This window comes from Colletes latitarsis, chromosome 6 (genome assembly GCF_051014445.1).
Source record: "Colletes latitarsis isolate SP2378_abdomen chromosome 6, iyColLati1, whole genome shotgun sequence".
In the NCBI taxonomy this organism is placed as follows: domain Eukaryota; kingdom Metazoa; phylum Arthropoda; class Insecta; order Hymenoptera; family Colletidae; genus Colletes; species Colletes latitarsis.
In genome coordinates, this window is record NC_135139.1 from 3,917,335 (window position 1) to 3,989,423 (window position 72,089).

Sequence of the window (72,089 nt, forward strand, 5' to 3'; positions counted from 1 at the left end):
TCCGTTGAGTAATTCACATCTCCGGTTATCTGATGAAAGCTGCAAACCTTTGTCGAGCGCTGAGGACATGGAAAACAGATTATACTTTAGTTTTGGCACATAAAGCACTGGAACGAGGTGATTACGATTCCATTTGGAGCCGTTGAAGCTAAGAATATCTATTTCTCCCACTCCTTTTCCTAGGATTATTTCATCGTTACCAACTCTTACTGGTATCGATGAAGGCAGCTTCCGATAATTGATAAAGGCGTTGTGTACCGGCGGCATGTGCTGACTAGCAATGCCAGAGTCAAGGTACCAGTCCTCCGGAGCTCCTTGGGATCTCAGCTTGTGCTCAGATTGTGCTATCAACAAAAGCACTCCCTCTTGCCTCACTGTATCCATTAGGCTTAGTTTGACCTTTTGAACGACACTCATTCTTCTAGTGTCCCGGCTTTCCACATTTAAAACACTTCTCAGGCTTCTGACCCTGCTTGACCTTTTGTCCGGGATGCTTCTTTGCTCTCATAGAGAAAGTACTGTTATCCTTGCTTTCGACTGAATCCAGCCGCAGCTCTTCCAGTGTGAGACTCGACACTAGATTTGACAGGGTGCGCTGATTTAATGATGCGAATTCCCACGTTGTTATAAAATGTTTGTAAGAAGGCGGAAGTGTCATTAAAATCTTTGTTATGGTCATACTATCTGACACTGGCTCTTCGAGCACACTCAGTCTGTAAGCAAGGTCTTTAATCTTTACAATATGCAGAGGAGTGTCATCGGCAGAGTCTCTACTAAGAGTATACCACTTCTGTTGCAAAATATGCTTGGAAGTTTCATTTTTGTTCTCGTAAATCTCGTGGAGTCTATCCCACATCTCCTTTGCGGATTGACAGTTTATGATATGTATCAATGATTGTTGATTTATCGTAGTCATTATAGTTTCTTGCGCCAAACTCTCAAGCTTCTTCCATTCTTTCAAAACTTTCTGGTGAGTTGCGATTGTTGCTAGGTCTTGGCTTTCTAACTCTAGTTTTACTGACTCGCCGGTCATAACCTCCAACGCTACATGCGCGTTTATGAGAACTCGAACCTGGAATTTTCATATTCCCCAGTTCTCAATCCCACAGGGTTTATCGATTTTCGAGATCTCGCTGCCCATTTTGATTCTTTTGCACTATTGCACGTGGCTGGCTGAATCGTTGGACATGACACTTGTTTGTTATTTTAAAATATCTTTAAAAATTTCAAAAACTATCATTTCAATAGCACTTCTGGACCCATAACTTATTAATTAGTTAGGACATTAAAGGGTAGATTGCCACAAATTCAGTTTGCACAAACTAGATTTATTGCGTTAGAAACAAATGAATATTCAATATATGATTAATGATTAAATCAATATATATATAATATAATATTATTTGCCATGTGCACAATAATATATTGTTTAATAATATAATGTCAAAAGGTAAACCGGTGTAATCATTTTCTTTTACCATCCGATCCGCACAATAATATCGTGAGTATTGGACAAGAAAGTATTAGTGTTCACAAATATCATATCAAGCATTTTCTTTGAATTTATTATTAATTTCGATCCATCATTTTTACGACTCTTGTAGATAACTTCTTGATGTAATGCTACCGTTTGCTCCATAATATTACACTTTGCAGAACACTCTCTATATGTATGTACATACAATATACAATCTACAATTTACAATATGTTTTAAATATTCTTTTTTATAATTATCAAAGAAAAAAATTATTTTACGTAAGTAACTAATGCAAGTATATAATCATAATACAGTTCACAAAATCTAGAACTATTGTGGGCAAAAGCTTGTAAAATTTTTGTCATATTCCTCAAAATAATTTTTTTTTGTTAGATTAGTAGACTAAATATCTTTTTACCGAAGATGATCATAATAATCAATGGTCAAAGTGTTTAAAATAAATTTAAAGAGAATGCTTGCTTTTACCAAACAGCAATTCAAGTAGGTACATATTATGTGACAACAATTTGCTTAAGAGAGTACTCGGGTTTGATTTCAAAAGAGGCACTTGTTCCATCGTTAAAAGGCAAAGAAATACTTCCGTCTATTACCAGTCCAGCGTCGAAGCCGCAGGATTTCACAGTCAGTTTATTGCATTTTTGATTTTCCGGAAAACACATCATGGAACGCGTATTATAGATTATCTCACGTACCATATACGTCATTCGTGAATCTTCTGCAAAGTATTGAAACATAAATTATTATTCTATATGATCTAGCACTTTGTTTCTCGAAGAGATTAATATTTCTCAATAGTTTCGATCAATACGCAAGAATTTTCGACCGATAAATGAAAAATTTTCAGTTTATTTTCAGAAAGTTATTACCTGAACCTAAACAGATATATTGAATATCGTTATAATATTCATTTTTTTCTGGCATTAGCATTTCTATTTTATGTTGACATAAAATGACCTTCCCTTCGTTATTATTGTAATATAATTAACCATTGAGCTTTAATAAAATGTAATCTTGAACCATGTACCTATAAAGTTATGTGGGTTTATGATAGGTAGCTATGTTTTCTAAAGGACACCGAAGACGATTGTTTCTGCAACAGTTCGAACTTCCAGTTATATCTCCTTTAGTACAAGAAAGAGGAAAAAATACTACTCGGCTTAAAAGACATGTTCAAAATGCAATTGAAACTATCCTTGGAAAAAAATGTCTATTATTCGGCTAGAAGAGATGCCGCAAATGAGAAATAATATCAAAATTAGTAAAAACAGCCATTATTTGTGTTTAAAGATTGCATAATGTCGAGCGATTATTCTCGGCCGCAATTACCGTTAATCTTGTTAGCGTACAATACTTAGGAAATTATCTCTAATAGGATTTGTACAGCAAGCAGTGATAGAAAAACGTGTGTATTACTAGTTTTTCTGTCATCGATAATGGCTCATTGCCTTCGATTCGAGTGTGCCAACGGTGTTGATGACGTCAGTATCGTGAGAGAGTAGCGTGCAGATAATTAGACAAAGATAGACTGCCGAAATTTAGACAGCGTACCACGGCGACGTCTTCGACTGTCAATCCAGACAGTCTTACAACGATTTCTGAGAGAGACCGATCGCGTCCGAACAGAACTCGAGCGAGACTTGAGAAAGAAATTCTTAAGAAAAGCGAATAGACTGTTATTGAAAAAAGGGTGCAACGAGCAGATGTTCAGTCTGGTGCGGGTCCACTGACTGACCTCGCACAGCTGAGAATTCGTTAAAGCTCGCAAAAACGTGACAATTAATTCACTCTTTGCTTGTTAAACGAATCGAATTCCGATTCGTACAAGAGCATCCAGAAGTTTCGTTCGGGAAATTCCCAATCGAGCTTCCAGTCTTTCAATACTGCTTATTTTGGAGATATCGAGAATACACCAAGAAGGTGTTCGACCCTCCTTGTGCAGTATTGACCGGTCGTTTCAAGCGTATAAACGTTTGAAACACAAAGAAGTGGGCGGATAACGTCCAAACTTCTTTGTGATTGCCATTCGGCTTAGGAGACACCGAAGGGAGGCACCTACGTGGTGAACCTCCAGGTGGGCTCACTGCAGTCAGGTCAACGTCCACTTAGGGCGTTTGACATTCGGTCTTTGCCTCCTTACTTCTACAGATCCCGCCGGTGTAACGCTTAGAGGAACACCTGTGCGGAGAGGTAATGGAGTCGTGGGTCAGGCCCTCACGTAGTTCAAAATACTGCAACGAATCACGTCGAGTGGTGCATTCGTGCAGTGAACAACGTGCAGCCGGGCTTCGCAGTGCAATTCTCGGCTAATAGGTCATCTGTTGGAACGTTTAAGAGAAGCCGCAGATCGACGGTCGTACCGTTGCACTGCAGTGCGACTCGACGCACAGACTCAGTGGGCATACTCACGGGATCAGTGCATTTGGAGCCTTACAACCTCCACTTGCATCCCCATCCACTAGGCAATCGACAAAAATCGGCAAAGAAAAGAAGTTTAATTCTTTTCACGCCAGAAAATTAAATACAGTTCACTAGCGAGTTCGTATATTACGAACGAGCGAAATTCTCCGCTCCTGTACATTCGAATAACGAAACCAGGAGCGTGAGGACACAAGCGCGGCGAATATACGTGTAACGTGTTTACGTGTGTTAACACATAGCCGTATTTTTCTATTCATAGGAATCCTGGCCTATTACAACACGGCGAATTCGACGAGCGGCCTGGGATTTTAAACAGCCGGCTCTGTTCTCCGGTTCTATTTGATTATTTTTCACCACAATTTGATTTTCCAATAGTTTATTTTTATTTTCATTTTTATAATAAACGTTTTTGAAAAGAAAATCAAACGCGTCCCATTCACTTCCCACATAAACTCCGATCCCTTTATCCGTACTTCGTCGTTAAAAGCATCAGCTTTTTAACAATTTGTTTCAAATGTTTCAAATACATTTGTGGCAAGCACAATATAAATAGAAATGTCCGTTTCGAATGCAATGAACAGCATAGTGAAGAATTTAAATAAACAAACACGCGTTTCTATTAAATAAACCAAATATATAAATTATATCTGTTAGTTTTGTATGACGAGTATTTTTCTGTCAAATATGTATTCTTACTTGTTTTCTCTTGTAATATGTTTTACATTAATGTTTTATTTCTCTAATAATATCTAAATGTTTCATATTACTTTACTATAAATAGATATGAATCGAACAGAATAAAATGAAATTTTTACCATTTTCCCTTATGTGAACACAACATGACTGTCCCTTAAGGAAGTATTGCTGTCTAGGCTGTCATATCTTCGGCCTTTTTTTGTGATTTTTTTTTTAACGACAGGTAGGTTGTTTTGTAGTGACATTTTGCAGATATATTTATTCGTCTTATAGGTATGTACAGTATTTTTTTCATAAAAAAATATTAAAAATTGCGAGAGTTATAGCTTCTTGTTTTAAAAAACGCATTTAAACTGGCTTACATGATATTTCAAGATCTAGCAGACCGATTAACTTCAAATTTGAAGAGAATATTCAGTAGACACGCCTCTATAGCTGGAACAAGGGATTTAAAAAAATATTGAGTTTTACTATTTTTTTTTATACGCTAAAGATAAACGAACGATTAACAAATAGAAATTCGAAACTTGAAGCGTCGCCATTTCTTTATTTATCAGGATTTTCACTTCTCCCTAGTTGCTGCTATAACTACAACCTTCCTTATGAAGATACTCTAACCCCCTCTGTTTCAAATTATCTGGAATCTTGGAAGCCATTGGAGCACCTTTTCCAAAAGGGTCATTAAATAAGAAGTTATAATTCCCACGATTTTTAATATTTTTCCATGAAAAAAATATTGTATATGCTTATGAGATGAATAAATATATCTACAAAGTCTCAGTACAAAACAGCCTACCTAACATTAGAAAAAAAATCACGAAAAGGGCCGTGAAATTGACAGTCTAGACAGCAATACCTCCTTAAGTTGACCCTAAATCTTCTAAGGTCTTAAACGTCCTAGGGTTACGAGAAAAGATCGCGACCAAATATCCGAATGTTTCAATCTAACACGTAAGTTCGAATATTCAGATACTCGGATATCCAAATCTGTAGGTATCCAAGTACTCGAATACTCGAAACTCGAATAAACAAAACTTTGATATCCGTAAATCCGAGCAGTAGCAACAGCTCCAATAAAAATATTCTACGACCTACCTACCTGGAGGATACAAAAGAGCTTGCTGGTATTTATACAATAAATCATTGATTTCTTCGGGGTTCAATTTTTTGCCTGTAGCTATTTCAACGATTTTTTGAATGGTATTAGGAGGTCGATGATTCATAGATTTGTACCAGGACCTGGATCCCGAGCCAGTACAAACGCATATACCCGAAGATCGGATCATATGTGACTCTAGATCTTCGACTTGGATGACTAACGTTATTGGTCTTGCTGCCAAAAATTCTCCCATGAATACCTGAATGTTGCATGGAAAGTATTAGTTACTTCAGAACGTTTAAACTTTCACAAACAAACTAATCGCAAGAGAAGTTTGAAACAGAAACTTAACTTCGTTCAGTGCCAACCAAGGCAAATTTCTTTGGCGTGGTTGAAGAGCGTCAGCTATTTTTCTTTGAGACGATCGTATAAGAGTTCTGCAAATTAAATTATTTTAATTTAATATTCATTGTTCATTTCGCTTTTGAAATTCTACTTTTGTGGTATTAATTGAATACTATAAAGAGATACTGCTTTCTACATTTTGTTTCGTTTTAGCTATTTCTAAAAGAAAGAAAAACAGGACTTTACTATTTATGATTTGTTAATGTTCTTTTTAACCATTTGAACTTTACTTTTAGTTATTTTCGTGATTGGTGTATACAGTTCCCCAGTATAGTACTAATAAAATTATATGTAAATGTACGATTATAATGTTAAGAGTACTTTTTGTTTCTTTTCTGTATTCACATCGTGATTAATTATATTCTTCATGAGAAACGATTTCATTTGACAAGTAATTAATCAATTAAAATAATTACATCCATATTATAAATTTTAATATAAATGAGACTCTGAGATTCTCTAAGGTGTAAACATATTTTACCTTTGAATTACAATTAGGTTTAACTCCTAAGACAAAATTTAGACAAAAATAAGGCATAAGAATTGTTGTTTTCTTTTTTTATCATTCTTATTTTCAAGGATTTACATAACAAAATCTGGTATTAACACATTCGCAGTCGTTGGACGTAATTGTAGACCATTTTCTAAATCTATAAGTAATTGTTCTAAATCAATAATAAATTGACTTCAAGTTCTTCAAAATGAGTGGTTGAGTAGAATTAGAATACTTTTTATTTGAAAGTCAAATAAATTTGTTTACGTGTCTTTTAATGCAAAATACAAAAGCTGAAAAAATGTGAGTATTTTGTGCGAAACAATAATATAATAGCTATAGGTTTTACTATCTTATATATGTATATATATTTAACTAATTTTAAAAGTTTTATTAATTTTACAATTTCCATATTCATAAACTTGTAATTGATTTTATTTGGATTTGTCACTTCTAAACTTTTTTTAATTTCAAATAAATTTTATTTCAAATAGATTTTTTCATTTTTATTCTGATTCTAATACCAGAAACCTTCGACAACCAGCTATAAATGTTTGTAAATTGCATGTTACTTCTAGTTTAAAATTAGAATTGTTAACTATAAAAGCATTAGTATTTAGTTTATACATTTAAATTGCTCAAAATACCGAACAAAATTCAGTCATTAAATACTTTCAAAATATTTTATAATCTAGTTTATGTCGTAATATTTTAAGTTCACTATATAGATGAGAGAAATCTGCAGCGAATGGAATACTAACTTGTTCTAGATGTGAAAACTAATAAAAACAATTAGTTAAAATCAACGGAAAATGAAAGTCCTAAAAAATTCTGTACTGTTATACATATACTAATGGCAACCGAATTTACTCAAGCAAGAGTCTCAAATGTTTAAACGTAGTTGATTATTAATTTACACAAATACAACCTTGTATTGTCTTGGAAAGAAGTTAAATAAGATCTATTAACAGGTTTGATAATATTATTTTAGATTGCCTATTGAATTAGGTCCAATATGTAGAGATAAAAATGTTGTTATTTTAAAGCTTGTAAAGACTAGTTTATAAATATAAACTGTTGGAAATTCAGGAATATGGTGCATATTACAGATCTTGTTACAATATCGTTTATTTTAAATGTATAATCTTTTTAACACTAGATTTACGGGCATTGATCGCACGTATATTTATTGATACCTTTCATGTTGATGATTACCTTAAAATACGATTTTTCTTTTAATTAGAATATGTATTCATGCCATTGCATCAAACAAATTCAACATAAGTTGTTAAAAAATAATATTTACGCGTTCTGCAATTTTAAATATGGAATCTGACAACCCTCAAATTGACGGCTTCCGTAAGTCTAGTGTTAACCGTATTACGTATCGTTATTGGGTTGTTACAATACAGGATGTTCGGCCACCCTTGGGAAAAATTTTATTGGGCGATTCTAGAGGCCAAAATAAGACGAAAATCAAGAATACCAATTTGTTGATGGAGGCTTCGTTAAAAAGTTATTAACAATTAAATTCAAAAATTTCAAATCGTTCTGGAAAAATTATTTTCGGTTGTGAGGATCAATTACAATCATTTTTGGTGAATAGACATGCACTCGAAATCCTAGCCACTTTCTAGAAAAAAATTCGAGAAGGTGTGAAATTTTTCGACGGGGAAAAAAATTTCAAATTGTTTTGGAAAAATTATTTTCGATTACAGGGGTTAGTTACAATCATTTTTGGTCATTACACATATCCCTGAAATCCTACGCACTTTCGAGAAAAAAATTCCATACCGAAAATCTAATTAGGTGCCTAAATTTTTTGACGAAAAAAAAAATTTATTCATGTAGTCATTAAAACTGCAGCCGGTTATAAACGAGTTAAAATTAGAATTTTTTTCTTGTTTAAATTACGATTTCTTGTGAAGCACCCGTCGTACACAATCAAAAAGTTACAACTTCTTTGTGAGCGCAGTAACTGCTCAGATATTATAATTTACAAGTTATAACTGCCGAAGTTCTAATGCGTGCGATGCTATAACTTGAAACTACTTGGCGGGGAGAACCAATTGCGAAATGAAGACACATTATGGTCTTTATGAAAACATAGAATCGACGATACGCGTAGCTTACTTAAAACTTAAGAGAATAGACTACCCAGTGAAAGAACTCCGTTAAACAAAACATTACCGTGTAAATTACTTCGTTATTGTTGTTTTATCATTCTTACGAACTTAATTCCAAACGGTGCCACTCAAAATATGCAAATTTTAAGCTCGAGGATCTTCGTCCTTAACTGTCCCACGCCTATTTCCCACATCTAGAGATATTCTCGATTTTTGTTCAAATTATAAGGTGTAAAACGGAAATATTCAATGATTCAATGCTGTATCTGTTAGTTTACAATACTCTCAATAACAGTATCGTTATTTACAATTTTACAATTATTAAGTATCTTCCATTGTAAAAGATTTTGCGACACGTCGTAAGTTCATAGTGCTGATCACCAGTGACCATCATGGTGATTAACGTGTTATATTTTAAATACAAATGTTACAAATATTATAAAAAATGTTGCATGTTAATGTATAAACTAACATACTTTCTAATATAGCTTTTTAAAAATTTTATTTAAATATTTACTGTATTAGAGCTAAAATAAAGCTAAATTGTACGTGTGTTTCTTAGATTTAAAATTTTATATTATGTAGATCTTTACAGCACAGGTGTCATTTAATATAGAACCTCTGACTCATTTAAAGCCTTGTAATCTGTTTTATAGTTAATATTTCCACAAATTAAGAAGTCTATACTTTTCGTTGGAAAATAAAGAGCAATTAAACAAAATTTCGTTTGGATCGGATAAAAATAGTAGAAGATATAAGGAAATTACAAACATACTGATTTCGAGCTTTATGTTAGTAATTGATATATTTCAAGACATACTGTTGAGTTGAACGAAATACATAGGACGTAACCAATATAAATATAAAGAATACTAATGTTCTGTAAAAAATCAGTTTATGGATATATGATTCTTTAAGAAATTTAAATTTATTTTAAGTTTGACTTATGTTCTTGCTAACGTTTTAGGGGGAAAAGTTGGAATCTTAGATGTAATAGGTTGAGAAGCACTATTTTGGAGTCCACCACAATACTGTCTAGTAATATTAAAAATATATTTTCATTGTACAGCTAATTCAGCCATGTCGAACTCATTTTACGATAGTTAAAAGTATCTTACAAATAATTTTTTAGTTATAGCAGTACACTAATCACTACACTGTGATAAAAAGAGATACGTATATTGTATCGAAGAGAAAATAATAATTTCAACGAAAATAGACGAAAGGATACATGTATTTATGATATAATTAATTACCATTTTTTTTAATAATATTGTGATATATTATTTTTTTATGTAAACACTGATTGATAAATACAAAGTATAAAAATTTGGTATAAAATATTAAACGGTGATTACTTTTAAAATTGAGGATTTTAGATTGATTTTAGGTTTAGATTAATTGTTTAGTGATATGGTCTGTGATGTTAGCCTTCATTAAAAATGTTTATTATAATGTGATGTTTCAATCCTTTTTTGTGGTTTTCTACAAACATAATGGAGACCATCATAATAAAATAATCCAAACGCCTTACCGTATCTTTACGGTATATAAACCATTAGCTAAATCATTTGTAAATATTTAGACTCCATTCAAAATAAACGTAACGAGGACTTTAGTTTGTTCATCTCTGTTGGATTCCATCTTATATTGGTGTTCTGGATAATAAGGTTGATGTAATTAACAAATGAATGTGTAATTCTAATTCAATCGTATCTCTTCCTATTTCTTTCATGGATTTCAGTGAAAGATTTAAGAAAACTATGTGTTGTGACACCTGAAGCCTCATTTTAGAGCAAGGGCTGACTAACGGACTTAATTAAAATTTTTTTATCGCGACAATCTTTGCATCTAAATCTTTGTTTGCAATCAAAAAACTTTCTCGGGATGTAATCGTCACGATCGATCACTGTAGATCTGGTCACTATAATTTTGTTGTTTTCCTTTCGCGAGTTGGATTAAAGATTGAGTTAAAGATTTCAAATGTCCGTATACAGGACACTGATCATGTAGTGTTGCAATGTTTTCTCTTACTGTTAGGCAATTAGAGATATTTTGTATCATCAGTCTTGTAAGTTCTATTTACATTCTCTGGTCAATATTGAAACTTTGTTAGTTAAGCCTAACTAACATTAGTGGTTTATTCAAGTACATGTGAAGTTGTACCAAAAAATTTTGTCTAACTTTCGGAGTAGTTCTATGTATACAGGGTGTTCGGCCACCCCTTGGGAAAAATTTTAATGGGGGATTCTAGAGGCCAGAATACGACAAAAATCAAAAGTACCAATTTGTTGATGGAGGCTTCGTTAAAAAGTTATTAACAATTAAATTCAAAAATTTCAAATCGCTTTGAAAAATTATTTTCGGTTGCGGGGATCAATTACAATCATTTTTGCTGAATAGACATACCCCCGAAATCCTACCTATTTTCTAGAAAAAAATTGGAGAATGTGTGAAATTTTTCGACGAAAAAAAAAATTTCAAATCGGTCTGGAAAAATTATTTTCGATTGCAGTGGTCAATTAAAATCATTTTTGGTCATTACACATACCTCCGAAATCCTACGCACTTTCAAGAAAAAAATTCCTTACCGAAAATCTAATTAGGTGCCTAAATTTTTCGCCAAAAAAAAAGATTTCAAATCGTTCTGGAAAAATTATTTTCGGTTGCGAGAATCAATTACGATCATTTTTGGTGAATAGACATACCCCCGAAATCCTACCCACTTTCTAGAAAAAAATTCGAGAATGTGTGAAATTTTTCGACGAAAAAAAAAATTTCAAATCGTTCTGGAAAAATTATTTTCGGTTACAGGGGTCAGTTATGATCATTTTTGGTGAATAGACATACCCCCGAAGTCTTGCGCATTTTTGAGAAAAAAATTCAGTACGGGCGTAACTTTAAAAGTTAATAACTTTTTAACAAAGCCTCCATCAACAAATTGGTATTCTTGATTTTCGTCTTATTTTGGCCTCTAGAATCTCCCATTAAAATTTTTCCCAGAGGTGGCCGAACACCCTGTATATACAACATGCTTCACAGAAAGACTCATAGAAAGAATTGGAGAAGGTGTAGTTCAAAATTTTCTAACGGCCAAGTGTATTTAAGTCGTAATGTCGATGCCTATGACTAACGATGATGCGCTGGTGTTTATACGAGATTATGCTGCGACCGGCTGGTATCTACCAAATAATACTAGACTAGATGTATCAAATATGCGCCGTTATTTACAAAAAATTCTGTCTGAAATCAATGGGTATTCAACAATGTTTCCAAATGTGGAGACATCAAGCTTAGGGCTTGTAACACAATATTATGTAGAGATCGCACCCTTTACTTTAGAAAACACTACTGTATCCATTAATTCTTTGTACTCGGAGACTTTTCCGGATCACCTACCAACAGCTCGAACACCAATTATTTATTTGTTTGATATTTCTCTTACAATCTTATAGAACTTATTTATGAAACAAAAATTGCACTTTTACATCTTATATTTTTTCTAATGTATGATAACGTTTGAAACGATCACTGGTATGCAATACAGGTTTGTTGGAACACAATAATAATTTGTTTGTCGTTTTTCACCTAGTTTCTCTATTTGAACATACAAGTATCATGCTATATCGTATGATGCAAATGGTATAGCTAATTTGAAAAGAGAACTAATCTCTTACGTGTATGTATTTAGACATATTTTCCATTTCTTCATTTTTTCTTTAGTGCAATGTGAATGAAAAACTTCCAGAAAATATATGTTTTTTGAAAAGTTTCCTTCTTACTTCTTCTTATTGTTAGAAGGAACATTTGAGTTATTTTTATTTATGCCCCCTCAGAATAAGTATCCGAGAGCAAAGGATTAAATACCTACGGACGTTAGTATGTCTTTCGAATCGTTGTAAATGTTAAGAAAGAAGAAAATGAGAGTTACGACCGCATTTCCTTCGTCATAGGCATCCCGTTGCAACGAATAAAAATGTACATATTGATTTCCAGTAGAAAAAACAAGCTTAGATCAGAAAAGATAATTTTTCTGTAATACACCCACTCGATTCTTCTCTCTCCATGTCTACGACTCTTCTCGTGTATGTGAAAAGGTCGACTGTAAAGTCCCTCCCCATTCATTACAGTTCGTATGCGACTCCGCATCAATAACGTGTATTCTCCTGAATGGAGTTTTTCAAATATACTCCCGATATTCACTGCATACTTGGGTGGAAGAGTAAATATGTTACTTCCACTGAAGATATTTGGATTGATGCCGAACACAGGCTTTGTGTTGTCCTTAATCAACTTAGACGCTAGGAGGAATGTGCCATCTCCGCCGATGGGGATCACCAAATCTGCCCAATTCACATATTTCATTGCATCGATTATCCTAAATAATGAAATGTAAACGTTAAAATCACGAATAATTCAGAAACCAAAAATAACAATTGAGAAGTCTTTGTAAAAAAACAATGTGCGTTCCGAGAATCACATTTTTCAAGAGGAAGAAAATTGATTTATTTTTATCGTTACGTGTCACACAGACTGCATTAACCTGAATACATTACAGAATTTTTCACTTGAGATTTAAGGCTTTCATGGCCTGAATCTATACGAGTCCAATTGTGGCGCATGTATGCTCGCGTGTGGGTGATTTTTGTGCACAACATTGTGTATTGAAAGTGGCATTCAGTCTCTCTCTGTGAAAATCTCATTGGGCTAATTTTGATATGCCCTTCTGGATTTTCACAAGACAGGTTGAATCTCATTCAACGTAACGTGTTTGTGTTTCCCTGAGTTAACATAAAAATGTAAGGCTGTCGATATGTCGGTAAGTGAAGTTTCTCATGCTAAATCAGAACCATTAGAAATGACCTGCCTCAACCTATCGTGCGCACGCAGTTGTTCGCAGATTGCCGTCATACAGGCGCATCTTTAAATGTTAATAATTTTTAAACGAAGTTTCCCCTAGAATCTCCCCATTTTTTGACATATAGATGCAGAATACGCTGTATAAGAATAGGTGGTCGGTCAAGTAGTTGTATGCCACAAGGACTTCCAAAGAACAGAGGGCTCAAACCAGTCCCCAGTCTTGAAGATGAAAACTGCAACGTGTGTGAAACGTATCCAGACGCGTCATCTAAAAGGCTAAACCTGTTTCTTCACAAATTACTTAAAAATATCAAAACATAGAAATCGTAAAAAGCTAAAAGTATATTTCATTAATCTAACCTTATCATTTTCTACTACGTGATATAGCAGGAATTTATTTTATTATATCATATACAGGGTGTTCGGCCACACCTGGGAAAAATTTTAATGGAAGATTCTAGAGGCCAAAATAAGACGAAAATCAAGAATACTAATTTGTTGATGGAGCCTTCGTTAAAAAGTTATTAACGTTTAAAGTTCCGGCCGTGCTAAATTTTTTTCTCGAAAATGCGTAAGATTTCGGAGGTATGTCTATTCACCAAAAATGATTGTAATTGACCCCCGCAACCGAAAATAATTTTTCCAGAACGATTTGAAATTTTTTTTTTTTCGTCGAAAAATTTCAGTACTTTCTCAAATTTTTTTCTCGAAAGTGGGTAGGATTTCAGGGGTATGTGTAATGGCCAAAAATGATTGTAATTGACCTCCACAACCGAAAATAATTTTTCCAGAACGATTTGAAATTTTTGAATTTAATTGTTAATAACTTTTTAACGAAGCCATCAACAAATTGGTATTCTTGATTTTCGTTTTATTTTGGCCTCTAGAATCCCTCATTAAAATTTTTCCCGTGAGTGGCCGAACAGACTTTATAAGACATTTACAATTATATTGGTTTCTACAGAAACAACGCTTGACATACCGGTAATATCATCTATTATCATTATTTATAACTATATATAAAGTGATGGGGCGGTATACTACTGTGGTTCAATTGGCACATAGAAATTTTTAAGAAGGAAAAACAAAATTTTGTTTTGGCAATTATTTTCTTTAAACATTCCCCAATTATCATAAAGATTTTATGAAAAAAATTATTAACAAAAAATTGCTTGTTACTTAATTCAAGGATAATAATCGTAAAATATGAAGCAAATTTTTTAAGAAACAACGTGACAGAAAATACTGTTTCCAAAGTTTTTTGTTTACAGAAAAATCGTTTATGATGGAAAGATTGTTTCAATTATATTCAACGATCAGAATTTTTCTGTTTTACGCTGTAATTTATGTTTTATTATTATGAATAATATATCTGTTGGTTAGAACTACTAATGACCAGTATCAATAATATAAAACGAACAATAGTAGAGGAAAGTAATGTAAAATGGTTAACATTGGTACATATAACCGTTATGAGTGACCGAAATAAATTTTTCTCGTCGATGGTGGTTATTGATCGCGAAAAAAAATTTCTGTCATTGTTGTAATAAAACATAGAATCGAGAAAATAATTCTTATCCTACAACTTTAACTTCATTATTTTGATTGTAACAGTTAAGATTACTAGAAATATTTATTATAGTTTTTAAAATATTAAGATTATGATAAACAGCGGAAAATAATAGTTTTGTATTCAATACTTAAGGGGCCGTCTATAGGTGTAAAAGGAGGCATTTCTGTATAAATTATTTTCTCAAAAACTGGCGCTAATAGCCTTTTTAAACATTACACATACATATATTTAGACATATTTCCAAAAAACATATACTTTTTCTCTTATAAAAATACGGATTTATTGAAGAAATGTATAAATTGAAGAGCTACGATGACAAAACAACAATGTTAATATCATGTAGCCTCCAAGTACATAAGAAATTCGTATTTCAAATATTAAAGATTAAATGTTATATAATAAATCTTATCTTATAGAACAAAAACCTAATCAATCATACATATGTATCTTTAATTATGAACAATTTATTTCCGAAAACAAACCAAATAATTATAATTGACTGTATTAAAAAAATATCAATTAAAGATTATGTCTGTACTCTATGTAAAATAATTGACCTTAACACTATTTACTTCATTTGAGTATACAAATTAATCATGTTGAACATTTTTGAAATTAGGATGTTTTGAAAAAAAATAATGATATTTTACGACAAAATTAAAGAAGTTTTCAGTAAAACGGTGTTAAAGTTGGATTTTGTTAAATTTAAATAAATACAAAGAAAAGCTAATCAATTTTTTTAAATATCTTAAGTAAAGACCCCTTTACGAATAGAAAATACTAAAGTCATTCTATTTGTATACCATATGTTTCCACTGTGAAATAATCTACATGTATAATTTAAGATATATGTAGAATTAAAAAGGAAAAGGAAATATGTATCATTAAAAGATTTAATTTTTTGAAAATTATTTTCGTTTTCTTTTTGAAAGTGAGATGCCATTTGAATAATGTCTTGTTTCAATTATTTCTCGAATAAGATTGTATTTATGAAAAATGAAAAAATTATGCAATAAATTACTCAAATTCTTCTTAAATTAATTATGTTGGTTTGATGAAATATTGTTAATAAAAACGACAAACAAAACTCCATTTTTATTTTTTCAAATTTTTCAATTGCAAGAAAATTGGTTAAAAAAGTTTTGTGCTTTAACAGAAATAATGTTTATTTGAATCTCCCAGTTTTATTGTAATTGCAAAGATGCCCATTCTCATCCACTTGTTAATTAAACTGTTATAATTTATTGAAAACAAAAGTAATAATATGAATCTTTCAAACAGCTGTAAAATCAGTAAGACATTCTTAAGACAGCATATTTATTTTCAATAAAATACGAAACGTTACTCCAGAAGTATCCTATTTGACTATGAATAAAATATTTATTATCTAATTAAAAATTTAATAGATTTTATTACTTATATAAATACTAATATTCTGTTAAATTTAATAAGAATGTTAAATATTCTATTCAATTTTAAAATACTTTTGGACATCTACTGTTAAAAGAGATTTTTATGCATATTTGATTTATTGCTATACTAATTACATAGTATTGGCGCTTTACAGTGTATATAAATAATATTTATTTCATTATCCTACCTTTTCGTAATGCGAAAATTGATATCGAGCCTTTTGAGAATCTTTGCTAAATTTTCCTCGCAAGCAATTTGTAATCGGTGCTCGGTGACAATTTTTTGCGGATCCATCCCCTGATCTTTCATTTTCGACAAAATTTGATCCTCATTCAGATCAGGATTTCGAAATTTTAAGAATTCCAATGAAGATAATTTTGAAATACCAAGTACCCTTTGGGGTCGATAAAACATATTGTTTAAATTAGTTACTAGTTTCATTATCAACATGAAGTTTCAATTAATCGTATTGATTTAGGTTAGATCATTTTCAATGTTAGTAAAATATTGATACGTTTTCGAGAACGTGTACTAGATTTGCTTCGGATTAATATTAATTAAACGGGGAAATTAGTCTGACCCCTGTTTTGATATTAAATATTGAATCAAGAGATTGTTCGCCTCCTATTGCTTTCACAGTAAATATTCAATATATCACTCCGATACATATTTAAATAGCAGCCATACTTGAATATATCGTTACTCTATACTTTGGTATAGTATGTCAATATAAATATATTTGTAATTGTTCCGTTGCCCAACCAGTCCAACTAATTACATTAGCCTAGATGCACACAAAGGATGAGTCGTTTTTGCGTTTCTATGTTTTTTCTTGTTTTGCAAGTAAAACAACGAAGACAGACAATACCAACGTTCAACATAGTTCAACGAAAAACATAGAAACGCAACGGCAACGCACCACTCGTGTGCATCTAGCGTTTTATTCAGACGGTGTTTGTAGAAAGCTTTCCAATCGTTAATGATATAATTTTACATAAATTAACACTTCGAAAGTATCATTGAATATGAATTACGTTTATTTATTACGTTAATTACGTTTCATTAACGCGTAGGAAACTTATTTTTTTAAGTGAATTTCTGAGCTAAGGATCATCCAAAGGCTATTGTATGGTAGGTCCCTGAATTCGTTTTTCATCAGCTATAACAACATGAAGTCAAAAATGCATAGTGCTATTTAAAAAAGTCAAGGTGATTTCGATTTTTGTTCGAATAAAAAACTTTTTTGAAATTTTTATTATTGCACTTTATTCTTGTCAAAGTATTGAATAACTTTTATTCAAAACATGTTTTCTCAGATTGGCGTAAATATCTAGAAAATCGTGGCGACCGTTACGATGAACACCCTATATAGTCTCAATGTGATTCGGTTACTCTTGTAATCGAAACAGTATATCCGTGGTACACTACCGAATGATTATCTATGAAGTACAACAGATTCCATAACAGCAATGTAAATATTATTATGCACGCTTGTATTTGATATACTACAATGATCAGTTGTTGATAAATAAATAAATCTTAGCATCTTCCAATTAATGTATTAATTTTAAACTTATTTATTAGTTATTATCAAGTTTATAATAATGTAGGATTTTTGCAATGGAGAATTAACTATTGGAAGAAAATTAATTGATATATATATATATATATATATATATATATATAAACCTACATTATTATAAACTTGATAATAACTAATAAATAAGTTTAAAATTATATATATATATATATATATAGTATTAGCTCCTTCGTCTTAAAACTTCGCAACTCATGTCTTGCTCGCAACCCCCCACTTTTACACGTGATTCAAATTAAACTGGACATCGTTTACTGCATCCTTCTACTACAATAATCTAAGAGAAGACTACAGGAGTTCGAGTTGAATTGTTGTCGAGGTAAAACGTGTTTACTAGTGAGTGTCAGCGAGTGTCAAGAAAGGTGTGGAAATCTACATATGTTCCAACTACGCAGTAACACGTTACATTGGAGCGTTAGTTCTAAAATCTCTTTTCCCAGTCGGCAAAAAAGACAAGAAAGAAGAGAAAGGCGCAAAAGTCAATCTTACAACGTCGTATGCAAAACTGGTGCAACAAGTTGAGTACTTCATAAAGGAACAAGCGATAGTTTTAGACTCGATCGATGGTCTTACAGTGCAAGATTACACAGTAGCGATAGGTAATCTGGTTCACCCAACAACGTTCAATACACCTCACGTACATCCTCTGGTCGCGTGTGTATACATTTGAGTACAAAGGAGATAGTCGACAAGCTCACCGAGAGTTACAATAAAGTAAATATTGGAACGTTCACCTTAGAAATTCGTCCGTTAATATCCAAATCAAAGCGTATTGTTCTTTCCAATGTCTGTTCAATCATACCTGCTATCATTATTGAGGAAGAATTGCTGAAATTAAATATAAAGCCGACCTTACAAATTAGAATCATTATTTCCGTAGGCAAATGTATGTGCAACTGGAAGGTATTGATAAGTTACTGGACACTCTCCAAATAAATCAGCAAAATACAGTATATTGGATATACCTCTTGATAGAAAAATGAACGTGTTTCCTTTGCAAAGAGAAAGGCCATTTGACTAAACATTGCAAAAATACAATTGTTAACGTTCAAGAATCACAGACCATTACTACACAGGGAATACAAAACGTCTACGAAAGTCAAATATCTATTTCACAGATAAATGAGGCAGTTAGTAACGATAATCACGAGATGCCACCTTCAAACAAGACCAAATGGCCTTTGCCCAGTACATCTACCACAAGCCTTTCCAAAATAATAAATACAGATGATAAAGAAGAAGAAAATAGAAACAAAATAGTTATAAAAAGGTCCAAAAAAGCCAAAAAGAATTCAGAAGCTAAATCTTTTACCATCACTGACATCGAAAACAAACTGCTGCCGGCCAGAGAGAATATTATGTTAAACTTTCAGAAGTATCCACTGAACTTTGAAAGTCTGTCAAGCCTTATATTTGAAACGCAGGGTCAATCCGACATAATTAGTATTCTAAAAAGGTATACGACAGATATTACAGCAGTAACTATCATGCTAACTAAGACATACGGCTTCATGGAAGAAAGGAACACAAAAAATCGTATTACTCGAATTAAAAGACGTATATAACCAAATAACCCAGATAACTCACTCAGTGATTACTTGAGCTGTAGCGACGATTACACCTGTAGCGGCCATTGTATAGCCACTACGCCCTTGCCAGAGTATGAATGGTAATGGAATGCAAGGCTAGTTTTAAGCTTTCTATTTTTCCATTTTCCCAGGGTCTCGTGCGAGCCTGGTCGTCCTGTAAACACTTGGCGACCAGAGCCGTACGAGGCGCCTGTTTTCCTTCAAGGTTTCGCCTGGGCCTCGGACCACCCCGATCCGGGCCCGGCGAGCCTCTTGACTTTTATTACCCTCTTTCACTCGCTAAACTTTTCCTACGCTAAATATTTTTCAGTTTCGTTTTTCCATCTTTCTGTCCTATCTCTTTTTCTCTCCCTTTGTCTATTAGGGTAAGGGATGTATATAGGGAGTAGATTTTAAGAAAGGAGGGGCAGTCGATTAGAGACGTTGTTGTTACGCAGTCCGTTAGACTCCGCGACGCTGTCTGGTAAAGACGCGTCGTTATAATTTATATTCGCAATCAGTATTAGCTTAACCTACGTGTGGTAGCGTAGGCCCCACACCACCATCACTCGCGTGTTAATAATAAACAGTAATAATTGTGGGGTAGTCTGGTTGAGTGATCATTTTACCTCCTAGCCCCCTCACACCATATAATATCATAAAATCAAACTATCCACACGTCATGAATAAAAGCTTATTAACATCTAAAGTCTTATTTTGGAGTACACGAAGCGTTCGCAAACGCAAACGCAAAGAGGAATTGCAGACTTTCCTCTAGGACGTCGACATTTTCGTTTGCGTCGAATCTTAGTTGAAACCTGAAGACGACTTCCGACTTACAGGCTGCGTACCGTATCGGAAAAAATAGAACTTATTCATAGCGAGGAGGTATTATTATCCTAATCCGTAAGAACTTAGCATTCTTAGAAATATGTAGAATAAAATCACTTGATCAATCCATTGAAATATGTGGTATTCAAATTACAAATACCAAACGATCTCTCGATTTAATCGTTTGTTACAGAATTTCAGGTTATATTCTTACGCAAGATCAATGGAACGATATTGTTGAAAATATTGATAAAAACCACTCTAGTATACTATTAAGAGACTTTAATTCTCACAATAAAAACTGGAATTGTATAAACACTGATAAAAATGAAGAAAGATTCTGGATTAACATTGATGGTTATAATCTTTTTCTACTTAACGAAAATTCCTTCACGCACATAGACTCTCGACGAAATCTAAAATCTAACATTGATCTTGTTCTCTCTAGCATAACCATAGCTGATGAAATTAACACAAAGGTATATGACGAGACTTTTGGCTCTGACCACTTCTTTATTTTCATAGTAGTCAATATAAGTACAAGTTATTACAAAAAGAAGACTTTTAAACTAAAATCGATTCGTACAAACTGGGAAAATTATGTAGAAATCTTAGAATATAACTATTTGCAGTTTTTTTCGCATGAATTTTGTCAACTCTGACCGAGTAAAAAATACGAATTATTCATTAAAATCGTAACTGATGCCGTCAAATCTTCCACGCCCACAAGGAAAACCACAAATCAATTTAAAATAAAGAACCCAGCTCTGTGGTGGGGCTCTGAATGTTATCGAATGAAAAGACTTACCAGGTCTTCTACAAAAAGTGGGAATACATTAAAAATTTAGAAGACTTAATAACTTATAAAAAAGGCATGTGCTATAACAATTAAAACATTTAAAAGAAAGAAACGAGAGAGTTTCAAGGAGTTTGCAAAAAGTATCAACTTTCCATCTAATCCCAAATTTGTTTGGGATAAATGCAAAATATTTAAAAATAAATGAATTAAAATTAATTCTTCACATACTACAGAAAATTGCTAAATACAAGCCAAGATTTATACTTCTTTGAACAAAATAAGCCCTCCCTGGGCTGGAATTGATCCCAACTGGATCCCTTGTTGCAATACAAACTGTTTCTTTGATATGTACCTACTTTGATTTTACAGAATTTAATATTGTCTTAAGCTCAGCAAATACTAAATCTGACCCAGGAGTGGACAGAATTGATTATGAGGTTTTACAGAAAATACCAATAAAATGTAAAGTAATACTTTTAGATATACATATATAATCAAATGTATGAATATACTGATTATCCGTTCAACTGGAAACAATCTTTTGCCCACTTTATAAACAAGTCAGATGATAAATTTGTAAGACCAAATTTTTGTTTATGCAAACTCTTTGAATCACTTATAAAAAATAGGCTACAATATTGGGTAAAGTACAGCAACCTAATTCTTAATATTCAATCCGGCTTTAGAAAAGACAGATCGTGTGCTGACAATCTGACAAATCTTACATTGCAAGTAAACGAAACCATGATGTACAAAAACGACACCATCGCCGCTTTTCTAGATGGTGGAAGCGCGTTCAATAACGTGAAAAGCAACATATTATTAACAAAACTAGCAGAGGTGGGATGCTCGGAAAATGGAATTAAATTTGTCAGATTCTAAACTTATGAAAGATTTATCTACACAGATCACAACGGGAAAGAATATAGGTTAGTGTACAAAGGAGTTGCTCAAGGTGGTGTTCTGAGTCCACTACTTTACATTATACAGAATGAGTCATCTAACATTTGCACGTGAAATATCTTTGTTGTTTTTAAAGATACGTCAAATGTCTTGAAGACAAAATTGAATGGTACAATGGGGCTCACACGATGTCAAAAATATTTTTGTTTCTATGTCATTTTTTTTAAAGAAATGAAGGTCACCTTCATTTTTTAAAATAGAATCATCCTTTTTGAAACACCTACAATGATAGTCGATTTGATCAGGAATTCAGTGACTATAATTATTCAAGGTCATTCAAGGTCACGGTTGGAGAAAATGTATAAAATTTAAAATATGAAAGCAGAATACGTTTATCTCAAGTGAGATTTGTAATAAACATACTAAAGTCCTTCAATGTTACTGGATGTTTTCAAACGCCTCGATGTACAGTATTTTCTCTATATAAGCTCGGAACTCGTCCACGATGCAGGTAAATATCGTATCCCCTCTACTTATCCCCACTGCGTACTGTTGGAATACAGCACTCGCTGTACCGACGAGTGTGCATTCCTATGGGCAGTTCCCCAAGATAGCGGCGCGCTTGACGATCGGTCGTCGAACATTGTCATACGATACGGGTTCAAATTACTAAGGCAACACTAGTGCAATAATACAAATTTTTTATTTTTCCTTTTCTTGTTTTGAAACTTTTAACATGTCTGTGGCAGTTTTCTGATTTAACTAAGATCAAGTACAACATAATTTTTATTATTGTTTTTCATAAATTATAATATACATTTGTCCTTTCTTTAAAGTGTATCCTCATCTGAACAACGGAATTGTAATTTAATTGACCTATCATTTATTTACTGAAATCGTGAGACAACTCAGAGTAAAATAAGTTGATTAAACAGTTTAAATTCACAAGTTGTCTCTTTTTGAGTCATATCACTATTGCAGTAAACGAGCGATACATACATATATGTACTGAAGTTATGATACGATTTAACTAGTACATATACCATAATAAATCAACAACGAAAATCTTTATTTTTGTTCTTCCTTTTTTCTAACTTCATCAACATATTCGTGACACTTTTCTGATTAAAATGACACTAAATACGATATAGGATTTAGATCCCATTTACTAACGCAATAAGCGATCAAAGGCATGCATCGCTCAGGTGACTCCACGTCGGCTGTATCGAAACACAGGCGATGTTTACGGGAGCCTATACAGAATATTCGCATAAACATCGCCTGTGTTTCGATATAGCCGACCCGAAGCAAAGGAAGCGATAGCAAATTCGGCGATGCTCGGGCGCTCAGTCCCTCTTTGTCATATGCTCGCTGTTCTTTTCTACACTCGCCGCCACCAGTAGGTGTCAAAAAAGTATCAAGAATCGTTTCTCGTCCACGATATAGCCGAGCGTTGAGCCCCGAGAGCGTCGCTTCTATAGAGACAATTAGTGTGTTTCCAAACGCGATTCCGCTATGTCTTATTCAATGATAGAAAGGTGCGATATGTTAATGGTTTACTGTGAATGTGCACAAAATGCTGTGTAGGCCCAATTACTTTGTGAAGAAGGGTACCCTGAGCGAAGTTCTCCTTCTAGGCAGACTTTATGAATATCTACAAGTTGTTTAGAAGTACTGGAAGTGTAAATGTAAGGAAATGTAAACGCAAGAATCCCACGACTAATGAAGATAATGAAATTAATGTTTTAGCAGCGATAGCTATCAATCCACATATGAGTATGAGAAAAATTGGCCGAGAGACAGGCATAAGTCAAAAAAATAAATTTCATCCGTTTCACATATCGCTACGTCAGAAATTACACGGATGTTATTTTCAAAATCGAATTAATTTTTGTTAATGAGGATTACATCAAAATGAAGCAACATTCAGAAATCATGGCTCAATTAATCTACGGAATACCCATTATTGGTCTGTTGATAATCCGCGCTGGCTTCGAGAAGTTAATCACCAAAGACAATGGAGCGTAAATGTGTGGTATGATAGTTTGAACGATAAAGTAATCGGAACATACTTCATTACTGGAACGATGACAGGGCAAAAATATTCTCAAGTTTTGCAAGAAGATCTGCCAATTTTGTTGGAAGATGTCCCTCTACAAAACCGTTATGATATGTAGTACCAACATGATGGCTGTTCGGCCCATTATGCACGAGTAGCAAGAGAAACATTGGATTCTAGGTTTCCAAACCGATAAATTGGGCGAGGTGGTACTGTCTCATGGTCGGCGCGTTCGCCTGACTTAAATCCACTGGATTTCTTTCTGTGCGGTCTGTTAAAAGAGACCACATACGCAAATGCTCCAACAACAGTTGAAGATATGCATCGGCGGATCATCACAGCATGTGCAAATATCACCTCGAATGTACTTGTCTGAGTTCAACATTCCTTCAGAGGCCGATTACAGCAATGTATCGATGTAAATGGCCATCATTTTGAACATTTATGAAATACAGGTATTCTGCTTTCATATTTTAAATCTTATACATTTTCTCCGACCGCGACCTTGAATGACCTTGAATAATTATAGTCACTGAATTCCTGATTAAAGGGACTATCATTGTAGGTGTTTCAAAAAGGACGATTCTATTTTAAAAAAATGAAGGTCACCTTCATTTCTTTAAAAAAAATGACATAGAATCAAAAATATTTTTGGCATCGTGTGAACACCATTGTACCATTCAATTTTGTCCTCAAGACGATAATATCCCAGTATACTAAACTGTACACAGTTATTATAAAAAATGCGTCAAAAAGAAAAAAAAAATTGGATTCTACGAAAATGTATTGAAAACATAGTTCAAAATGCTAACCATATTGTATGGCAATGCAATCTTTGTAACTCTCAACGATCTAAATTAGTAAGACAACTCCAAAAAATCAACCTATATCTTCTCTTACGTATAGATTTACTAATCGCAAAACCAAACGTACCAGCCTGTTCATGTATTCTCACTTTTTTTAAAAACTGTAATCTTAAAATTTAATGTTATATAACTTAATGTCAACTATAATTTAAGTATTGTATAATCATTATAAATAATTGTATAGCAGAAATAAACCTCATATAAGGTTACAAATGCTTAAATAAAAAAAAAAGTACTACAGGTTATAGAATCGAAATAAAACTTTATTCTTCACTCAGAACTGAAACAGTTATTTTCAAAATCTTTTCAATCCCTGCTTGTAAGTATCAAAATGATTTCACGCCTTTGTTACAGCCTGTAGAATCAGAGAGCGATCGTTTCTCGAATCGTATTGCATTTCTGCGAATCCGTAACATCGTGCAGTGCTTCAACTCAGCGCCAGAGTATTCGGTACCGACTACGACGCCACACGGGGAAACGTGTTCTTCGGGATTACCCCACGTGTTCTAAGTGATACTTGGCACTCAGGACGTCGCGAGGTTGCGTGTCTTGTACGTCGGCTTCTGGCAAACTTCGGGTCAAACTTCCTCGAAATTTTCGTCTCAATGGACACTGACCATTAAAGCCACTTAAGGTACCAGGATCTTCTCTTAAGCTCGCTCTTGTCCCTGTACATTCTCTTCCGGCCACGAAATATTCCTGAACAGTGTATACCGTCGAAATTTCAGCTACGAACTCTGAAGAGTTCTCAACTTCCCTTGAAAACCATCGTTTTACGAGTTTTGTGACATTTTTATCTCTTTTCTCATATTTCCGGTTACGTGCTTCAGAATGTTCCTTGGAAAACTTTGTCGATACGTGTACAGTTGCAATTCTTTTTTTAGCTTTTTTTTCTTTGAAGAAGCTCGTTTTGTTAAAAGAATTATAGTATTCCGAGGAATGGCACATACTTTGGGAGTGCATCGTGTACAGTTTTCAGTTCAGTCGAGGTGGCCGAGTCTAGTTTCCAATAGCTAGGAGACTGAGGAACTTTACGGTAAACTTTGCAGAAGTTTTCGTCTCGAGAATAACTGACCGCAGAAGCATTTACGGTACCGGAATGTTCTCTCAAAAACCCTGTTGTTACGAAATATCCAAGTGTTTTATATTTCGTAGAATATGATTTACTGCTGGAGCTTTGCTCGAATTCGTGTCGTTGATAAGATCCTTAGATTTGTTCTAGAAATACCCATGTCACAAAGAGTATTCTTCTATTACATAGATCTTCTTTCTTTTAGTTCAAGTTATTATTGGAAAGTAAGTGATCTATACGAAAATTATAAAGAGGTAAAGTTTGAGGCAATTTCATTACTGAACCAATTTGAAAAATTCTTTGACTGTTTAAAAGCTTACTTTCTCTCGAGTTTCATAGATTAATATTGTTACGTTGTAATAAAGAGAGGATGAATAATGTGAGAAAATGTTGTTATAAATAAAACTTAGTTGTATCTGGTTGCTATTGCATCATGAGAAAATACCTGAAGGGATTACGACCAAAAAAACGTTTCCTTAAAATAAACTAACAAGGAGAGTGCAAAGTCTTTGTGTCACCGATTTAGTTCAAATTTTGTTTATTAAGATATAATTTTTTTTAGGGACAAACACTCAATAGTTTTTTTAAATATTTCCAATTAAAGATTCGTTACAATCTCATATGGATTTCTTGTCGTAGTTGTTTGACTTGGTGACAATGGGCCGAACTTCCCACGCGTCATACCGGGGTTCGATTATTGGCAAATGAATAGAATTTTTCCCATTTTCCAAAACATATTTTTTACTTTCTATCAGTTTATCGTGTGAATAATGCATAGTAATTTTAAATAAATTGTAAATAAAACGTCTATACTTACTAGAAGAGTAATAAAATGTTTTATTTAATAAAATCATTACATCCAAGTATATATTTATTACAAAATAATGAAAATATTACCCAAAACAAGAAAAGAAAAGCACTGTACTTTCTGGTCACCTAGACTTTCTTTTTTATCTACGATATCGATCACTCACAATCAACCGTTTCGCCATACTGCTCATCTTATGCTTACATTGTTAGTTGTTTATGTTAAAACTGATGAGGCTAACGAACGTTAAAACTTTTGTTAGTCTTCCAGTAAGTATAGGTATTTTATTTACAATTTATTTAACATTTATTTTGCATTTTCACGTGTGATAAACTGATATAAAATAAAAAAGATCCATTTTCTGCTGATTATGTTTAGAAAGAAAAATTCAACGTAAAATTGGTGTTAAAATAATCTTTTATTATAGATTTGAAAAAATTAGGTATAAAACATTCCATTTTATCGGGTATTCTTTTATTCAATCACGTCTGTTTTAAACTCGACAAATTTGTTGTTATTGTTGCAACAAAATCTTTTGATAAAATTTCATTAAGTTCGTATAGTGCTCCATGCGTACTACAATTATGTATATACTAACCAAGCCGTTCCGGTTAACAGTTTCTTTTAATTTTCTCAATTGTGTGTGTGTTCGATTTACACGAAGAGTGCAAACTCTTTGGGCCACCGATTTAGTTAAAATTTTAGTTAAAACTTTCCCCGAAGCAAGATTCCTGTCAAAACTGTGAACCATAAAATTGATTTCAGCGCTCATTAAAAGTTTCTTTAAACACTCAGTTGCAATTAGGTTGACATAAACTCGTAGTATTTACTACGAGTTTTTACTCGTAGTATTTACTTACCCTTAGACACGGTTAAAAAAACTTTCTTCCTTCCTTTTCCACTTCTCTGAATTCTTGACAATTTTCAGAGTTTCGTGGATATACAAGGGAGTACAGTTTTAAAATATCTTGTCAAGGCTGGTAACAAGGCGAGACGATAATTGTATTTTCCCTAGAATTTTTATTATACTCGGCGACATGACAACAAGCTACCGGACAGTAATTACATGTCGTACGCAGATTTTAGCTTCAAACAGATGCTTGAGCCGAGTTTCCGGTACGTCGGTGGTCGACGAACTTAACAAACTTTTACGTCCTTTCTTTCCTCGTAGTTGCTGACCACCGAGTCCACTTATGATGTTGTGGCACCCTCTGCCGGAATAAACTTGTTTACTCAAATACTTAAACTCATGGGACGAAGAATTAAAATTTATTAACGCTTCGTACAAAAATTACTTTTCGTTGTGAAAATAACGTGATCGACAAAACTCACCAAATTTTTGAATAAAGAATATTTGTAAAATATTATACATTGCTACTGTCATTAGGAATGTTATAAAATAACAGAAATATTCATCAGGGATGAAGAATTATGTGAATAAACTCCCGATGGATAAAGGATGTCAGATAGAAAGTTTTACCATATCCTTCCTACAATTTAAATCTTCTTTATTGCAACTACCACCTGTTGTTTTCAATGCTAAACTGTCTAACAAATAAATATTTAAAAAACAATGATAATATTTAATTTTTTGCAAAAAAACCTCAAGTCCTTTTTATCACCGAAATATACAAACTTGTAGAACATAGGAGAAAAATTGAAATTGAGTTTGTCATTAAACACTGACTGTTTTGTCGAATAATATCATAATTCAAGAAAGTTGTAATTGTTTGAAGTTTATAGTATAAATTCGCTCGTATTTTCTCCGGTGCCCAATAATAGTATGATATTGATAAAACTGATGTAATGAAAATAAATGCAATTAATGGAGAAGAAAAATAATATTTTATATTCTGACGAAACACTGATTCAAATCAGACTGACATTAAGTTAGGGAAGAAAATAAGTATAAAGATAAAACGTACCGAATCAAAGACAAGAAGAATTTTGTTGTTAACCAATGCAATTATTATTTCTGTGTTCTTACTGTTCGGTATAAGCAACCAAAATTGTATTCTCATACGAATTATCATTTAGTGAAAATAAAGTTAGCACTATTTTTCAATCATCTATAAAATTAATAGTTTTTAAACTCTTGAAAAATCCTTTGAAACGTTTAAATATTCCTATGGATTACGATACGGTACCTAATAATAAATAGTAGCACCATTCGTCGTGAAGACACGAAATTGCATCATCTACCAATTATCTGGATAACGGTTGCTTCGTAATTGGATGTCACGTTCAATTAGTTCCGTAACAATATATCTCACCTTATTGTGAATTTTCTTCCCGTTCAGTACCAAGAATTAAAAGAGTAAGAATAACTAGCTGGCGTATAGTAAACTGTTTGATTCCTTGTCGGGTGGTAGGCTGTACTCGTGTTTTGAAGATTGTATCCATTGTTGCACCAACAGCTATTTCGTCTTCCGATCGTATTGTAAGTTTTGTTGAAATTTAAGTAATATTGATTCCATGCATTGTTACGATTCGAAGGATTCCGCGTGCAATTCTCGAGCGGTTCTCCAGCCATCGAGTACCCGTAGGTATTATTCGTCCTAGAGAGTTGATGGCACGTAAACGGCTTTTGAAACGAGCCGTAGGCTGAGTTGCTGTTGGACGTCCAATAGTCTGTCGGCCAGAATTCGTTCGAGTCCATTCGTCTGGTCGATTCCTCGATAGAGGAACGAGTGGCATGGTTGGCGCAACGACTGCATAAGGTAGACGATTCGGAGGACTCACCGCAGACCGGTTGACTGATCATCGAATGGCTCGGACTCGCGACATTTCTCATCATTTCGCATTGCACCACATGATTGGTCATAGTCGAGCAAGGAACGTTTGGCCAGTAAGGAACGCAGTCGCTTAATCGAGTCGTTATCTCTTTACAATCCCTTCGTCTCCTCGGCGTATCCTTCAAATAAATCGATTGGCTAGATATTATCGTCCCCGTTTCGAATTTGTTCGTCGACGTTCTTCTCTCTTTTCTAGCGGACACCGTTTTCCGATTTAGAGATTCCACGGTTACCGTTTCCAGATCCAGTGCGTCAATAGCAATATCTTGGGTTTCATAAACATCTTTCTTTTGGATAGATTTTTTTTCCGTTCTCTCCGTTTCTGAAACTGCTACTGATTTTAGGTCTTCGTCCGTGTCGATTTGTGTACCATCCGAAATCATAAACGATGAACCTTTGGTTCCTGTTTCTTGATTCGTCATGTCCACGGATACAGTCTCGATTGAATCAATTTCTTCCTCCGGTATCGTCGATAAGTTCATCTGCGAGGATGATTTCGGCTTCTCTGCGGCCAGGTATAGCATTGACGGCTCCACGGTGTTCGTGCATATTGTTTCCCCGTCAGTTTGTTCTACAGCCACCGAAGTTACCCTAGGCGAGGTTATCTGCCTGCTGTCACCCTGCTCTTCCGATGTCATCGCAAGTTCGGTCACTTTCCCATCGGTTTGGGTACCCAGACTTATAATCAAATTCGGACACGCCGGTTCGCATATCGGCATGTTTCTCGCTCCGATGGTTTTTACTGGCCCAGATTGAAACACTGCCGTCCGTTGTGGCACCTCGATGTCCATGATTTCGGAACTTTTGTTCGCCTCGTCGTCCGTCGTTTCGTCCTTTCTCCCTCGTTGATTTCGTTTCTTTTTGGACCCGATAAATGGAAAAATACATTTCAACGATAGACACCGATCGATGAAGCGGAACGATCCTTCTGTGTTCAGACTTTTGCTCCTGGACGCACGAAGAATCACGCATTTACCGTCGTAACATTCTGGAACGATCGTTCCTGGTTCTGGTAACGGTGAATCGTTGTTCGTTTGCAATGAGAAAGGAAGGTCTGTAACTGAATAGATTTCTGCAGTCACGTGGACGTTATCCGTTTCAATCAACGCCTCGGTTCCAATGTCTTTCGTTTTGGATATACTCGATTGATTATTCCATTTTTGGCTGTATTGCATTCCAGACTTTATCGTAGGACTTTCATCAATTGCGTTTGATACTTGCCTTGTCTTGTTTTTTGCGTTGGTATTAGCATCTTGTATAATGGAAACACCTTCGGGATTTTGCAGACTACGTTCTGTCATTGTGATTGCATTTGATAGGTATATCGCAGCAAATTTGTTTATTTTTTCATTAAATTTGTTAGCAATAATACTGTTGCATTTATGAATAAGAATAGACTGTAAATTTAACGTTCTGCGTTTTCACGATCTGCAAATTTGTCACATTTTCTATTCTGATAATGACTATTACTATTATATCTTCAATAGAATTTTTAAGTAACCATTGTTCGATGTTCTCAAAATCAAAATTTGCTTTAAATACGATGGTTAATGTCACAGTAACTCGAACGTTTATTGCAAAATAATTGTCGAAAATAAATAATAATCTTGATAACCATCCATTTCCTTCGACATTCTCAACATATCTTAATAAACTAATTACAATTCTTAAGAATTACACTTTTAATTTAACTTTCATGGTGTGAATTTCACGTTATAAGGTTATGTGGGATTACGTCGTGTGTACGTACATAATGAACTTGAATTAATTTACTACTTCATTTGCATAATGAATGTAGCTGATTATTACAGCTCTTCGTCATTATGATCGTGCGAATATATTACATCGCTCTTACAAAATAGTTTAATATTATGTTTTTACACACACTTATTGAAAAGTTTCCTCTGAATTCAAATTTTGTGTCTTTAAACAGACAAAATATTTTGAAAAATACATAATTATAGATAACGCTTTTTCGAAGAGTTTATCGAAAAATATTGATTAAAAATTAAAATGCTTTGAATTTTTCAGTGCCTTCTGACGAGTCGAATCGGTATTAAACAGTCCTCTCTCCACTACCCAAATTCCTACTTTCTTGTTTCGTAATTTCAAATCTCTCCTCAACTCTATGTTCACATTTGATCGCGGGAAAGAGGTAGAACTTTTCATGACAGAATTTATAATAACTTGACAGGATATATATATATTTTGTCATCAAAAAGTTGTTTCTTTCTGTTGATGAGATGTGAGCATAATGAGTATTATGAAATATAATAATTATTAAATAATATAATGACTAATCTAAGTAGTAAATAATACTCATTTACAATAGTAATTATTTAATTACTATTTATTGAATAACTGCACGATATAAATATATAATTGGTTACACATTCTTTTACCGGACCAAAAATTTGTAAGATATTTTTATAATATAAATATTTGCATAATAAAAATGTACAATTACACTGACCTACGTCGACGTTTGAAAAGTGAAGCTCGTACCACAGAAAACACATTAAATATGACTGCATATTACATACTCATAATGCTCCTCTAAAACTTTTAATCTCATTTACCAGAGGGTGCTATAATTATGTATGTGCAGGGATATAATTATTATTTAGATGATAAGTTATTATATTTGAGTTGCATAAAATAAATCTCAAGTGTTATGGTTGCAAGATTTTGAATATTGTTTAAATTTATTTTTATTTACTCACAAATATCACTTTAAATTATAAAATATAATTTCTGGCTTGTGGTGAAATAAGGAAAACCCTAAGAGCTACCCTCAATTATAATGTTTATTAGAGGATAACGTGCCACGCGTAGGTTTTGCTGATTGTGAGTGTATTATAACTTCACAGTCTAACCGACTGTAAAACTGAACTGTGCATTTAACACCGTCCAACAAACTCGTGTCTAATCGAGAGCGTCTTACGAACTGTCCTCTGCGATCTCGACTCCGAGGAATATACAGGGTGTTCGGCCATCCCTGGGAAAAATTCTAATGGGAAATTCTACAGGCCAAAATAAGACGAAAATCAAGAATACTAATTTGTTGATGGAGCCTTCGTTAAAAAGTTATTAATGTTTAAAGTTCCGCCCGTGCTGAATTTTTTTCTCGAAAATGCACAAGATTTTGAGGGTATGTCTATTCACCAAAAATGATTGTAACTGACCCCCGCAACCGAAAATAATTTTTCCAAAACGATTTGAAATTTTGTTTTTCAGTCGAAATATTTCACACCTTCTCGAATTTTTTTCTAGAAAGTGGATAGAATTTCGGGGTTGTCTATTCACCAAAAATGATTGTAATTAACCCCCGCAACCGAAAATAATTTTTCCAGAACGATTTGAAATTTTTTTTTCGTCGAAAAATTTAGGCACATAAATTAGATTTTCGATAAGGAATTTTTTTCTCGAAAGTGTGTAGGATTTCGGGGCTATGTGTAATGACTAAAAATTATCGTAATTGACCCCCGTAATCGAAAATAATTTTTTTAGAATGATTTGAAAAATTTTTTTCTCGCCGAAAAATTTCAGCACCTACCCGATTTTTTTTCTCGAAAGTGGGTAGGATTTCGGAGGTATGTGTATTTACCAAATATGATTGTAATTGATCCCCGCAATCGAGAATAATTTTTTCAGAACGATTTGAAAATTTTTAATTTAATTGTTAATAACTTTTTAATGAAGCCTCAGTCAAAAAATTGATATTGTTGATTTTCGTCTTATTTTGACCTCTAGAATCTCCCATTAAAATGTTTCCCAGGAGTGGCCTAACACCCTGTATATGTATATGCTCTTACCCTAACAGAAAGGGGAGAGAAAAAGACAGAATAGAAAGATGGAAAAACGAAACTGGATATTATTTAGTGGAGAGAAAGTTTAGAGCGTGCGGAAGAAGGTAATAAAAGTAAAGAGGCTCGTCGAGCCTGGCTCGAAACGGTTCGTGGTCCAGGCGTGACCTTGAAAGAAAACAAACGCTTCGTACGACTGTGGTCACCAAGTGTTTAACAGGACGACCAGGCTTGCACGAAACCCTGGGAAAATGGAAAAATAGAAAGCTTAAAAGTTACCTTTGCATTCCATTCCATTCATACAATGGCAAGGGTGTAGTAGCAATACAATGGCCGACACAAATTTTTTAATTTTTTAATAAAAATTAATTATTAATTATTATTAATTACACTTTCAAAAGATACATGTTGTTAAAAAGCTGATGCTTCTAACGACGAGGTCCGGATAGAGGTATAGGAGTTTTCAGGGAAAATTATTACGGGCGTCTGGTTTTCTTTTCGTCGGCCTTCTACGCCGACCTTTTATTACAAAAATAAATTGAAACAAAAAACAATCGAAAACCAATAGAGAATTATAAAATAATATAGAAATCCGTGTTTGGACGTTGCCTGCTTCGTCTGTGCCGGTCGTCGAACTCGCCGGGTTGAGGTAGGCCAAGATTCCTATAATCAGAAAAACACGGCTATGTGTTAAACACACTTAAACCCGTTATACGTATCTATGCCGCGTTTGTGTCCTCACGCCCCTGGCTTCGTGATTCGAACGTACAGGAGCGGAGAATTTTGCTCGTTCGTAATATACGAATTCGCTAGTGGACTGTAGTTTTAATTTTTGGCTTTGATAAAGAATTAATTCTTTATCTATGCCGTTTGCAGTCGATTACCTTGTGGACGGGATTACAAGTGGAGGTTGTAAGGCTCCAAATGCACTTTTCCCGTGAATCTGTCCACTGAGTCTATGCGTCGAAACGCAGTGCAGTGCAACAGCCCAACCGTCGAATTGCGGCTGCTCTTGGTTGCTTCAACAGACGACTTATTGGTCAGGGGTTGCACTACGAAGCCCGACTGCACGTGGTTCACTGCACGTTGCACATCTATTCGTTACACTTAGCAGTATTTGAACCACGTGGGGGCCTGACCCACGACTCCGTTACTCCTTCGCACAGGTGCTCCTCTAAACGTTACACCGGCGGGATCTGTAGGAGTAAGGACTCGAAGACCGGAAAAGTCAGGCGTCCTTTGTGGACGTCGACCCGACTACAATGGACCCACCTGGATGGTTCATCACGTAGGTGCCTCCCTTAGGTGTCTCCTCAGCCTGGCGGTAATCACAAGAAAATTGAAGCGTAATTTTGCCAACTTTCTTATGTCTCGATCATTTATACGTTTGTAAAAACTTAAAACCTTCCTTGTGAAGATGGAAGGAAGGCTCTTCACCGACGGGGTCACTGGAGTGGGTTCTCCGAAGCTTGAAACACGACAAGTTCACCACGAGACGATACCAGTATATTGGTATCTACTTACCGATGTCTTCAAAGCTGTATAGCTTGGAAGGCACTCAAGGTGGTCAACATCGAATCCCTTACGTCGCGGTCGTGGCAACGATTGCAACGTTCAATCATAATCTTGTGTCCGCGGTCGCGTTACACTCGACGAGCTCAGTGATCTGCTATACTGTCAGGCAGATTGGATTCATCAAAGAAAGGGATAAATTTCCGAAAAGGACATGCTTCCGATTTTTTTTATACTCTGGATTCTTACATATTTTGACGTGTTGATTACAAGTACGATAGTGAATATTGGCACGAATTTTATTTTCGTAGCGAAAACCATAAAAAACCATAAATATCATAGTTTTTTTATTTACTTCCGTAAATAAATCAACACGAGTCCAGTATCACACGTACATATTTGAAATTACATCTAGCGACCAGTTAACAAAGTATGTAAACAAATATATTTTAATTATATCTATTTTAAAAGCATGTGCGGCCTTTTTTAGTATGAAAAAGTAGGAAATATGAATTCATATTTATTTAACAATAATGCACTTTTCCAAAAAATCTGAAAAAATTACGCATTAATAGTCATAATGTTACGCTATAGCTGTAAAAATATGAGCATGGTCACGTAAGTAATTAAGACAATATAAAGCTTTTTCACTATTTTTTAATCATTTTTTATTTTTTTCACTACGTTCCACCCCTTCGAAAAATCTGAAAAAATTAGGGATTACTAATTCTTTTGAGAGCTTTATACTGTATGAAAAGAAATGTGGTCACTTGATAACTTCGATAAAAAATCGACGGTTAAAATATTTTCGAATTTTTTAAAAATCGAATTTGCATCCAAAAATTCTGAAAAAATTCTCAAACATGTACATCAATCGATAGAATAACCATGATTTTTTTCATAATCTTTAATTGAGTAGAACGGGAGATATTAAGGATAAACCAAAAAATGATTTTCACCCCGTAACTACCCCTGTAGTAGAGATACCGGATTGAAACTTTGGGAAAAGGGGTTTCTTCGAACCACCTATCGAGTGGTATTAACCCCGTTCCATTTGGTTTGGGGGCACTTTTACCATGCTTATTCGGCTAGACCCTTTCATTAGTTAATACTAGACAGGGATACAGCAAAGATTCACCCTCACCAACGAGTTTTCTGTATCATTGGATTTTTAACTTTCCACGCGTAGCGAGATCCACCCTTTGCAGGAAGCTTCATACCTAAAAGGAATAACCCAGACCTAAACCAGACCTAAAGCTAAATCTAAACTTAAACATTAAATTAAATGACTGTTCGTTATAGAAGAAATGAAACAACCTCATATAAACTAAAAAATAAACCTGTTTGTTTTAAGAAACGAAAACAAAGCGGATAAAACAATCTCATGAAAACTAAAAAATAAAGGTATCCGTTTCAAAAAATAAAAAGTTTTAAGCTCTGTACAGACAAATCAATAATGAATTCCAAATATCCCAGAATAAACGGTTTTAATACCCACATTGCAATCGAGGGTGGCTCCGTATAAGTGAATAATTACCTACGTAAGTATAGAATAGCCGCTGTGACAAATGCGGCTCCTCCGACCACCGTGCTGAGCAGTGTGGCGCGGTCACCCCGGTATGTCCACTTTGCATAGATATACCGGGGAAACACACGGGGCACCAATTGGGGGGGGGGGGGGTGTGCTCCCCGCCCAGGCAGGGCCGCCGAGGGCGTGCGATGGAAGGTAAAAAGGGGGCCGCAACCCCACTGATAAGCAGCAGAGGAAGCTCGTCAAGGCTCACCCCGTTATACTCGTGGTGGAGGCAGATAAGGGGACTGTGGCCCTCGTGGAGAAACAGGAAAAGGCCGCTATGCCTCCTCCCCCCCCCCCCCCCTCCCCAGCAATGGAGGTTGACGAAGCCGTCGGGGCCAATTTAGTGAGGGCCCGCAGGGCACACGACATGTTCGTTCACACACTGCGGGCCCGAAGGGTAGGCCTGGTCATCGCTGCTGAGCCGTACGCGGTTCCCGACCAACCCAATTGGATAGGGAGCCTATGCGGTTTGGTGGTGATGGTCTGGGCGTGGCAATCAGACTCACCTTCCATCACCATCCTGTTCCGGGGGAGGGGGCTTCTGGCAACCCAATGGGGGGCCATCGCGATTGTGGCTGCTACGTGTCGCCCAACTGCGACCGCGTCACATATGCGTCATACCTGGACGGTGAGGGTGATTGTATTAGGAGATGCCTACCCACTCCAATGCCCATGCAGCTGCATGGGGCAATCCCAGGACCAACCATCGTGGTGAGGCGCTACTGGTTTGGACGGCCGAGCACAACCTCCGGCTGGTGAATTGGGGCTCCGAAGCCACGTGCATAGGGCCGCAAGGAATGTCCAACATCGATTTGATGTAGGCAACCCTGCGGCCCTGCGACTCATGTCAGGTAGCGAGTGGGCCACTGAGTGTGGCCATTTCTACATCACCATGTAGGTGAGAGCCATTCCGGCGCGTAGGGAGTCCATGGGCCGCGATGATCCTTCAAGAGAGTAAACTGAGAGATGGCAGATGCAGCCGCGACGGCGGTAGCCTGGTTCGAGCCAGAGGGCGGACTCGTCGACGACGTGGAGCGGGAGGCCGAATGGTTCCGGGGCAAACTTTCAGAGGAATGTGATGACAACATGCCCCGGGCCAGGTCTCCTAGGAGCCAGGGCGCGGCGTATTGGTGGTCGCCGTATATCGAGCAGTGCAACGCTTGATGTGCGTGCGCCCACCGAAGATACACCCACGCCCAAAGATCACAAAAACCCTCCAGCGCGCTATCCGAGACCCCAAAGCACGGGCATGGATGGATCTCGTCGGGGAGATTAATAGAGATCCGTGGGGGCGCCCGTATAGGCTTGTGATGAGCAAGCTTCGCCCATGGACGCCCCTTCTGACGAAGACCCTCGACCTCCAGTTTTTAGAGGAGGTGGTATCAACTCTGTTCCCGGATGCTAACCGGGACGGAGTACCACCTCCTCAAGAACCCTGGGACCCTACCATCTGGTCCCAGAAGCTGGAGGTCACCCCCGAGGAGATGGGTTGGGTCGTTTGTCGGATCAGTGCTCGGAGAGTGGCTCTGGGTTCCGACGGCGTGCTCGGCCAGATTTTGGTTCGTGCTCTTGGCGTCCTGAGTCCGCGGTTCAGGAGGCTGGTCCTTCTCCAGAAGGTGGAAAGGCCAGTAGATATGCCCTCCGCGTATCGGCCGGTGTGTTTGTTGCATGAGGCGGGCAAATTCTCCGAGAGAATAGTGGCTGCCCGCCTCACCAATCACCTGTCAACAGCAGGACCCGACTTAGTCCCCTACCAATTCAGCTTCAGAAAGGGACGGTCCACGCTTCATACTATCGAGCAGGTCCGTTTTCTCTCTCAGAGGGCCACCTCCCGGGGTAGGGTGCTTTTGGCGATATCTCTAGATATCGTCAACGCCTTTAATACCCTGCCCTGCGAGGCAATCATGGAGGTACTAGATTATCATCGCGTGCTCTCATACCTGAAGAGGATAGTCGGGTCCTACCTAAGCGACAGGTGGATCAGTTGCACCGGCCGGGACAGAGTTTTAATGTGGAGGGGGGTCGTACGCGGTGTTCCGCAGGGGTCAGTTCTGGGACCTCTGCTGTGAAACATCAGATACGACTCGGTACTTCGTTCCGGCGGACCCGCGGGCGTCCATGAGAATTCCCCCACATAAAAAAAAAGAAAAAAAAAAGGTCCGGTTTAAGTCAATCAGTGACTCGGACGTCGCTGATTGAATCGGACGGGCTAATCTCGCCGTACTGGTGTCGGTTTTCGGTGTAGGCCGCGTCGTCGTGCTTATTTCCTACTAAAAACTAAGGTGGAGTGTTACACATATCGTTTTTCTCAGACAGTATTATCTTTATGACAAAAATCAATAGGACATAAAGTGTGTATTTTGATGAGGTCTACAACTTTTATCTGAAGTATTTTTCGAAATTCCCATTGTTCTCAGAAGTAAATTTAAAAACTATGATTTTTATGATTTTTTCATGGTTTTCGCTATGAAAATAAAATTTGCGCCAATTTTTACTATCATACGCGTAATCAGCATGCCAAATACGTAAGAATCCAGAGTATAAACAAAATCGGAGGTATGTTCTTTTCGGAAGTACACCCAAAGAAAGTCCAAAGGTTTCGTATACGAAAAGCGAGCTGAGCTCAAACTATCTCAAACTCTCAACGTTTTCATTGAGTATACTCTATTTCAACACAAATACAAACATTAATTTCAATTATTCGTTAAATAATTTATGTACCATACATATAAAACTTAAGTGCATAATGGTTATAGTACTTTGATTAAATTTAATTCACACCTATTTTCCCTACCTATCCACTTAATTTTGTCTGCAACTATATATCGTTTAGTCGAGTGATTTTGAACGGGTTTAACCGCAAGTCTCACTGTCAGTCTTGAACGAGTCAAAACCCGCGATCGGACGCTCTTGCCCTTTTGTAGGAGCTCCCGATCGTCCTTTATTTTGCCTTGAGCCGAGTGCATGCGCATCCTGGCACGTGTCGTGGAATATTCTCGACTTTTCCGCCTAGCTCGTCGAGTTCTATAATATTAAGTTGGGGAAAAAGAAATCCATTATTTTTCACCTAGATGGTTATAGTGATACATATCTCGTAAAGTATTGATCAAACAAATTAAGACTCGTGCTCGTTGGAAAAATGACATTCCGCACTAAAAAAAATTCTTTTATAGTTTTTTGCTTGGTCGATTCAGTTGTGAGTTATAGGATGTAAAAGGTGGAAGTTAACAAAGAAAAAATTCGGTATATTTTACAATTTTTCTTTGATAAAGGCGAGAATGCAAACCAGGCGTCTGAAATTGTGAATGATGTTTATGGTCTTGATACTGTCACAGCCAATTATGCACAATTTTGGTCTCGTCGATTCCGTTTCGGTATTTTCAATGTTAAAGATGCACTTCGCACAAGTAGGCCCATCATCAAAAATGTTGATAAAATCTTGGAAATGATCGAAGAAGACCGACATGTTAACAGTCGTATCATCTGTTGTATGCCAGTATGTATCATTATGTTTACGCCAGTATGTATCATCATTTTTATGCTCATATTCCCTTTACACAAAAACTTCAAAACATCTCAAATTCCTTTCCTTAGTTTATTCTGAATCACACCCGAACCTTGACCATTGACTCATTTTTGGAAGCTTTCTCTGTCTCGCCCTTTTCTTTCCCCACCTTTACCTCTTTTCCAATCCTGCATATACAGGGTGTTCGGCCACCCCTGGGAAAAATTTTAATGGGAGATTCTAGAGGCCAAAATAAGACGAAAATCAAGAATACCAATTTGTTGATGGAGACTTTGTTAAAAAGTTATTAACGTTTAAAGTTCCGCCCGTACTGAATTTTTTTTCTCGAAAGTGGGTAGGATTTCGGGGGTATGTCTATTCACAAAAAATCATTGTAATTAACCCCCGCAACCGAAAATAATTTTTCCAGAACGATTTGAAATTTTTTTTTTCGTCGAAAAATTTAGGCACATAAATTAGATTTTCGATAAGGAATTTTTTTCTCGAAAGTGCGTAGGATTTCGGGGCTATGTGTAATGACTAAAAATTATCGTAATTGACCCCCGTAATCGAAAATAATTTTTTTAGAATGATTTGAAAAATATTTTTCTCGCCGAAAAATTTCAGCACCTACCCGATTTTTTTTCTCGAAAGTGGATAGGATTTTGGAGGTATGTGTATTCACAAAAAATAATTGTAATTAACCCCCGTAACCGAAAATAATTTTTCCAGAACGATTTGAAATTTTTGAATTTAATTGTTAATAACTTTTTAACGAAGTCTCCATCAACAAATTGGTATTCTTGATTTTCGTCTTATTTCGGCCTCTAAAATCCCCGATTAAAATTTTTCCCAGGGGTGGCCGAACTCCCTGTATATCCTGCGCTTTTCCCAAAATGAAGACTCTGATTCTGATTCCCGACAGTTTAACGAACGCGCAAAGGTTTTAGTCTAAGACTACGAATAATCAAATTGTTTTTGTATGCCGTTAACCTAATATTCCGACGGTTAATAAAGTATTATTCAGAGGAAGATAACATATCACCGAGAACCTAAAAATCGACCATAAAACAGTTTTAAACCATTTGCATAAAGCTGGATTGAAAAAGAAGCTCGATGTTTGGGCGCCACACAAATTGACGGAAAAAACATGATGAATGGAATTTCTATCTGCGAAGCCTTGGCCAAACGAAATGAAATCGACCCATTTCTTAAACGGATGGTAACTGGAGATGAGAATTGGATCACATACGACAATATTGTGCGAAAATGATTGTGGTCAAAGCACGGTGAAGCGGCTCAAACGATGGTCAAACCAGGACTAATGGCTAGGAAGGTTTCGCTGTGTATTTGGTGGGACTGGAAAGGTATCATCTACTATGACCTGCTTCAATATGGCCAAACACTAAATTTGAACCTCTACTGTCAACAATTGGACCATTGGAAGCTAGCGATCGACCAGAAGCAGCCAGAATTGGCCAACAGGAGAGGTATTGTGTTCCATCATGACAACGCCAGACCGCACACGTCTATAGTGACTTGTCAAAAACTCCGGGAGCTTGATTGGGAAGTTTTGATGCATCCATCTTATAGTCCGGACCTGGTACCAAGCGATTACCATCTTTAGTTGTCGTTGCAAAACTTCCTTAATGATAAGAAATTGGTATCAAGAAAAGATTGTGAAAATCGCTTAGTTGAGTTTTTCGCCAATAGGCACCAGGACTTCTATGAGAGAGGAATTATGAAGTTACCTTTGAAATGCCAATAGACTATAAAACAAAATGGTACCTATTTGACCCAAGTTGGACAATTCGAACCATGTTAGATAAAGTCTTGAAATAAACGTGAAAATAATGGATTTCTTTTTTCCCAACCTAATATAATAAAATACAAACGCGAATTACTCCCAAATGTTCTTGACGCTTTGGGACTCGAACCACACGACACGTGTCATCAACCGACCGTCTAACTTTCCCGTATAACATCATCGCATAGTCACAGAAGCATATCCATTGCAAAAAGAGCACGTTGGCTGCCTCCTGAGGAATTAAAGACAAGACAGGCAGATTAATTAACTTATGGATTGGAGAATTTGTTAATCTGTAGCCCAAATAGTCTACGTCTAACACATGGAAATATAGCAAAATTTGTACAAGAGTAGTCTTTTAAAATCTTAGAGAATTAAATTGGAAAATTAGCAACTTGTACTACCGCCCTTGTTTTTAATTATGTCAAATATTTTGATTTTTATATTATTAATTAGTTTCTGTAATGGTGTTTTTTGTATTTTATTCCATTCGTATCTTATTACAGTCTCTAGCTCTTTAATGTTATTACATTACTTCCCATTTGTTTATTCTGCACGGGATAAAATTCCCCACAAGTTCTCCATTGGGTTTAAGTCCGGAGAATAAAGCAGCCACTTCGTAAGTGGCAAATCTTTTTCTCTAAACCACTCTCTAGTCTTCTGCGCGTTATGTACCGCGGTGTTACCTTGTTGAAAGATAATATTATTTTCATGATGTTCTACAATAAATAAAATTAAAATATTTTCCAAAAGATCAATGTACTTTTTTGCATTCATTCTTGTCGAAATTTTACAAATTGGCATTTTCGAATTGTAACTAAATGCTGCTCAAACCATAAAATTTTCACTGCCAAAATTTCGACTCATGTTTATGGTTTTATCTTTTCTTACGTCGTGCTAATAATATTTGTAACTGTCCGGGCTGTCAAGATTAAACTTTTTTTCGTCTGAAAATATTACGTTCTTCCATTCTTCGTCCCAGGTCATATGATCTTTTGCAAAGTCTAACCTTGCAGTATTGTGCTCTTGGATAAACGGTGGCTTCGTTACCATTTTTATCTATTTTAATCTAGTGTTGGGGCTTGTGGTGATCATAAGATCTTCAAGCCTTGGTGAGCTTGCACGTCAAGTGCCGACATTACTCGAAGGACCAGCGTTGCACGTTGTGTGCTGCCAAAGTTCCAATTACTCGTACATACGTCTGTTGTACGTATGACCCGAAATTACAAAATGCGGCGGCTTAAATGTAACTTGAAGTGTCAACTGCCAGACAATCAGTGTTGGGAATTCCCAACATTTATTAACGGACCTCTGTTAGTGAATATTATATCAATTTAGCGTACACCTTAGTTAAATTACTTAATAAGCACTTTGGCAACCTTTTGGTACAATGCAAATTGCCGTACCATAACGCCGTAAAGGAACCATCCTTCGGGACTATACCTGTCCTTGGGACCGTGGACACCTACCCCTGCACCACCCTCAGTGGGTAGGATTGCGAATGTCTGAGGACTAGTCCACGAGGGATGGGCAAGCGTTTGATTGGCAATTCCAAATCTCCACCTATTTTGGAATGTTTAAAAACGCGGGGCATGAGTTTTTAGAGTTAGAACAAGTAAGAACACTACAAGAACACCGTAGGAACACCACAAGAACCGTTACAAATTAGAATCGAACCAAGGACATTGAAATTAAACTGTTAACACCTATGTAAATATTGTAAATAAATTCAAGAAAATTTCTTTTTTCTGATTGGTGCGCTGTTACTTCTGATTTTCTCACCCAAGACGGTGGTCGGCATGCCTCAGATACCGGCGGAAAACCCCTGACCCAACGGTGATGTCAGGCCGCGCGGTCACTTACTTGATTAGTATCGTTAATGGCTTTAGGGCCTCTTTGCCTTAAGGGCACTAACGAAATGGCTTTAGGGCCCCATTGCCTTAAGAGCACTAACGAAATGGCTTTACAATCAAAATTTGTATTGTACGCTGAACATCTAGTATCATATGCAATATTTGCTGTACACGTCGTGTTGTTACAGGTAGTTGTAGATCTCTGTTTACTTCAGCATTGCAATATGCATCTATTTTTGTTTTTTCTTGAGAAGACAAAATTTTTCCTGGCGGTACTTTAATACTCCATAGAATTATTTAATGTTATTACATGAACATTATTTTTTAGTATCAATACTTACCTACTCTATGAGATGAGATCAAAAAGGACGAACAGCACGAACTTATCGGATGATCTAACATTAAAATATCTAATTAGAAAAGAAATGAATCTCTGTAGCACACACCAATATTTAGTGACATTTATATAATTGAGAAATCTGATAATATAAAATTAAACCACAAATGTAAGGAGGAAAATATCTAAAGATTTCGGTAATACGTGCAATTTCAGGAATCAAAGAACCAAAGACGAGCTTTAATAGTATTGAGCAGAATAATGACCTCACATTAATTTGATGAGTCAAAACTATTTCTTTCGTTGAAAATATTATGAATGTTTTTACTAACTATTTGCGAGGAATAAACCGTATAAATGGTTAATTATATTTAATACTTAAATATATAGGGTATTTTATTTATCTTGACCACATATTTTATGCTTTTAAGAAGATACAAATATGTGTGAAGAAGAAATTATTATTATACAGAGTGTATGTGTTAAGTTTTGCCACCATTTTTTAAGCGTTTCCGGTAGTGCGATTAAAAAATGTTTTAGACAAAATTATTTTAGTATTTGGTTTATTACATATTTCCATATTCTTAACTCACAAACAATGCTTTTTACATAAAAAAGTCACGGTCACTTTAACTTTTTTAAATGGTATCGTATGTTTGTGACATCATAAGATTGTTGCTGACGTTGAATCGAGACGAATTCAACAGTGTATTATACTATGCCTTGAAATGACCTGTAACTATGGAACATAGCTCCGCTCTGTGAATTAGACTTTTCGTTGTCGCTATAATTAGGCCGTCTCTGTTCATGTTATGTTTCCTCATTTCCCATATTATAGGAACATTATTTCAATAATGTACGAGAACGTTGGTATCAAAATTCTATTTCCAAATGAAATATTACCTAAAAGTATTTGTTGGTTTACATAGAATTATTCCTTTCCCGGTTGTACCACGATTACTGGTACACTCTGTATAATTCATTGATGTATGAAATACATTGTGCAGGAATTCAGTGCTAGAAATTTGTACAAGTACCTAAATCAAACATGGAAAATGTTTTCACATTGAAAGAACGCATAGCACTTCAAGAATGCTTTATAATGACACGTATTTTATGTGCAGTCAATTTTGCTAAAACAATCTTTATAACTATGTCCCTTTAAAAGCTTACTGAAATATAAATTTCTGTTTTTTTGGAAACTCATAAATAAACGGACAATTTTTCAGTGTATTTTTATTTTTTCGACAGTTATGCAGTACAATACAAAGAAGAAATATTGCTATCGATTGAAATTTGACGTCCCAACTCCGTTAAAGTTTTCGATGTTTTGCGAGGAAAAGATAGTATAGTGGGATGTTATTTATATAGGTCAAAATTCGACATACTCTGTATTTTTTCATTTCTCAATATTTTGAGATACCCCGAGTTTAAAATTGGAGAAAATCTATAAAATTTTGTACGTGTGTTTGTATATTGGCATTTTTTTACCACTTTATATCTAAGGAATGGCTTAACAGAAAATCATAAAATTTGATACGCTGACTTTTATATAAAAAATCATTTCCTTAATTTGAATATTTTCCATTGGAAGCTTCAACTATTTTTCATTAGTGTTAATATCTTCCGTTCAATGTTTTAATTATTTCAAGTAAGACAACTTGTAATGTTGAGAAATAATACCAGATCACTATTTTTTAACACTTTGTCCACCGACCAACTAAGAAAAAGGATGACACGATAATTATGGAACAAAGATTGTAGTTCAGTGTCATAGTGCTTAGAAATTTCCAGATTTGTGACTATACTTCCTTGATCTGAAGATCAAAAATGAGTTTTGCCCTTTAGTGTACAACTACCAGAAGCTATTTCGACTCGGTATAACAAGTCCTCTTGCCGTTACTTGAATCACAAAAGGTCGTGTCAGATTCAACAAATTCTAGTTGACGTAAGAAAGTTTTCTCTTGTGTCTTTCATACTGTCAAAGTTGAATACGACACTCCCATAGATACGACTCTTTATAGGAACAATGGATAAATTGATAAGAGCGGTTTACTTTTCATCATTGTACTTCAAAAGAAAACGATTTTGTAATATCAATTAATTAAAATAAATGCAATTTCAAATGTATAATTTAAAAATGAAGGGAATATACATATAAATGACCATACAGCTTTTGAACCACACGTTCCCGATCCTTGATCCAAGAATTAAAGAAATCAAATTTTGGAACAGTGTTTTCCAAAACGAAGGACGATTTAAAGTTCTAGGCGGGAATGGGAACATTTATTTTCTTTCTATTAACACATTATTCATCGAAACTAAACAACCGCATATTTTTCTTACACTATTTTAAAACTGCCATTTATTTTGGTCGTAGAAATGTTCCTTTTTTTCTTTTTAAGCAAAAAAATTCCCTGAAAAGTTTAAAAAATACTGTTTAAATAGAGCGAATCTAATGTAGAATACTTCTTACTTTATTCAATTGGTCATAGCTTCTTCCGGCCGCAACGTCCACTACAGAATCCTACTAAATAAAACGAACACTTGATTGTAATTACAAATGGAATCACGTAGATAGTGAAAGTTTAAGTTAGTTATGGTCCGTTCCACGCAAAATCGATCACTTTTTAATAATTATTATAAATATTCTATAATTAGAGTTGGGCAAATTTTATTTTCGAATAACGAATAAAAATGCTGGATTTATTTATAAACTAGCTTTTGTCTACAGCTTTGCCTATATGAATATTGATTTAAAGAATTCGTTAATAGAATATAATTTATAAATGAATTTACGAATGAAACATACATAAAAGTTAGTTTATGAATGAATTTAAAATTTCTATACATTATTCATGAATAAAATTTGTCCAACTCAGGTTGTAGTTCATTAGAATTAGGGGGTGTGTGGTAAGTCATTATTTTTCTATTTTTGAAATAACTTAAAAGATACAGTCTTTTAAAGTTTATAATTTTTACTCATTTTTATGAAAAACGTCTAAACAGATGAATTTTTAATTTTGGAATTACTGAAGACACGGATCTTGTGTTTAATTAAGAGAAATGAAACTTTCGGAATAAATTTTTCTTGATATTATTCATTATTCTTGAATATGAAAATAAAAAAAATACTTTTGGTTTTTTATTCTCGATTTAAGTCTCAAAAAGTTTAAACAAATTATGTGTTTATTTTGCGATCTTTTCCCGTACGTTTGAGCTTCTTATTTCGCGAACACTTAAAAAGTATAGTTAAGACATGAAAGGTATTTATAATAAGTTTGTGTTTCAATTTAATGCACTGCAGCTATATTATGTTTTAATTTCCATAGATTATAACTATAATATAGTTCTCAAATTTTCAAGTTATTTTATAATAAATACTGAACTGGTGGATTGTAATATCATAATTACTCCAATACTAGTTGTTTACTTATTCCACCTTAATCAATACAATTGTAGTTTCTCGAAAAATCTGCCAAAACTACGAATTTAATATCAGTTATAGATTATTAGTACACGATAAAAAAATAAAAATTGAAATTTTAAGAGTTTCATTTTTTTTTAAATTTTAAAAATAGAAAGTAATGACTAACTTTCCTTGTGAACTATAATATATTTCAATATTATTAAAATTTCTGATCCCAAGATATAAAAGTGATTGATTGATTTGTCGTGAGATGACTCTTACGCATGTGTTTTTCGAGTATAACTTAATTATTCGTATAAACAGTGTGTCTCACGAACTCTGTCTTCTTAAATATCTTAATTATTTCAAACAATGCGAGAAAATGTTACTTACAAAAGTTGTAGGGTTTAAGAAAGTACGCAATTTGTATAGGAGCCACGATCAGACTGATAATTGTAGGAAAGATGAAAATTTTGATTATGTATAAAATTTCGTCTTTAATGAAACTATGAGTCTAATCATGACGCTTATAAAAATTCTAGCCAATAATTCGGGACAAATTAATGTCGGTAGTATCAGCTTTTTAGGGAGTAGCAATCATTTTTTGCAAATATCTCGAAAACTAAAGCCGAGCGGAAGTAACACATTATAGGAGAAAATTACTTAGAATATTGATATCTGCATCATATTTCAATATCATCCAAATCGGTGAGACGGCCATGATTCTGAATAATGACCACTTTCATTATGGCATATCATATCTTCATATTAGTTTACGTCATATTGAGCATGAATCTGTAATTAGCAAATGTAGTGCATTAAGAATACTCGTTCGTCACATATATCATCCTTACCATAATTTAGCCTCCATTAGAAATTACATGACATGGATTATGTGAATCGTGTTAGATTTTGTGTATGGGCTCAACAGCAGCTACAAATCAATTCAAATGTCTTCTCTTTAATACTATCTACCGCTGAGGTTATTTTTATCAGCACTGGACAATTAATGGAATCATAGAGTAACAAATAATTGGGTCTTATTTCATTGACGGGACTTTTCTGGGGGGAAATATGATACGTTTTTAAGAAATACATTACCAAAATTATAAAATGTACTATTAAGCTTTCGTCAGACAATGTGGTGTCAGCATGATGGATGTCCAACATACTATGCTCGAAGGGTGAGAAGTACACTTAATGAAGTATTCCCAAATCGATGGGTAGGACGTGGAGGCACTAATTGGTAGCCAGCACGAAGTTCAGAATTAACACCCCTAGATTTTTTCTTGCGGGGAGCATTGAAAAATATTATATACTAAAATGCACCAACAACTTTGGCAGATATAAAGCAACGAATTGTTGCAGCATATGATGTAGTAAACGCTTCAGCAATAAGACGTGTAAGAGACGCAACAGTTTACAATTACAACGTTGTATTGCTGCAGGTGGCCAACACTTTGAAAATGCTTCGTAAATACAATCAAATATCTCAGAAATGGTAAGTTTTAAGGCAAATGAACTTTAGTACTTTTATACTCAGAATATGTCAATCTGTCGAAATCAAGCATAAAGAATGGAACATTTCATTTAAAAAAACAGATTTGACCTTTATATCTCCTCTGCGCTTCCACTTGTAAGTATAGCATTTATATTGTATTATGTACTTTCTTAAACTCTACTACTTCTGTAAGTAATATTTTCTCGCATTGTTTGAAATAATCAAGATATTTAAGTGGACAAAGTTCGTGAGACTCATTGTATAGTAGTGCTATTACTACCCGACCCATTGGGTATTTGAATACCCAAGAACCCGCGTATCTAAGTACTCATGAGATACTTGAATAGGAAATAATTCTTGGGTATCCGACTAGTGGTTTTGAGATTGAAATTATCGCATATAAATTGTATTATCCAAACATTGTGTTAATAATTTTCATAAGGTTTCGGTTTACGACATTCATAACACAAATTTTCCAAATTCATAATAATCAGTGAAAATGGTGTGATTCATTAATTACATATACGTTTGTTTTCTTTAAGACACGGGTCTCTTTTCGTTGTAATATTTTTCTATTGAATTTTAATTGTGACTAGTTCCTATACAAATATTAAATTCATAAATAGTTAGTATTAAATGGTTTGTCATAAAAGTTAGTCAATGGAAGAAATATTATTTGGTTGTAATATATGGAAGAACGTATTATCTTATAATAGATCTAAGTTAGCTATCGTGAAGCACATACGAGGGAAGTATCAGGATCAATTTTTTGATGAATGTATTGAAATTGCAGACATTGCCATTGATGGATATGAAAAAACAAAAACAATATTGTGTATTATCTACAAGATGGAGGCATAATGATTTCATGCCTTCTTTCACATAGAACTGTTACTAAATTATTTATTTTAATAAATACTGCAACGAAACTCGAAATATTTGAACATCATTGGTTAATTTAAAGTGATATTATTAGACACTTAGACCTTCACAGTAATAATAATAACAAAAGATTTAAAAAATGCTTTAAAAATGTCCCTTATCGATAGATTTAAACTAAATTACATTTTGAATTCTTATTTCGTTTTGTTTCTTTCTTTAATCCAACTAATGAGTTATCACTTGAAATCAATACACTAAAGATTGTAATCAAAGATTTCATTCACATGATAGGTCAAATTTCAGTAACTTATACTGAAAAATGTCAATTCAACACCAAGTACACTGGATTTTACATATTAAGTTTCAATTTCTAGAAAGTAATTCAGAATTTCAAATATATTTATTAAAAAATTAAAATGTATTTATTAGAAGATTACAAAATACCCCAGAATGGCAAAATTAGCTAAAAAATTGTTAAGTATTTCTACGACGTCTGCTAGTTTAGAACGTGCGTTTTGACGATATTATTAATTCTAAACATAGTTGTCTGTTATTAGAAAATGTAAAATTATTGGTATTTTATATAAATAATTGTACATAAATAAAAATAAGTAATTGTTTCTTAGTCTTATTTTTCTATACAACCATAAAAATTACCTGAAATATTAGTTTAGATGATACATTATACAGGATGTAACAGAGATACGTTTCATCTTTCAGAAGTGTAGTAAAGAAGTTCAAACAGAATAAAAGGTATTGTACCACAGCATGTATGATCTGCTCTATTTTACAGTAATAACGTCGTAAAGTTAATAATATGCTGAAATAAAATTCCTGGTCTAAAAATTTTAACTGTTTAAAATAATGATATCTCCTTAGAGTGTTTTTGAGTTTTCAATAACAGCAGGAAAGAGTTCATTCAGTACTCAAGTGTAACGAAGGAATAGTTGTCTATAGAAGCAAATTCTTAATCATATATTTAGCTATTCCGTTAATTTTTCTTCAACAAATACTTTTTGGTATTTTGTGTCTGATAAGTTCTTGTAACAAATTTCAACCTTGCAAAGAACTATGTTATTTTTTTGGCTACTAAGCCATTGGAAACAACTAGCTACCAAGAATCTTTTCTATAAATATCTCACATATTTAAACGTTTGTAACAACTAAACTGTAGAAAGTAAAACAACATTTAATAAGAATTTGTTGCTCTGTTGCTGCACAACGATAAACATTGATAACATTATACAAATCTCAGAGTATTAGTATAGCATAAGTACATTATAACTTTAATCGTTATTACTGTAAAATGAAGTCAGATCGGACATGGTTCCATAGGACATTTTTTGTTTCGTTTGAACTCCTCTGCGACGTATATGCATACGTGGTAATTTCAATCTCAAAAATACTATCCAGGTATCCGGAAAATATTTTCTTCTCGGGTATCTCATGTACTCTATTCCATCGTCTACCTACAATACGTAAATAACAAAATCATCACACACACCATCCGTCCAATCATTTGGTGTCCTTGGTTTAGAATACGGCGGTTTACTGACGTTCCCTCGTTTTATTCGTTTATGATTATTGTGCGGCACACCGTCACGCGTCGAGGCCCACCTCGTCCCATTCGCGGCCTGTATGGAATATTCAATTTCATCGTTCCGTTCTGCCTAACCATTAATTTCCATTCCTGCCTCCGGTGTAACCATGTTTCGGATGAATATTCAGCAGTACTCGTCCGTTGATTGGTTACGACGGAAGCAAGATGTAAGTTAGCCAGCGTACTTCTCCGCCGCTCGATTCTGCCTGATGTTTGTCCGTTTCATTGCCCCCGTCGAAAGTCGTCTGCAATTTTATGCTCATCAGCACCCGCCTTTTTTTGTTCCCGACTTGATACTCGGATAAGATCTTCGTTAGAATAGTGCTCGACGTCTGCATTTCCACGCTCACGTAGTTTCGTCTTTCATCGAACTCCTGCGAGAATTCGAATGGCGCTTTAGACAAATCCACCTGCTCCAAATCTGTTTTCTCATCCGTCTGTCTCAAATCAGTTATCTCTTTCGCTGCATCGGATTTTGTCACGGACTCGTCTACGGTAGAATCGAGCTCTACTGATTTTTCGTCTATCATCTCGATCTTCTCCGCTGTAGAGTCAACAATTTCTAGAGTTGCATCTACGTCGTCCATCTTGGTTTTCTTTACCGTAATATCATCCACATCCGAAGTTGCTTCTGTTACGTCTGTCTTGGTCTTCTCCACCGTGGAATCAACAATGGCCGAAGCATCTACTGCCTCTGTTTGTATCTCTTCCACTGTGGCATCTACTTCGTCTACCTTTATCTTTTCTACCGTGGCATCAACCGCGTCTGTCTTTGTTTTTTCTACCGTGGCATCAACCGCGTCTGTCTTTGTTTTTTCTACCGTGGAATCAACTGCGTCTGTCTTTGTTTTTTCTACCGTGGCATCAACTGCGTCTGTCTTTGTTTTTTCTACCGTGACATCAACCGCGTCTGTCTTTGTTTTTTCTACCGTGGCATCAATCGCATCTGGTATTACATCTACTACGTCTGTCTTGTCAGCCTTTTCCATCGTGGAATCATTATCAAACACAAGCCTTTTAGCAACAGTATTTTTGCCATTCGCTTTCGTTCCGACGAGCAGATCTTTCGAAGCATTAGCAGTTTCTTCAAGCCTAAAACCGACACTTTCCTCGGTAAAGTCATCTGATGTTATCGCAACAGTATCTCGCTCCGCCATCACACTTGCATCTGCAACATTCTCCACGGTTTGCTCTACAGGCATATCTACCATGACTGCACCCTCCCTCGCATTAGTATCTTCGCTTAATGTAAACGTTATTATTGGACTTTCAGTGGTTGCTGTAGTTTCGGGAGATGTTGCGACTCCATCAGTCTCATTCTGTGAAACTTCTGACGTCTCTGCACTTGTTGGGGGAACTATTGCTTTTTGCGGAGGGCACACACATGATTCCTCAACATTTCTGAAGGTTTCTTTGACTTCTTTGTCGGCACATATTATTTTATGAGACTTGATGATGTCGCACTGAATTCCTGTATCGGTTATCGGCAATAGTTTCGACTGTGACTCGGGCTTCTTTATGATTTCACGCTTAATCGGTGATAATTTTGTTACACTTTGAAATTCTGGTGCCTTGCCTTTAATTGGCGTTGAAGTCATTGGAGTTGTTTTTCGTGGTCCAAGGGCCTTCGTATCAGACTTTTTTGGTAAAACAGCAGGCTGCTTTTTCGGGGTCTTTAGTTCGTCTAGGGCTGGTCTATTCCGGCTCTGGATGTCTGGAATCGGTTTTGAATAAGTATCCACCTGTTTCACGGCTCTTATTGTTCTTTGATACGACATAGTCTTCGTGATATAAGAAGAACCCGCAGGATCGTTCCCCATGGTATTCGTGTTTGCCTGAACCTGAACATCTACGTACGATATCATACCTCCCGACTGTTGATTGTTATCGTTTTCTTGAATAATGGGCTGTCTTGCCCTTTCCTGATTTTTGGAGTAGTTGCTCCTGCGATTATGGGATGCGTCCGACTGCCTCTTTGTCGTTGAATTCGAGTTTCTATTCGAATTCGACTGTTTTCTTGTTTGGCCTAGTAAATTAACGTATCGATCGCTGCCGCCTCTTTTACGAATTCCGCTGTATTTAAGATGGTGGAGGTCCGTAATGGGTCCTCCGTTAGAAAGATATACGTTTCCTTGAACGTCGTCTTCGAGTGGGTCGAAATTCCAACTCCTAGTTGATGGAGTTAGTTCTCGAGCATTGCGACGATAATTACAGTGATCATCTGAAAACGAAAACTTCCGGTTTTTCCAACGTTACGATGGCTTTATAGGAAATTGGAAACTTAAACGTATCTAAAAATCCAGTTTCAAATGAAATTTAGCAATTTATTGACATTATTATGCTGGTTGTAACTGCGAAAAGAATAGATATTTCTTTAATTTAATTTTAAATAGATTTTATTTAATATAACTTTTTTTGCATTTTAATATTTGTTAACGATATAAAGTGTTTAGTGATTAATAATATTGGGTTTTAATTTAAGATAGATTGTCTATTACGGTACATACATTTTTGACACTCGGGTAATTCAGCGATTATCGAGTTTTCATTAAACGAGTAACAAATATTTTGACAACAGCGTATATCACTATTCATCGATGCATCTGACATTATATCGTTCCAACATGTTTCGCGTAAGCATTCTCGTTGATGACTTTGGTCGGCACACGGACTAGTTTCATTACATATTGTTGCATAAGTTTCGATCACAGAAGGATCCTTCGTACCATTCTTTGAGCGCTTTACTTTAGAGGCTTGCTTCATTATTTGACCGATGCTTGCTGTTGCTGCTTTTATTAAATTTCTGCACGTATCCTGCACTTGCAACCACAGCTTTCCTTTTCGAATATCTTCCCATAAGGATCGATCACACGTTTCGCATTGTTGATCGCAACTTGTTGTTCTTTGACTCTCTGTCTGTGCTCTACAAAATATTGTATCATATTATTAGATGTACCCAGTATCTATCAAAGATTGATAAATACTTATATTAGATACCGGAAAAAGATCTTGAGGTTTTTTATCAAAGTTGAATTCAAAATGATTTTCATTATCAGGAATGAAAAATTATATAACTAACTTCCAATGGATAAAGGATATCCATTACCATATCCTTCTTACAATTTAAATCGCCCTTTTTGCAAGAAAAACTTAAGTCTTTTATATTACTGAGATGTACAAGCTTATAGAACACAAGAAGAAAGTTATAACATTAAGCAATTCCTGCTTTGTCAAATAATATTATATTGCAAGAAAGTTGTTTGAAGTTTATAGTATAAATCCTCACTAATTTTTCCCGGTACATAATAGTAGTATAATGTTGATAAAACAAATATAATGAAAATATGTGCAAATAATGGTAAAGAAAAATAACATTCTATGTTCTGACGAAACGGGAATTTAAATCAGTCTGATGTCAAGATATAAAAGAAGATGAGTATAATGAGTTCTAAGAATACAGTACTTTCTCGTCAAAACGTTGCGTTCATTCTTCGTTAAAAAGTACCAAATAAAGACAAAAAGAATTTCGTCTTTAACCAATGTAATTTTTGTGTTTACGTTTTTACTATTCGGTGTAAGCAATCAAAATTATATTTTAATCCGTATTATAATTTATTGAAAAGAAAGTTAGCACTATTTTTCAATCAGCTATAGAATCTGCTCTAGCCAGAAAAGAAATTTAATCATTCATAATTATTATTTATAATCAGAATAATTAAACAGTAATTTTTATGTAATGCTTTTGTGGAGAAGGTAGTGGGATGCGGTGCCGAATAACATTGCAACTTATCGAAATACTTTTTATTCGGTAGCGTGCACGCCGTATCCCGGCGTGACTCTCTCGACGAGTTGTCTTACCCAACTAACTTACGAACTAACCATTCGTTCGCTCATGCCACACCGACATTCTTTATCTCATTCATTCCCAATTCTCTCACTCTAAACTAACGCTAAACATACGCACCCCTCGCGACATTCGACCAGACGCTCTAAACATTCTTTCGAACCCAAACACTCCGCATGCAATCGGACCCATTCGCTCGGACGCTCTCGAAACTTAACCTAAACAGATGGCGGGACTCGGCGCCAGTTTGTCGCGCCACACTTTTTTTCGTAAAAATTTTGAGAATAACTGTTTTAGACGTCTGTAACAAAGATTTACTATGTTCATATTATAATATTTTTCTCTTAATGTGTAATACTCGTGAATTCCGTTGAACCATTTGAATAAATTATGTTTTTGCAAGACCTAGACTGCGATCATTGAGAGAAAGGATTATACTTGTATAATTAAGAAATCGTTTTTGTGATTTATTAAAAGGAATTGAAAGTGAGTGAAAGGAAGTGAAAGAAAATAGACGTTACGATAAAATATTTAAAAAGTATCCAAATCATATCGTATTTTGTCTTATATTTATCAAAAAAATCTCATTAATACTTTTAAAAGAATAAAATCAAAAATTTTTTAAATTTATTTTTCCTTAAGACTGTGGTCTCCAAATGCTTTTTGATACATATATCGTTGTTACTTTTTTTCGTCTCTTATTTTCTTTCACGTTTCAGCGATTTCGATGGAGATCTCTATCCAACTAGCGGGGATAGTGATAATCTTACAACGAACAGAATCTGTTGATTTTACAACGAAGATTTACTGTACCTGCAATCATATCTGCCCTGAAAGCTTACAGTAGACCTCGTGTGTTTTGTCTTCTGATTGCAGCATCCCGGCGCTTCATCGTCGAAGCACTTTTCCATAGACGCGATTCGATCAGAGAAGCTGCGTCCCACGGTTCCCGATCGGGTCTTGCAATTCGCGCTACATTTCTTAACAGACAAGTCGCCGTGCTTCTTCGAATTACTCCGACTTTTCAATGAGTCTGATTTCTTGCTTCTTACAGCCGAATATTCTCTTTGATTCGAATCGTTTTCGAGCGATTCCATCGATTCGTCGCACAACTGGAAAATTTGTCCAGAGCTCAAGTTGCACACGTCGGTCACGCTTTCGCCGATCTCGACGAACAAACTGGCCTTGGATGGTGTGCATTTCCTCGAACAGAAGGAGCACGACGAATAACGCGGCTTTATGAAGTGTACGCGTTGCAAGCATTGTTTGCTGGATGCGTAACAATCAGTTGCAGATTTCGGATCTTCGGACGAACAACGTTTTCCATTTTCCACGCACGCTACACAGGGCTTTTCGTTACGCGCGTTGGAACGTACACTCACATTCGAGGAGTATATTTTCATTTTTCGAGGACAGCAGCAATCTTCGAAGCACGCATTCCCGGACTCGAAATTCATGTTCTGCCAATTTTGGTAAGTATCGAAGTCGGCCTCTGGAATTTCCATGATGTATGACTCGCAGTTCCCGCAACAATTCTCGAACGTGCAACGAAAATTCGAACTTTCGTCGGGTTCATCTTCTTTCTTTACTCTGTATTCGATTGGAATAATTTGTTAAGTGGCGTTCTAAACGGTCGTACATTTTGGTGAAACTACGAGAAACCTGTTCGGTTTTTCCCTTTTGGCTGCTCTGTCGGGGTTTGAACGCTTCCTTCGTTTCTTGTCCCACACTTGATTAATACTAAAATACAATAAACGTAAATGGCGTTATTACGTGCATAGTTAGAGGTTATCGAACGATACCGTATACATAACATTAGATTTACGAACGTTGATTCCACATGTTTTTAATGACTACCGTCGTGTTGATGGTTACATTAAAATGCAGTGTTTCTTTTAATTAGGGTACATATTTATATCATTACATCAGTCAAATTCAACCTAAATTGTTAGCAAATAATATATACGGGTTCTGTAAATCTACTGTTATTTTGTAGGTATTTAATCTAGAAATTTGGAAAAATCGATATTTTTTCATTTTCTTAAAGTATATGCCTTTGAAAACACGTTAACAGCAGGACTTTTTTGAATTCATAATGTTAACGGCGTTAGAACTGTTTGAAGAAGCTTATAGCTGCAGCGTGTGACTTTCAGATCTTTGAAGGAGTTTTCATCGAAACCTCATTTTTTGAACTGATGTGCACGATATCTCAAGTTCTAGTTAACCAAATGATTTACAAATATACAGGATGTTTGGCATCTATATGCCAAAAATTTAAGGGGAGATGCTAAAGGCCAAAATAAGACGAAAATCAAGAATAGTAATTTGTTGATTAAGGCTTCGTTAAAAAGTTGTTAACATTTAAAGATCCGTCTGTAGGAAGACAATCTACGAACAACTGCGTATGCGCGATAGGTTGAGCCAGGTCGGTTTAAGTGTGGTTCTCCCTCAAAAAAATCTAAGGTTGTCGATTAGGGTGAACCCTATTTTACAACTTTGGAATTTGTTTTGGGACACTCCCTGGAATTGTGACACTAGATGAAAAAATAACCTATGCACAATTTAAAATTGATCGAACAACGGGAGGACATGACTCATCGAAGTCGAAAATTTTGAATTTTTGTAACCCCTGTTCTTCCATTAAAGTGTATCACTATCATATATTTTGGTATCCCTTTGAATTTGTCTTTTTATACTTTATAAGGATATAGAAATCAAATTTAGAATTATTTGTTTTCATAAGTCGCGATTCTAAAATTTTTAAAAATTATTGCGGAAAGAAAATATACTTCTTCGCATTATATTTACTTCGTTAAATAGTACAAGTTTTACCTATAACATTTTTGTTATATGTTTATAAATAACGAAGATATTTAAGTGATTCTGTTTTTACGTCCTCGACTTCATATTTTCATAAAATAAATATTACTTTTCAGTGACATAAATTAGATGTATATCAAGATTATAGTTTCTTAATTATTTAATGTTACAATTAATTCATGCGTGTAAAATAATTCATGTAAACGTGTACAAAATAATATTCAAAGTCTTGAAAGCACTGCTTTATTTGACGATTCAAAGGAGCTTGTGTTCTTCTGGAACAAAAGCTTGAAAGGGAGATTTTGTATTTACCTTGCAGACATTATATTAATGAGATTGTTTTACAAAGTATATTCATTGAAAAAATGATAAAATTCGAAGGACCAAGTCTTACACTATTTAAAAAATTTTAAGAAGCGTGGTCTTTGATTGACAAAGTAAGTTTTAGACCAGTAATTAGTAGCGATGTGGGTGAAGGAGAATAATTCAAACGTATTTCGCTCGTATACAGGGTAGGGTAATAACTATTATCACTTCAGATATCTCGCAAATTATAAATTTCATAGAAATATTTGCTGAAATAAAATTGCACAGTACGAAGGGGGCCATCTGGTGGCGTTAATAGTGTTTTTGCAGGTGGAGGTACTTCGGACATTCTAAGATCACATCCATTTTTTTAAACGGATCGGTATGTTTTTACTTCCGTATCATGATAAAGGGTCTTAAAACGAGTTCAACGACCTATTATATAAGGTCATTGAAGGTCATAGAAAGTAGAGAAAGGCGATACTACTTACGGTTTTAGTAGTAATTGAAACATAAGTTTGTAGTAGATGTTCGAAGTAATGACCATCACTGTCAATGCACCATTGGATTCTTTTTACGATTGATTGACGTGCAAGTCTCACAGTGTCAAAACTTATTGACGCACAGGCTGCAATAATTCGCTATTGCATGTCGTAAGGTGTAGCTGGTACTTCTTTGTACACTTTCTCTTTCAGTGTTCCCCACAGAAAGAAATCCAGAGGTGTTAATTCTAGTGAACGAGCTGGCCACGCTATCGGACCATCGCCGTGTCCAATCCAACTTCGAAATTTTTCATCGGGTTCCCTTCACGCAATCAATGAATAATGTGGTGGATATCCATCAGGTTGATAACACATGGTTTGTCGTGTAAGTAAAGATAACTCTTCTAGCAAAAGACCCAATGTATTTTTAATAAAATTAGCATAGGTGTTGCCATTCAAATTTCCATTAATAAAATAAGTAGGATAAATTTTATCACCTACGATACCGCACCATACATTCCCAGACCATTGTTTTTGATGTTCAACCTGTCGCAGCTAATGTGGATTTTCCGCTGCTCACAAAAAGCACGTTATGCAAATTAACATTCCCGTGATTTGTGAATGTTGTTTCATCAGTAAATAAGACGATATTAAGAAAAAACTCATTATCTCTGAGAATACCGAGAATACTTCGTGGTCTGGCGAAGTCATTCTCTCCAACAGACCTAAACGACGAGTGCTTCCTCGGCACGTCCCTGGATAGTTGACACTGTACGTAGTTTTTGACGTGGCTGGTCACGTTCTAGCGCATGTTCAGCTATTAGTATTGTTTAGCGACGAAATGTATGGTGCGCTCTGCTTCATAATGACCTGCAGTGGAAGAGTCGTGTAATAGTTACTCTCTAGGGGTGCCAGTAAGCGGTTCGCGTATTCGACGGGATGTTCTTCCAGAACCTTCACCTGATGTAAAACAGCTCCCAATGCGTAACTGCTTGCATGGGTGCGGAGTTTGTGCGGTCTTGTTCCAACCGCGGATTGCAGGATGAGTGTTTCTATCAGCCTCTGTTTCAGACTCTGGAATAGTGCTTCTTGTTTTTCTTTCCAAATTCACACAGCTTTCTTCTTTATCAGGTGGGTCTCTCCCCATTTGACAATGGTTGTAAAGTTTGCCATGAACCTTCGGTTCTACGAACAAATTTAGACGAAGCTTAGTACTTCCTGCAGATTCCTGAGCGGCTGAATTTGGTTGTATTTCGTGGGACAAAATGACGTGTTCTAGGTACTTGATTTTGGTGTAGCAAAACTTGCACTTCTTGAGGTTTATTCGCAAGTGAAATTTACGGCACAGCAATTGGTCTTCATATTCTTCCAGCAGAGTTTCTAATTACTTTCCCTGAGTATTCTTGATTTCTCGAGCTTTGTCCGATTAGATTGATTGTTGCAATTTCCAGGTGGAACCTCAAGAAGCATCTTTCCAATAGCTTGTACATTAGGTCGAATTCCTGGACGATAGCAATCGGAGTAGGTTCACTCCATTTTCCACGCACCCGTTTGGTTGTCCAGGCGGCAGGGGAGGTGAACCCCTACGTGGCGCGTCTCCAGGTAGCGGATAGGGACAGCCGCCAGGATGGGATGCGAGAATGAGGTCATCAACCTGAGAAGGCTGGTGGCCGAATTCCCGCATGGCATTCCGGAGGTCGGAGCGAAAGCTCCCGCGGACCAAACACTGGTATGAATGCTTTGCGTGTGTGAATGTGTGTGTGAGTGGCTCAGAGCATGGCATATTTGCCGCGGGTTTTATCTAAGGCTGCAGGTTGGTCAGTTGGCTGCGGATAAGTCCTGCGGCCAACGTGGCCACCCGACCGGCGGCTTAGTCCCATGTCACGGGGCCGTGGGCGCTGGTGACCAGACGCTTGCGGTTGAGTGGGAATGCGGTGGGAGGAGTGCCTCCCACCGGGAGGGGCCTGAAGAGGCACGATGCGGCGACGGACTCTGTGATGTCTCACTAGAGTTCCCGGTCCCTCGCCAGGCGTCTGAAGATGGTCACCGTGGGGTTTTAGCCGGTAAGAGTCCGGCACTATCCGCCGGTTCTCCCTTCGGGTGGGCCCGCCGGTGTTCATAAGGATTTCCCCAGGTACAAAAAGGTTTGGAAGACTTATACTTATGCTAAAAGGAGGGTTGTTACACTTTAAACATAATACTTCCCGTCACAATTTCTATATAGGTAGATTGCGAATGTTCATGCAAATGCATATTTGTATTAAAAATACCAAATAGAACTATGAAACTATACCTTAGTCTTTTATAATTTTACAAATTAATTTCAAACAAATGTGTATTATATAATATTTTTTTATATGAGTACTTAAAGCAACTTGGATACAATTGAAAACCTTGCGACAAGAGGAGTGCAACATTGTTTATCATTTTTGCATCCTATTCCTGCAGGCACAAAAGGTCTATATATTTAACAAATGATACTTGTGTGTTTATATATTTAAAAGGGATATTTAATAAAGATGACTGTTTCTATGGTACATTTTGGACTTGTGATTAGGTCACAAGAATAAATAATTTTATTTTCTACTTGTTTTTTAATTTTATAATGTGAAGCTAAATTGAAATACCACTATATTAAATTACTTGCACCGTTGGCAAATCGTTACTCTGTATCATTTTTCAGTTAGATCAAAATTTCATTACCGCGAGTTTGAAATATGAAAATTTATTAGTTTTCCTATAATTTATTTGATCTCATTTTTTCAGTTAATTTTTTATTCATCTGAAACAAATTAGTATTCCAAATATGTTGCACTTTCTCTATTACCTATATAGTCAGCATATTTTTCGTACATTAATGTCACATTTCACATGCACGAACATCTGCAGTCTAGAAATCAGTACTCCAGAGCAACCTAATTACCTGTTGTAGCAACGTTTGAACGAAACGTTATATTTCGGTTCAACATCGATTTTCTTCTCGCGCGACTCTCGATGGGAGACCATGCTGATGTTAATTCCGCTCTTGCAAGTCCCGTGAACGTTATTATTCCGATCCGCGTCGAACGGCGTCTCGTTGTTCTCGCTATCACAGCGCGGATTGCGGTCTCCGTGTTTCCAAGCATTTTCGTCGTTGAAATTCGCTATGTTCTCGTCGCTAACGTTTCCTCCACCTCTTTCGTGTTCGCACATTTCCGCGTAATTTCCACTTTGTTGGCTTGCCGTTTGATATTCGTCGTAGTCCGCCCGGTTCTGTGCAAAATCGTGAGACTCGTTACTTTTCAGCGTGCAGTTCGACTTCCTCAAGGCAATTTTTTCTTCGTTCTCTTTGTAGTGAATTTTCCGAACGGCGTTCAACGTTCCCGACTTCGATTTTTCCGCACGTGGCCCGGCATAACCATTCCCATCGAAATTCATTGAGCGGTTTCGCTGCGTACATAGAACCAATGCGTACGTTTATTTCGAGCGACTGTGCGATTAGCGAATGGCTGGACGATCATAGTGTATTACCGGTATTATCGAGCGGTCCAAAGGGCGCACGGAAATGGCCAATAATCTTTGAAATGAATTAATTGAGGACAACCGCTCACGGGTAGAAAGGACGGAGGCTCTGGTTCGGATCGAGCGTCAATTAAGCTTCTTCGGCTGGCTGAGCATGTCTGCGTTCCTTGCGCGGTGGGATAATTTGTGTGGCATACTCTGAAAAGGTTCGAACTGTCGTGAGCGCAATTTTATGAGAGGACAATAGTAGAAATTGAACAGTTTTTGTCCTGTCCAGCAATTAAAGTTTTACACGGAATTTATTTCTACACGTCTTAAGGAGATATTTTACTGTATTATTTATTGTACTGCTAACCTTTCAAAAATCGGTTTTTTGTTACATTTTCTTGAAGAATATAATTTGAAAAATACATATGCAAAATCCAATGTCCAAACTCCTCGTATCTTTCAAATGTTTTTAATTCTTGAAAATAATAGAAAACTTTTAAGCTCATTTTTCTCAGAATTATTTACAGATATAATTATAGTTTGTACTAAAATCAATTAAATATCCTGCTTTTTTTATAATTTTTTACTCTGCAAAAATGATAAAAAACATTCAAATATGAATAATTAAATTTCAAAGTACATATTACCATTTTCATAATTATTGGCTTTTTATTTTCGTCTTCGTACGTGCTAAGTTAAGCTCGTCCTAATTATGATTCTATTTTCATTTTTCACTTCAAATGTGTAAAACCATGGAGATTATAATGCCGGAAATATACTGAAGAGGACAGTTTACGAGCAGCACGCGAGCAGCTTATGAACTGCTTGCGATCAGTTATAACCTACGCAAACTTTGAGTTTGCGAATAGTTCCTTTGATGTACTGTTTCCGAGCGAACAGTGTTCGCTGTTCGCGAAAATCACGACACTGCTGACGAGCACAACCGCAAGCTGTTCACAAACAACAGTGTATTCCCGGTATAAGACGAAGTTCTAGGGCACACACAATAGCCAATTATTAATACTTTATTTTGAGAAAATACATATTTTACAAATGTCAATGAATGTGTGTAATATATTTTGATAGAAAAAATTGTATAGTTCCTTGCCAAGAAATGACCAAGAAGGACTTAGAAACACGCGTTTTACAGTAAAACACCCCCTTAAATGGTATTCCCGTGTAATAGGTTCTGTTTAATCCGTGGTCGAGGCGTGCTCGTTCGGATATCGTAAATTTGTACGAGGTGTGCCGACTAAACTAAACTCCAAGGACCACCCCTGTTTCCAGGGGACTAAACGAGACGGAGTGGGATTTTCTATGTTTATTAAAACTTAACAAGATACAATAGATGTGACCGAGTCTATAAGCGAACTAAGTTGTAAGACGACCTGTACTGTTACTAAAGGCGAAGTGTTCGAATGCTAATAGCGAAGTATTTGAATTCTAAGAGCGATGTATTCAGTTACTAAAAGCCAAGTGTTCTGTGTCTAGAAACGAAGTGATCTAGTACTAAAAGCCAAGTGTCCAGTGTCGAAATACGAAGTGTTCGCAAGTCTAAAACGAAGTGTTCTAGCACTAGAATGATCTATGCGAGCCTAAACGCCAAGTGTTCTGGCGTTCTGTCGTTTGCTAAGGCGTTGACTGTTGCACCCCCTTCCACTAAAAGTTTCGTGCAACAATGCCAATGTAGCTTGGCATTCAAGGTAGAGGGTGCCACGTTTGGCAACTCCGGAGATTTTTTACCGCGTGCGTCGGTCCCTGGGCCCGCGTGTAAAACTATCTACGAAACAAGGGCGGCCCAGGTAAGCGAATCCGACCACGTGTGAGCCATCCAACAGTCCGCTGGGATTGCAACTTCTTGAGACTACCTTCACCAACCAAGTTTATGACACTTTGTTCCTTTGACGAAACTTTAACCATTGCCCATGCTGGTCTTGACTAAAACGCAGTCTGTGTCATAAACCTGGTCGATTCACCGAAGTCCAAACAGGTTCAAAGTCGACTTTTTCTTGTAAATTAAATGTTCAAGATTTCAAGAATGAGCTATTAAAATTTTAAAGTTGAATTTGCAAAAATAACAGAATTATAAGATATTTTGTAACAACTTTAAACGTGTTTTCTTAAAAATCATATTTTTCAAACCGACATCTAGGATAACTCAAAAACTAATTGACTGATTATTTTTAAACGAAACTCATTTTATTCGTTATACATTTCTCTAAGGACTGTTGGAGGACATACACAGTTTCCTGTTTACTATTTGTATCTATCCTGAGTCACAATACTGTTCGCGTTTGGTTTTGGTTGGTCGGATTGAAATCGGTGTAGTTGTGATTTTGAGAAAACGTTTATTTAGTAACAATAACAAAGTGGACTGTATATGTTAATGAGTAGCGCGACTGTAATATAGGAGGAACTGTTTCCCCCCGTTCTACTTTCAAATATGTGTTCAATAACAAGTTAAGAGAGTTGACTGGTATCCTGATCGGATAAGAGTTGTCTACTTCTCCAAGAGGATCGGTTAAGAGATAACTGGTATCCCGAAAGGATCGGATAAGAGTTGACTGCTTCTCCGAGAGGATCGGTTAAAAGTGACTTCGGTGTCCGGAGTCCGTTTCCTCCTCAGCGTAGATCCCCTCCAAGAGGTGTACTTGGGGGTGTTTGCAAATTCCTCTGTGGAATTTGTGACTCGATCGATTGGCCATCGACTTGGGAGAGGAGGACCCATTTTCCTGCCCCATTTCGGCAGGAAACTCCTCCTTTACCTCGGTGGTGGAGGAAAGTCCCAGGACACGCTGACGAGGGTGGCCGAGGTTTCCTCCCCAAGTCGAAGGCCGCGTTAACTTACCGAGGAAGAAACGGCACTCCGGATTATCAACGCGCCAAGAGGCCGCGTCTGTTTTGCAGCTGTTTTTTGGCTATATTGTTCCGCGTATCGGCGATGGCCGTTGTCATCGGTGCCTACATTTGACCTCAACGACCGTACCACCCGCGGACTAATATAGCCCTTCGCTGGTCAACTCGAGTGTAGCGTTTCTTTCATTTGACAATTCTTTTCTGTTACTTTGAAATTTGCCAAATGCGAGAGACTCGAAGATCTTTGCGACGTAGTACCGATCCCGCATCTGGCAATATAAAGGACCGGAAACAACCCGAGTTGGCCAGCGGAATGTGCGCATTTTGTTTCCCGAACAAATACTCTTCCGTCAAATAGCTGAAATCCGCAGAAACATCTTACAATTAGTCAACGTGCTACGCGGACTAGATAGTTCAAAGTACAACCTCCGTGCAAAGTTCATCTTTCATCACCTCCGCCGCAAACGGCTTACCCTTCAAGTCACGTCATTCCTCATGAGTCTTATCGTAGAGCTTTAGTTGTCACATCCGAGTAGTAATAGAAACCACTGTAAAATATACTATATCTATAATATACCAACAGTCTATGAATTTCTTATCCAATTTTAATTTTAATTTCAGGTTTCATTTGTAATACTTTTTCATTTATTTAAACAGTTCATTTTGTTTTCAAGCGCTATAAATGTTTCAATGTTACATTTTGTTTACTTTAAATAAGGTTCAATCCTAGTATAAACTATTTAATTTTTAAAAATTTCTTTTCATTTTATAAATCAGATGACTGTGAGATGTGCTGTTGACAGAGGTCGTCGAAGAAGTTAACAAAATTCTGCATTAAATAATAAAAGAATCTACATAAAAAGAATTTTTGCTACAATTTAAAAGTATCACCTTATATTCCTCAAAAAGTACAATCAAATATTAACAATAGTTTTAAAAAATTCATAAATATGAGATACTTTTAGAGTTGTTACACGAAAATCCTCTCCCCTCTTTACAGGGTGTCCCAGCTAAAGTGTGACAGTCGCGATATTTCAATAACTATTGATGATACGAAAAAATTGTTTATATGAAAATTGCAGGATAAAATAGAATCTTTATTTTGTCATAAACGAAAATTTTGTTTATGTCATTAATTTAAAAGATACGATGGTGAAGTTTCGTTTTTTAAATGGAACTATATATTTTTTTTACGAATTCATTAAGCTGGAAGTTATTCACTCGATTTTTATTAGTTTTCAAGATATAACGCTTGGAAGTTTACTGATTTTCGGCGGACACGTCTCGGCTTGAGTGGCAAGTCATAAAAGCGGGTCTATTGTTGCGCTGTTTGACTCTGCCTGTTGAAACCGATAGCAAGAGTCTAGCTCGGAACGGCAGGCCCGAAAAGTAAGAAACATGGAAAGTATTGTCCATTACGGTCCAAGTTTGCCGCATCGAAGATGGTGTCGTTAATAATTTGGATAGTTAATACTTTCCATGTTTCTTACTCTTCGGGCCTACCGTTTCGAGCGTAGACCCTTGGTATCGGTTTCAACAGGCACTATAGGACACCGCAACAGTAGGACCGCTTTTATGACTTGCCACTCAAGCCGAGACGTCTCCGCCGAAAATCAGTAAACTTCCAAGCGTTATATCTTGAAAATTAATAAAACTCGAGTAAATAAATTGCAGGTTAATGAATTCATCTTGAAAAACACTATCGCATGATCCAAAAAAAATATATAGTTCCATTTAAAAAACGAAACTTCACCATCGTATCTTTGAAATTAATAACATAAACAAAATTTTCGTTTACGCCAAAATAAAGATCCTATTTTATCCTGTAATTTTCATATAAACAATTTTTTCGTATCCTCAATAGTTATTGAAATATCGCGACTGTCACACTTTAGCTGGGACACCCTGTATAAATCAGAAATGCATAATTATTTACCCCGAAGATAATGTAAAAGTTATAAGAAATAAGTGGAAACTTCAGAATGTCATCGTTAGTAAAGCTTACATATTTAATCGCCACTTACTTCTTTGGGCGATAATTCATTATCAAAATAATTTTTCAAGAAATCAGTTAGCCAATGCATCGTAGATTAATGTCAAATATTTTCAAAATCTATGGAATTGTCGTTACGTGAAAGTAACAACCAATCTGCTTATCAATTTTACATTCGCATATGTGTTCAATAATACCGTATACTCCACTTGTAGTTTTACCCAGTAGTACATATACAAAATATTTTATTGTGCTCGAATGGTGGAATGTATTTAGATCTTTATTGATATAGAGTTCAAATGGCGAATATCAATGTGATATTTATGGTAGTTAGATAAGAATACATAGTTGAGAAAAATATGATAGTTTTGTTAGATATTTTAAGTATTTTAATCGCAATAAGTAAACAAAATTCGAAAATATATAGTTGTCAAATTTAAAAATATGACAAACCACTTTTATAAAAGTCATTTGCTAAAACTTATTCAAGAACTGATTCTTCGTGTGAAAAGGCGACATTGTTAATGAAAAAGTATCGTATTAAGTCTTTTTATAAACAAACACTTTTCAGTAAGAAAAGCAAGTGAAATGAATGTGGTTTTATGAGAATAAATATTAGACTCTGGGGTATTAATCGAGGAAAGCGATTTGTAACTGGAATCTTCATGCTGATATACTCAGTTGTTATCGATATTATAAAATGACACATTAACGTTTTTTAATATTTTGAAATTTGAATGATTAATTATATTTTTTTTTTAACATTATTAGAATGTTCTTTCAAAGAGCCCCAGTGATTGGTACTAAATTTTGGGGAAGAGGAAACGAGGGCAAGAGAAGATGTAGATCCTTATTGTACAATTTTAGCTTCGGGTATTTAATAGTTTCTGAGATTTTAACAAAGAATTTTCGCTTTTTACATAATTGAATTTTGCCTATACATATAAACAGACTTTATTAACAACTGTTTTCTCTGTAGTAATGTCGTTGCCGACTGTTGAATAGCCCACGACACATAGCTATATCGAGACTTAGTTTCTATAATGCCTCACTTAAAATTGACCTATCTTTTTTTCAAGTTGCTTAATTTTAGTGACTACAAATGATTAAGTTACCTTACCAGATGCACTATATTTACGGCAATGTAGAATACTAACATCTCAGTTACCGATCTTTAGATAAATTATTCTATAAAATGTCCCACAGAAAATGGGTTTTTATGTCAAATTTGAATTTTGTTGGCCAGAAAATGTTAGTTTGCAATATACTATTCCAATACAATCTAATCAATTGTTTTTTACTACCAGTTGAAAGTTCGGACGAGCGATAATATCGTGGAGTTGCTTTTTTAGCATCACTTTATATAAAAAAATTAAACATGAATTTTGAATAATATAGAATTAAATTGTGAAGAGTCGGTTTCACGACCATTCTGTGATTTTGGATCGTGTAGAGAAGAATTCTTGTAATTACGAGACTGATTAGGAGATAAATTATTGTGGATCATAAATTAAAGAAGACTAGGAATGAGTATTGAAAAAGAACAATATTTGTAGAAGGTCTCAATGAAAATATTCTAGGTTTGAGTAATGTACAACATTTAAAAAAATAATCAAAAATTAGTATATCGATGTTACAAAAGACAAAAAAATGACTAGATACTAATGAGAAGAATGTTTGATAAAAACAGAACAACCAAACCAACAACTCAACAACCCAAATATTTGATTAGTACAGTGATGAGCAAAATGAACACACTTTATAGAATTTCTAAAAATATTAACACTAATTTAGATACACAATATTACAACCAATGGGTGTAATATATAAAATCAACAATATACGCTGGTTTTTAAGGCCTTATAATGTTTATTTACATTTTCTAAACCCTTGAAAATCAAAATCTGATCTAACTCATTTTTACATCTCTTCTGAACTCAGTCTGTCAATAGTACTTAAACAATCATTATCACAAAAGTTATTCTTAAACAATGTTTACCTATTTATAGTTAATTTATTTGTAGTTAAATAATATTATAATATTAGTATAGTACTTTTTTAAACTATTTTCTAATATGAAACCAATATCGAAGGAAATCATGAAAAGATTATTTTCAAATTAAATTCTAGTTCGTTTACAAGAAAAAGTACACTAGAATATAATCTAAACCAGTCTGTTGGTCAGAAAATGAAGAAAAGATATTGTACCAATATACCAACACCGTGTATAAATTATTCTCCTTATAAATAATTTATGTCTTTGATTGGTTAGCTGTGAAATTTAATACCTGTTTAAAAGTCCGTACAGAATATATGCAAAGATAATTCTAATCGTACAGAGTATTTATCAGGAAAAAACACGTCCCGTAATATCTAAGAAATGCGAATAACGATGGTTTTTAATATGTGTTGTTTTAAAGCGTTGTAAACTTACGTAAATGGTCGAATCACATTTTCAAAAAGCCGGTGATGTTCAAAGGGTGTAGACGTTCACGTTTACTTTGGTACTGCTAAAATTTGAAATTTTTCAGGGTTAGTTGTCATTGCCAAATCGAGGAAGTCCGAAAGCTTGGTTATGGGAGGTCTGGAAACATTCGCGACTGTTATCGTGCAGCGCAGTTATCGCGGCGTATTTTTACGCTCGCTGTGCCAGTGGATGCGCGCTGCGGAATATTCAGGGGGCACATCGAAAACAAGCGCGTCGCATGTGAAGAATATTCCATATTTTCGTAGCACGTTCAGCAAATATTTTGAATGTCTATCCATCCGCGAGTTAAAAGAAGAATTCTATGAATATTTGCCAAATATTGCGAACATCGTGGCCCGGCGCGTATATCGCGCGTCTGAATGCACGCGTGATGTGAATACGTTACGTCGTATTCTAAAAATGCTTGGATTACCATAGAAATGACCACCTATACGAATGTAATTAATATTCACACACGTTACAGGAATGATTCGTAGTGGGAAGTTTAATGTACAAAACGCGACAACGTAATTTTGGGTAATGAATATATTTACAATAGAAAAACGGAAAAATATTCAATGTTGTCTCTCAAGTACAGATAGTTCAGAACAGGCTGATATACTCTGGATAGTTTATAGAAAACAGACATAAAGTAGACTGCATTTGTCGAAAGAATTATAAAATGTCGAATATTACAGGAAAACGAAGCTGAAAATGTCTAAAAATATCTTAGTCCTACTTATCACAATCAAAATAATAAGTCATTTTTATTACGAAAATGTTTATTTAAATATAATTTCAAATATAGTCTCATTTGTGAACCAGTTTTTATCATACTTGTATAATTCTAAATTGTAGATGTCTTTAAATATAACAAAGCATGTGAATGAACTATTGTACTTGTTGGCATGGCAAATAAACAGATTTGAAAAAATCTCCATTATCTATAGTTATTACTACCAGTTAGTTCAGTTCACTTATGTCTAAATGACTGGCCCAGTCTTTATAAAATTATTGCGGTTGTAATTATCGAGGTTCCACTGTGTCGAATGTTGAAATCTTCAAATTGCTCAGGATACTCAGTGTGATAACAAATTCTTAATAGCAAATAATATTATAGATAAATATAGAAAAAGTAGAATTTGTAGGATGATATATTAATATATTATTACATATTAAGGGTGAAGTATATCAGACGGAGCAAATAAAAGAGCAATTATACGTATATTGGTACTACATAACCATCTCCACAGACCATGTCCAAGTAATAGAATTATACTTATTTTATTAAGAAAACAGTTACAATAAGCGATTTATTATATTGGTACCACAATTATACCTCCGAAAGTCTTATCAATAATTCTGGAAGCATACACATTAATTGATTCGTTTCAAAGCGAGATTAAATGAAAAGATTTGAAAAATAAAATAGGCTTTTCGTCCAGATTTTGATGATGGATTCTTTAACAATACGATTTATAAAGAAAGTAATCTGAAATTTTCTTTTTGAGAAAGTTATTATAACGCTTTCACAGATATTGAATTTATTTTAGTTCCGATAATCGAGGAGAATCTGTTTTACAAATGCATCAAGTTTCAAGTCTTATACATTTGGTCATTGGTTCCTGTAAAATCCTGCTAACTGTCTTAAAAAATGTCATTTATAAAAGAAACCACTTTAAAGTTTGATATAAGAGAATGTATAAAGTTCAGTTTAAAGTTTTATTATACTACCAATTTTTCCAATTTTACCATAATTCTATCAGCATAATACGTTTAAGACTTAAAATTTTAATAAACTGTACGACGTAAAAAATCAATTTTTTAAATCTTAAAACTAGACAGATTCTTTAAGGGGGTATTCTAGTGTAAACCTTTGAAAAAATCAATTTTTTTTTCTTACATTTTCTTAAAGAATATAATTTGAAAAATATATTTGTAAAATCTTATGCCTGAACTCCTAAATTTAACAAAGTTATGGCTACATAAAGGACGCGATAGTTAACGTCATTGTTATAGCAATACAAAAATTTAAAAACATTTTTCTCGAAACTATATTTAGAGAAAACTTCAAAGTGTTGCCATTTTTTTAATTACTTACTTTTTTCTTTTGTTCTAGTATTAACTATAGTCAAACTTCTGTCCAAAAATCATGAACACCATG

The 72,089-nt window shown here is 35.2% G+C and overlaps 1 protein-coding gene across 1 annotated transcript; it reads right to left on the reverse strand.

Annotated features, from left to right (window-relative positions):
• Nucleotides 1-1,990: 1,990 nt before the first annotated feature.
• On the reverse strand, nt 1,991-13,128 carry LOC143343068 (NAD kinase 2, mitochondrial; the record flags this gene model as incomplete). The annotated part of the gene is made up of 4 exons (XM_076767588.1): nt 1,991-2,214; nt 5,713-5,971; nt 6,065-6,149; nt 12,785-13,128. Coding segments are annotated over 4 exons (912 nt in total), but the record flags the coding sequence as incomplete, so codon positions are not given.
• Between the last annotated feature and the right edge of the window lie 58,961 nt (nt 13,129-72,089).